This window comes from Embiotoca jacksoni, unplaced genomic scaffold (genome assembly GCF_022577435.1).
Source record: "Embiotoca jacksoni isolate LCO1_2020_lvr unplaced genomic scaffold, fEmbJac1.0.p SCAF_8, whole genome shotgun sequence".
In the NCBI taxonomy this organism is placed as follows: domain Eukaryota; kingdom Metazoa; phylum Chordata; class Actinopteri; family Embiotocidae; genus Embiotoca; species Embiotoca jacksoni.
The window spans coordinates 14,186,270-14,258,358 of NW_027185436.1; the positions used below are offsets into that span (position 1 = coordinate 14,186,270).

At 40.9% G+C, this 72,089-nt stretch overlaps 3 protein-coding genes across 3 annotated transcripts; 2 read left to right on the plus strand and 1 right to left on the minus strand.

Moving 5' to 3' along the window:
* Positions 1-3,692: 3,692 nt before the first annotated feature.
* Positions 3,693-5,674, plus strand: LOC138191641 (uncharacterized). Its single transcript, XM_069138559.1, has 2 exons — positions 3,693-5,180; positions 5,645-5,674. The coding sequence occupies exons 1-2, from the start codon at positions 3,732-3,734 to the stop codon at positions 5,672-5,674; spliced, it is 1,479 nt and encodes a 492-aa protein (XP_068994660.1). The 5' UTR covers positions 3,693-3,731.
* Positions 5,675-8,015: 2,341 nt separating this feature from the next.
* LOC138191709 (serine-rich adhesin for platelets-like) lies at positions 8,016-31,031 on the plus strand. The gene is made up of 8 exons (XM_069138649.1): positions 8,016-22,392; positions 22,498-22,608; positions 22,756-22,869; positions 24,193-24,351; positions 24,645-24,727; positions 28,478-28,622; positions 28,742-28,924; positions 29,044-31,031. Exons 1-8 carry the CDS (start codon positions 8,052-8,054, stop codon positions 29,199-29,201), a joined length of 15,294 nt encoding a protein of 5,097 aa, XP_068994750.1. The 5' UTR covers positions 8,016-8,051; the 3' UTR covers positions 29,202-31,031.
* A 3,920-nt stretch (positions 31,032-34,951) lies between these two features.
* Positions 34,952-44,961, minus strand: hapln1a (hyaluronan and proteoglycan link protein 1a). Its single transcript, XM_069138844.1, is given in 5 exon segments — positions 34,952-36,641; positions 36,643-36,815; positions 36,986-37,288; positions 39,331-39,666; positions 44,661-44,961. Coding segments are annotated over 5 exon segments (1,023 nt in total). The 5' UTR covers positions 44,752-44,961; the 3' UTR covers positions 34,952-36,521.
* Positions 44,962-72,089: the final 27,128 nt, after the last annotated feature.

Genomic DNA, 72,089 nt, shown 5'->3' on the forward strand with positions numbered 1-72,089 from the left:
AAGCCAGAGTACCTGGAGAGAACCCATGCAGGCACAGAGAGAACATGCAAACTCTGCACAGAAAGGCCTAGGCCCAGATTCGAACCCGGAACTTTTTTTGCTGCGAGGCGACAATGCTAGCTACTGCACCACTGTGCCGCCCATATTAATGCTGGGGTTTCTAGTGGAGGTTAATGCTTGTCCTATAGATGTTACCTTTGTGAGGGTTTTAATGTTTAATTTTCAGAATTGGACTAAAATGCTGTGGTTCAACCTTCTCTTAATATGTTGTTTTGGGTTGCATTATAAAATATGGTGTTTATGTTTATGTTGGACAATTTCTGGACAAAGAATTGGAGTCACAGCAGTATTGATATATAGGTCATTGGATATTCTATTAATTTTGTTTATATGCTAATATACTATAATGCATCAATTTGCTATCTTACATTCTTAGTGAAGACATGGTTATTTTAATAATAACAATATTAATCTACCTTTAATAAATCAACTACTGCAGACTTTGTTAACATTGTTGAAGGATTTCTTTGTGTTCAGGTGGCCTCTTGATAATATTTTCTTTTCACATCAATTGAGAATATAAATCTTAGAATTATGGTTTGGATTGAATTTAGACAGCAGCTTGGCCAAGGCTTGCAAATATGTTGGAGAGATTTATTCACGGTGTTTTGCAATGTTTGTTTATTTCGGTACTTTGTTAGATTTAAAAAGAATGAATTTGTGAGAAAACTGACGAGAGCTGAATGCTGATAAACATCATTTTTGAATCATTGTTTTTGTTTTTTTTAGCAGTTGACTTGAAGATACATATAGTGGGTCTAGATAATTTACAAGAACAGTGTATTTAGATTGTTTGAAGGAGTACTCGAAAAGTTAATAGACAGATAGAATATTGATATTCTGACTATTAGTTAATTTTGGGTCAATTGCCAGTATACTGGATCCTACACTTTGAATAGTGAAACTCAGTGGCAATTTTTGTTTGCTGGAGTTCCCCCATAAGTGTAATATTTAGATGAACCATTTCCAAAGGTGCTTGTCTACTCTCTGAAGTGATGTAATGTGTTGTTTTTGCTTTAACAATGAAAACAACACTTATGTGTGATGTGTTTAACAATGAGACTTTGCATATTAAAATGTCATACCTCTTTGACATTTATGTCCCAGGATTTGGGGAAAAAAACAAAAGAACATGAATGTTGTTTCTCAGGGTTTTTCCTAAATACTGAGCTAAACTTTCAGTGGCTTTTCAATCAGATCGTCAAAATCTGCCTTTATCTTCCTTTATTTTCTGTGCAGTTGCCCAGACTCTACAGCCACAAGACTCCCAGTCTCCTTCCATACCAGTTGTGCCTGACCATCCCACCCCATCCATAGCCGATGGTGAGCCGATCCTGCAGACTGGAGAGCCAGACACTTTCCCCCAAGCTGCTGTAACCATCACTCCAACTGTCAGCTTTATAAATGGTAAACAGGAGATCACACTGGAGCCACAGAGCTCAGGAGGAAAAGAGGCCAAAGGTACCCAGATTATGACAAATGTGATAACTCTGGGAGCTAGCGATGAAATAACCACGGTGTTTGATTATAGCTGGCCTGATCTCCCTGACGATAGTTCGACTGAGGAACCCACAACAACACTGACCTCTACAGAGGTCCCAGATGTTGACTGTGACCCCGATATAATCTCGATAGTTACATCAACGCCTCCTCACAAAGAGGATGAACTGACCACAAAAGGCCCCACGCACACTGATTTAACCTCTGATCCTGCCTCAACAGTGGAGAACAAGGCTGCAGCAGAAACTACACAGAAAACTGAAGCCAGCCCAACACCATATGTGACAGCTTTAACCACAGATGGCAGTGTTGCTCCTTCTTCTTTCAGTTCTGAAATAGCAACACTAATATCAACACAAATGTCAGAAACCCCAGCCACTGAAATAATGGAAACAGTTATTCCTACAAAATCAGCTGTTACTGCTTCTTCATCACTCTACAGTACTGAGAAACCAACATCAGTGTCATCTGAAACACAAGAAACTGTTACCACAAGTATGTGTGACGAAGATTCAGTAGCACCAGAGGAAAGCTCTACCCTCCCAGCAGATGGAGAGACCTCAGGGGAAGTGATGAATGAGACCTCCAGCAAACACACAACTGTTCCTACAGTTTCCTCATTGTTCAGTACAGAGAAGCCAACTACCCTTCCAATTGAGGAACACGACAGTGCTCACACAGATCAGACAGAAGCACCCTCAGTTTCTCTCGTTACTGATAAGACGGAAAAAACTCCTCTCATTACCCCAGTAAGTGGAGAGGGTTCAGGTGGCCAAACCACATATATGTTCACCCTAACCTCTTCTGTCAGCGATACAGCTTCGTCAATGTACAGCAGTGAGGCACCAACAGCATTGTCACCTGAAACAACAGAGAGTCTGGAAACAGATGAGACAAAAATACCATCACTTACAGGAGACCCATCAGTTTCTCCAGTATGTGATGAGACTCTACCAAGCCCATCAACAACATCACCAAGTGTGGCTTCTGCTACATCATCCACTGATCCAGATATTGTGGATGAAGATTTTACCAGCGAAGCTACAAAGATTGACTCCTTTCACACTTTCATTGAATCAACCAGGATTCCTGGCACAGCATCAATCTTCATTACGACAGAAGCAGAGAGTTCAGCAACTTCAGGAAAAACGGAAACATTTCTTCCTTCAAAATCAGCTGTTATTGCTTCTTCATCACTCTACAGTACCGAGAAACCAACATCAGTGTCACCTGAAGCACAAGAAACTGTTACCACAAGTATGTGTGACGAAGATTCAGTAACACCAGAGGAAAGCTCTACCCTCCCAGCAGATGGAGATACCTCAGGGGAAGAGATGAATGAGACCTCCAGCAAAAACACAACTGTTCCTACAGTTTCCTCATTGTTCAGTACAGAGAAGCCAACTACACTTCCAGTTGAGGAACACGACAGTGCTCACACAGATCAGACAGAAGCACCCTCAGTTTCTCTCGTTACTGATAAGACGGAAAAAACTCCTCTCATTACCCCAGTGAGTGGAGAGGGTTCAGGTGGCCAAACCACATATATGTTCACCCTAACCTCTTCTGTCAGCGATGCAGCTTCGTCAATGTACAGCAGTGAGGCACCAACAGCATTGTCACCTGAAACAACAGAGAGTCTGGAAACAGATGAAACAAAAATACCATCACTTACAGGAGACCCATCAGTTTCTCCAGTATGTGATGAGACTCTAACAAGCCCATCAACAACATCACCAAGTGTGGCTTCTGTTACATCATCCACTGATCCAGATATTGTGGATGAAGATTTTACCAGCGAAGCTACAAAGATTGACTCCTTTCACACTTTCATTGAATCAACCAGGATTCCTGGCACAGCATCAATCTACATTACGACAGAAGCAGAGAGTTTGGGAGAAGGCACAAGAGATTTCTCTGAAAAATCAATCATCACAGCAGCTACGGTCTCCTCAATGTTGACGACAGAAGCAACTTCAGGCAAAACGGAAACAGTTCTTCCTTCAAAATCAGCTGTTATTGCTTCTTCATCACTCTACAGTACTGAGAAACCAACATCAGTGTCACCTGAAACACAAGAAACTGTTACCACAAGTATATGTGACGAAGATTCAGTAACACCAGAGGAAAGCTCTACCCTCCCAGCAGATGGAGATACCTCAGGGGAAGAGATGAATGAGACCTCCAGCAAACACACAACTGTTCCTACAGTTTCCTCATTGTTCAGTACAGAGAAGCCAACTACACTTCCAGTTGAGGAACACGACAGTGCTCACACAGATCAGACAGAAGCACCCTCAGTTTCTCTCGTTACTGATGAGACGGAAAAAACTCCTCTCATTACCCCAGTAAGTGGAGAGGGTTCAGGTGGCCAAACCACATATATGTTCACCCTAACCTCTTCTGTCAGCGATACAGCTTCGTCAATGTACAGCAGTGAGGCACCAACATCATTGTCACCTGGAACAACAGAGAGTCTTGAAACAGATGAAGCAAAAATGCCATCACTTACAGGAGACCCATCAGTTTCTCCAGTATGTGATGAGACTCTAACAAGCCCGTCAACAACATCACCAAGTGTGGCTTCTGTTACATCATCCACTAATCCAGACACTGTGGATGAAGTTTTTACCAGCGAAGCTACAAAGGTTGACTCCTTTCACACTTTCATTGAATCAACCAGGATTCCTGGCACAGCATCAATCTTCATTACGACAGAAGCAGAGAGTTCGGGAGAAGGCACAAGAGATTTTTCTGAAAATTCAATCATCACAGCAGCTACGGTCTCCTCAATGTTGACGACAGAAGCAACTTCAGGCAAAACGGAAACAGTTCTTCCTTCAAAATCAGCTGTTATTGCTTCTTCATCACTCTACAGTACTGAGAAACCAACATCAGTGTCACCTGAAACACAAGAAACTGTTACCACAAGTATGTGTGACGAAGATTCAGTAACACCAGAGGAAAGCTCTACCCTCCCAGCAGATGGAGAGACCTCAGGGGAAGAGATGAATGAGACCTCCAGCAAACACTCAACTGTTCCTACAGTTTCCTCATTTTTCAGTACAGAGAAGCCAACTACACTTCCAGTTGAGGAACACGACAGTGCTCACACAGATCAGACAGAAGCACCCTCAGTTTCTCTCGTTACTGATGAGACGGAAAAAACTCCTCTCATTACCCCGGTAGGTGGAGAGGGTTCAGGTGGCCAAACCGCATATATGTTCACCCTAACCTCTTCTGTCAGCGATACAGCTTCGTCAATGTACAGCAGTGAGGCACCAACAGCATTGTCACCTGGAACAACAGAGAGTCTTGAAACAGATGAAACAAAAATGCCATCACTTACAGGAGACCCATCAGTTTCTCCAGTATGTGATGAGACTCTAACAAGCCCATCAACAACATCACCAAGTGTGGCTTCTGATACATCATCCACTGATCCAGACATTGTGGATAAAGATTTCACCAGCGAAGCTACAAAGGTCGACTCCTTTCACACTTTCATTGAATCAACCAGGATTCCTGGCACAGCATCAATCTTCATTACGACAGAAGCAGAGAGTTCGGGAGAAGGCACAAGAGATTTTTCTGAAAATTCAATCATCACAGCAGCTACGGTCTCCTCAATGTTGACGACAGAAACAACTTCAGGCAAAACGGAAACAGTTCTTCCTTCAAAATCAGCTGTTATTGCTTCTTCATCACTCTACAGTACTGAGAAACCAACATCAGTGTCACCTGAAACACAAGAAACTGTTACCACAAGTATGTGTGACGAAGATTCAGTAACACCAGAGGAAAGCTCTACCCTCCCAGCAGATGGAGAGACCTCAGGGGAAGAGATGAATGAGACCTCCAGCAAACACACAACTGTTCCTACAGTTTCCTCATTGTTCAGTACAGAAAAGCCAACTACACTTCCAGTTGAGGAACACGACAGTGCTCACACAGATCAGACAGAAGCACCCTCAGTTTCTCTCGTTACTGATAAGATGGAAAAAACTCCTCTCATTACCCCAGTAGGTGGAGAGGGTTCAGGTGGCCAAACCACGTATATGTTCACCCTAACCTCTTCTGTCAGCGATGCAGCTTCGTCAATGCACAGCAGTGAGGCACCAACAGCATTGTCACCTGGAAAAACAGAGAGTCTTGAAACAGATGAAACAAAAATGCCATCACTTACAGGAGACCCATCTGTTTCTCCAATTTCAGATGAGACTCTACCAAGCCCATCAACAACATCACCAAGCGTGGCATCTGTTACATTATCCACTGATCCAGACATTGTGGATAAAGATTTTACCAGCGAAGCTACAAAGATCGACTCCTTTCACACTTTCATTGAATCAACCAGGATTCCTGGCACAGCATCAATCTTCATTACGACAGAAGCAGAGAGTTCAGCAACTTCAGGCAAAACGGAAACATTTCTTCCTTCAAAATCAGCTGTTATTGCTTCTTCATCACTCTACAGTACTGAGAAACCAACATCAGTGTCATCTGAAACACAAGAAACTGTTACCACAAGTATATGTGACGAAGATTCAGTAACACCAGAGGAAAGCTCTACCCTCCCAGCAGATGGAGATACCTCAGGGGAAGAGATGAATGAGACCTCCAGCAAACACACAACTGTTCCTACAGTTTCCTCATTGTTCAGTACAGAGAAGCCAACTACACTTCCAGTTGAGGAACACGACAGTGCTCACACAGATCAGACAGAAGCACCCTCAGTTTCTCTCGTTACTGATGAGACGGAAAAAACTCCTCTCATTACCCCAGTAGGTGGAGAGGGTTCAGGTGGCCAAACCACATATATGTTCACCCTAACCTCTTCTGTCAGCGATACAGCTTCGTCAATGTACAGCAGTGAGGCACCAATAGCATTGTCACCTGGAACAACAGAGAGTCTTGAAACAGATGAAACAAAAATGCCATCACTTACAGGAGACCCATCAGTTTCTCCAGTATGTGATGAGACTCTAACAAGCCCATCAACAACATCACCAAGTGTGGCTTCTGATACATCATCCACTGATCCAGACATTGTGGATAAAGATTTTACCAGCGAAGCTACAAAGGTCGACTCCTTTCACACTTTCATTGAATCAACCAGGATTCCTGGCACAGCATCAATCTTCATTACGACAGAAGCAGAGAGTTCGGGAGAAGGCACAAGAGATTTCTCTGAAAATTCAATCATCACAGCAGCTACGGTCTCCTCAATGTTGACGACAGAAGCAACTTCTGGCAAAACGGAAACAGTTCTTCCTTCAAAATCAGCTGTTATTGCTTCTTCATCACTCTACAGTACTGAGAAACCAACATCAGTGTCACCTGAAACACAAGAAACTGTTACCACAAGTATGCGTGACGAAGATTCAGTAACACCAGAGGAAAGCTCTACCCTCCCAGCAGATGGAGAGACCTCAGGGGAAGAGATGAATGAGACCTCCAGCAAACACACAACTGTTCCTACAGTTTCCTCATTGTTCAGTACAGAGAAGCCAACTACACTTCCAGTTGAGGAACACGACAGTGCTCACACAGATCAGACAGAAGCACCCTCATTTTCTCTCGTTACTGATAGGACGGAAAAAACTCCTCACATTACCCCGGTAGATGGAGAGGGTTCAGGTGGCCAAACCACATATATGTTCACCCTAACCTCTTCTGTCAGCGATACAGCTTCGTCAACGTACAGCAGTGAGGCACCAACAGCATTGTCACCTGGAACAACAGAGAGTCTTGAAACAGATAAAACAAAAATGCCATCACTTACAGGAGACGCATCAGTTTATCCTGTTTCTGATGAAACTCTAACAAGCCCATCAACAACATCACCAAGTGTGGCTTCTGATACATCATCCACTGATCCAGACATTGAGGATGAAGATTTTACCAGCGAAGCTACAAAGGTCGACTCCTTTCCTACATTCATTGAATCAACCATGAAACCTGGCACAGCATCAATCTTCATTATGACAGAAGCAGAGAGTTCGGGGGAAGGCACAAGAGATTTCTCTGAAAATTCAATCATCACAGCAGCTACGGTCTCCTCAATGTTGACGACAGAAGCAACTTCAGGCAAAACGGAAACAGTTCTTCCTTCAAAATCAGCTGTCATTGCTTCTTCATCACTCTACAGTACTGAGAAACCAACATCAGTGTCATCTGAAACACAAGAAACTGTTACCACAAGTATGCGTGACGAAGATTCAGTAGCACCAGAGCGCTCTACCCTCCCATTAGATGGAGAGACCTCAGGGGAAGAGATGAATGAGACCTCCAGCAAACACACAACTGTTCCTACAGCTTCCTCATTGTTCAGTACAGAGAAGCCAAATACACTTCCAGTTGAGGAACACGACAGTGCTCACACAGATCAGACAGAAGCACCCTCAGTTTCTCTCGTTACTGATAAGACAGAAAAAACTCCTCTCATTACCCCAGTAGGTGGAGAGGGTTCAGGTGGCCAAACCACATATATGTTCACCCTAACCTCTTCTGTCAGCGATACAGCTTCGTCAATGTACAGCAGTGAGGCACCAACAGCATTGTCACCTGGAACAACAGAGAGTCTTGAAACAGATAAAACAAAAATGCCATCACTTACAGAAGACCCATCCGTTTCTCCAATTGCTGATGTGACACTAACAAGCCCATCAACAACATCATCAAGCGTGTCATCTGTTACATTATCCACTGATCCAGACATTGTGGATAAAAATTTTACCAGCGAAGCTACAAAGGTCGACTCCTTTCACACTTTCATTGAATCAACCATGAAACCTGGCACAGCATCAATCTTCATTACGACAGAAGCAGAGAGTTCGGGAGAAGGCACAAGAGATTTCTCTGAAAATTCAATCATCACAGCAGCTACGGTCTCCTCAACGTTGACGACAGAAGCAACTTCAGGCAAAACGGAAGCATTTCTTCCTTCAAAATCAGCTGTTATTGCTTCTTCATCACTCTACAGTACTGAGAAACCAACATCAGTGTCACCTGAAACACAAGAAACTGTTACCACAAGTATGTGTGACGAAGATTCAGTAACACCAGAGGAAAGCTCTACCTTCCTAACAGATGGAGAGACCTCAAGGGAAGAGATGATTGAGACCTCCAGCAAACACACAACTGTTCCTACAGTTTCCTCATTGTTCAGTACAAAGAAGCCAACTACACTTCCAGTTGAGGAACACGACAGTGCTCACACAGATCAGACAGAAGCACCCTCAGTTTCTCTCGTTACTGATAAAACAGAAAAAACTCCTCTCATTACCCCAGTAGGTGGCGAGGGTTCAGGTGACCAAACCACATATATGTTCACCCTAACCTCTTCTGTCAGCGATACAGCTTCGTCAATGTACAGCAGTGAGGCACCAACAGCATTGTCACCTGGAAAAACAGAGAGTCTTGAAACAGATGAAACAAAAATGCCATCGTTTACAGGAGACCCATCAGTTTCTCCAGTATGTGATGAAACTCTAACAAGCCCATCAACAACATCACCAAGTGTGGCTTCTGTTACATCATCCACTAATCCAGACATTGTGGATGAAGTTTTTACCAGCGAAGCTACAAAGGTCAACTCCTTTCCTACATTCATCGAATCAACCATGAAACTTCGCACAGCATCAATCGTCATTATGACAGAAGCAGAGAGTTCGGGAGAAGGCACAAGAGTTTTCTCTGAAAATTCAATCATCACAGCAGCTACGGTCTCCTCAATGTTGACGACAGAAGCAACTTCAGGCAAAACGGAAACAGTTATTTATTCAAAATCAGCTGTTATTGCTTCTTCATCACTCTACAGTACTGAGAAACCAACATCAGTGTCACCTGAATCACAAGAAACTGTTACCACAAGTATGTGTGACGAAGATTCAGTAACACCAGAGGAAAGCTCTACCCTCCCAGCAGATGGAGAGACCTCAGGGGAAGAGATGAATGAGACCTCCAGCAAACACACAACTGTTCCTACAGTTTCCTCATTGTTCAGTACAGAGAAGCCAACTACACTTCCAGTTGAGGAACACGACAGTGCTCACACAGATCAGACAGAAGCACCCTCAGTTTCTCTCGTTACTGATGAGATGGAAAAAACTCCTCTCATTACCACAGTAGGTGGAGAGGGTTCAGGTGACCAAACCACATATATGTTCACCCTAACCTCTTCTGTCAGCGATACAGCTTCGTCAATGTACAGAAGTGAGGCACCAACAGCATTGTCACCCGGAACAACAGAGAGTCTTGAAACAGATAACACAAAAATGCCATCACTTACAGGAGACCCATCAGTTTCTCCAATTTCTGATGTGACTCTAACAATCCCATCGACAATATCACCAAGTGTGGCATCTGTTACATTATCCACTGATCCTGACATTGTGGATGAAGATTTTACTAGCGAAGCTACAAAGGTCAACTCCTTTCCAACATTCATTGAATCAACCATGAAACCTGGCACAGCATCAATCTTCATTACGACAGAAGCAGAGAGTTCGGGAGAAGGCACAAGAGATTTCTCTGAAAATTCAATCATCACAGCAGCTACGGTCTCCTCAATGTTGACGACAGAAGCAACTTCAGGCAAAACGGAAACAGTTCTTCCTTCAAAATCAGCTGTTATTGCTTCTTCATCACTCTACAGTACTGAGAAACCAACATCAGTGTCACCTGAAACACAAGAAACTGTTACCACAAGTATGTGTGACGAAGATTCAGTCACACCAGAGGAAAGCTCTACCTTCCTAACAGATGGAGAGACCTCAAGGGAAGAGATGATTGAGACCTCCAGCAAACACACAACTGTTCCTACAGTTTCCTCATTGTTCAGTACAAAGAAGCCAACTACACTTCCAGTTGAGGAACACGACAGTGCTCACACAGATCAGACAGAAGCACCCTCAGTTTCTCTCGTTACTGATAAAACGGAAAAAACTCCTCTCATTACCCCAGTAGGTGGCGAGGGTTCAGGTGACCAAACCACATATATGTTCACCCTAACCTCTTCTGTCAGCGATACAGCTTCGTCAATGTACAGCAGTGAGGCACCAACAGCATTGTCACCTGGAAAAACAGAGAGTCTTGAAACAGATGAAACAAAAATGCCATCGTTTACAGGAGACCCATCAGTTTCTCCAGTATGTGATGAAACTCTAACAAGCCCATCAACAACATCACCAAGTGTGGCTTCTGTTACATCATCCACTAATCCAGACATTGTGGATGAAGTTTTTACCAGCGAAGCTACAAAGGTCAACTCTTTTCCTACATTCATCGAATCAACCATGAAACTTCGCACAGCATCAATCGTCATTATGACAGAAGCAGAGAGTTCGGGAGAAGGCACAAGAGTTTTCTCTGAAAATTCAATCATCACAGCAGCTACGGTCTCCTCAATGTTGACGACAGAAGCAACTTCAGGCAAAACGGAAACAGTTATTTATTCAAAATCAGCTGTTATTGCTTCTTCATCACTCTACAGTACTGAGAAACCAACATCAGTGTCACCTGAATCACAAGAAACTGTTACCACAAGTATGTGTGACGAAGATTCAGTAACACCAGAGGAAAGCTCTACCCTCCCAGCAGATGGAGAGACCTCAGGGGAAGAGATGAATGAGACCTCCAGCAAACACACAACTGTTCCTACAGTTTCCTCATTGTTCAGTACAGAGAAGCCAACTACACTTCCAGTTGAGGAACACGACAGTGCTCACACAGATCAGACAGAAGCACCCTCAGTTTCTCTCGTTACTGATGAGATGGAAAAAACTCCTCTCATTACCACAGTAGGTGGAGAGGGTTCAGGTGACCAAACCACATATATGTTCACCCTAACCTCTTCTGTCAGCGATACAGCTTCGTCAATGTACAGAAGTGAGGCACCAACAGCATTGTCACCCGGAACAACAGAGAGTCTTGAAACAGATAACACAAAAATGCCATCACTTACAGGAGACCCATCAGTTTCTCCAATTTCTGATGTGACTCTAACAATCCCATCGACAATATCACCAAGTGTGGCATCTGTTACATTATCCACTGATCCTGACATTGTGGATGAAGATTTTACTAGCGAAGCTACAAAGGTCAACTCCTTTCCAACATTCATTGAATCAACCATGAAACCTGGCACAGCATCAATCTTCATTACGACAGAAGCAGAGAGTTCGGGAGAAGGCACAAGAGATTTCTCTGAAAATTCAATCATCACAGCAGCTACGGTCTCCTCAATGTTGACGACAGAAGCAACTTCAGGCAAAACGGAAACAGTTCTTCCTTCAAAATCAGCTGTTATTGCTTCTTCATCACTCTACAGTACTGAGAAACCAACATCAGTGTCACCTGAAACACAAGAAACTGTTACCACAAGTATGTGTGACGAAGATTCAGTCACACCAGAGGAAAGCTCTACCTTCCTAACAGATGGAGAGACCTCAAGGGAAGAGATGATTGAGACCTCCAGCAAACACACAACTGTTCCTACAGTTTCCTCATTGTTCAGTACAAAGAAGCCAACTACACTTCCAGTTGAGGAACACGACAGTGCTCACACAGATCAGACAGAAGCACCCTCAGTTTCTCTCGTTACTGATAAAACGGAAAAAACTCCTCTCATTACCCCAGTAGGTGGCGAGGGTTCAGGTGACCAAACCACATATATGTTCACCCTAACCTCTTCTGTCAGCGATACAGCTTCGTCAATGTACAGCAGTGAGGCACCAACAGCATTGTCACCTGGAAAAACAGAGAGTCTTGAAACAGATGAAACAAAAATGCCATCGTTTACAGGAGACCCATCAGTTTCTCCAGTATGTGATGAAACTCTAACAAGCCCATCAACAACATCACCAAGTGTGGCTTCTGTTACATCATCCACTAATCCAGACATTGTGGATGAAGTTTTTACCAGCGAAGCTACAAAGGTCAACTCTTTTCCTACATTCATCGAATCAACCATGAAACTTCGCACAGCATCAATCGTCATTATGACAGAAGCAGAGAGTTCGGGAGAAGGCACAAGAGTTTTCTCTGAAAATTCAATCATCACAGCAGCTACGGTCTCCTCAATGTTGACGACAGAAGCAACTTCAGGCAAAACGGAAACAGTTATTTATTCAAAATCAGCTGTTATTGCTTCTTCATCACTCTACAGTACTGAGAAACCAACATCAGTGTCACCTGAATCACAAGAAACTGTTACCACAAGTATGTGTGACGAAGATTCAGTAACACCAGAGGAAAGCTCTACCCTCCCAGCAGATGGAGAGACCTCAGGGGAAGAGATGAATGAGACCTCCAGCAAACACACAACTGTTCCTACAGTTTCCTCATTGTTCAGTACAGAGAAGCCAACTACACTTCCAGTTGAGGAACACGACAGTGCTCACACAGATCAGACAGAAGCACCCTCAGTTTTTCTCGTTACTGATGAGATGGAAAAAACTCCTCTCATTACCACAGTAGGTGGAGAGGGTTCAGGTGACCAAACCACATATATGTTCACCCTAACCTCTTCTGTCAGCGATACAGCTTCGTCAATGTACAGCAGTGAGGCACCAACAGCATTGTCACCTGGAACAACAGAGAGTCTTGAAACAGATAACACAAAAATGCCATCACTTACAGGAGACCCATCAGTTTCTCCAATTTCTGATGTGACTCTAACAATCCCATCGACAATATCACCAAGTGTGGCTTCTGTTACATCATCCACTAATCCAGACATTGTGGATGAAGATTTTACTAGCGAAGCTACAAAGGTCAACTCCTTTCCTACATTCATCGAATCAACCATGAAACCTGGCACAGCATCAATCTTCATTACGACAGAAGCAGAGAGTTCGGGAGAAGGCACAAGAGATTTCTCTGAAAATTCAATCATCACAGCAGCTACGGTCTCCTCAATGTTGACGACAGAAGCAACTTCAGGCAAAACGGAAACAGTTCTTCCTTCAAAATCAGCTGTTATTGCTTCTTCATCACTCTACAGTACTGAGAAACCAACATCAGTGTCATCTGAAACACAAGAAACTGTTACCACAAGTATGTGTGACGAAGATTCAGCAGCACCAGAGCGCTCTACCCTCCCAGCAGATGGAGAGACCTCAGGGGAAGAGATGAATGAGACCTCCAGCAAACACACAACTGTTCCTACAGTTTCCTCATTGTTCAGTACAGAGAAGCCAACTACACTTCCATTTGAGGTACACGACAGTGCTCACACAGATCAGACAGAAGCACCCTCAGTTTCTCTCGTTACTGATAAGACGGAAAAAACTCCTCTCATTACCACAGTAGGTGGAGAGGGTTCAGGTGACCAAACCACATATATGTTCACCCAAACCTCTTCTGTCAGCTATACAGCTTCGTCAATGTACAGCAGTGAGGCACCAACAGAATTGTCACCTGGAACAACAGAGATTCTTGAAACAGATGAAACAAAAATGCCATCGCTTACAGGAGACCCATCAGTTTCTCCAGTATGTGATGAAACTCTAACAAGCCCATCGACAACATCACCAAGTGTGGCATCTGTTACATTATCCACTGATCCAGACATTGTGGATGAAGATTATACCAGCGAAGCTACAAAGGTCAACTCCTTTCCCACATTCATCGAATCAACCATGAAACCTGGCACAGCATCAATCTTCATTACGACAGAAGCAGAGAGTTCGGGAGAAGGCACAAGAGATTTCTCTGAAAATTCAATCATCACAGCAGCTACGGTCTCCTCAATGTTGACGACAGAAGCAACTTCAGGCAAAACGGAAACAGTTCTTCCTTCAAAATCAGCTGTTATTGCTTCTTCATCACTCCACAGTACTGAGAAACCAACATCAGTGTCACCTGAAACACAAGAAACTGTTACCACAAGTATGCGTGACGAAGATTCAGCAGCACCAGAGCGCTCTACCCTCCCAGCAGATGGAGAGACCTCAGGGGAAGAGATGAATGAGACCTCCAGCAAACACACAACTGTTCCTACAGTTTCCTCATTGTTCAGTACAGAGAAGCCAACTACACTTCCATTTGAGGTACACGACAGTGCTCACACAGATCAGACAGAAGCACCCTCAGTTTCTCTCGTTACTGATAAGACGGAAAAAACTCCTCTCATTACCACAGTAGGTGGAGAGGGTTCAGGTGACCAAACCACATATATGTTCACCCAAACCTCTTCTGTCAGCTATACAGCTTCGTCAATGTACAGCAGTGAGGCACCAACAGAATTGTCACCTGGAACAACAGAGATTCTTGAAACAGATGAAACAAAAATGCCATCGCTTACAGGAGACCCATCAGTTTCTCCAGTATGTGATGAAACTCTAACAAGCCCATCGACAACATCACCAAGTGTGGCATCTGTTACATTATCCACTGATCCAGACATTGTGGATGAAGATTATACCAGCGAAGCTACAAAGGTCAACTCCTTTCCCACATTCATCGAATCAACCATGAAACCTGGCACAGCATCAATCTTCATTACGACAGAAGCAGAGAGTTCGGGAGAAGGCACAAGAGATTTCTCTGAAAATTCAATCATCACAGCAGCTACGGTCTCCTCAATGTTGACGACAGAAGCAACTTCAGGCAAAACGGAAACAGTTCTTCCTTCAAAATCAGCTGTTATTGCTTCTTCATCACTCCACAGTACTGAGAAACCAACATCAGTGTCACCTGAAACACAAGAAACTGTTACCACAAGTATGCGTGATGAAGATTCAGTAACACCAGAGGAAAGCTCTACCCTCCCAGCAGATGGAGATACGTCAGGGGAAGAGATGATTGAGACCTCCAGCAAACACACAACTGTTCCTACAGTTTCCTCATTGTTCAGTACAGAGAAGCCAATTAAACTTCCAGTTGAGGAACACGACAGTGCTCACACAGATCAGACAGAAGCACCCTCAGTTTCTCTCGTTACTGATAAGACGGAAAAAACTCCTCTCATTACCCCAGTCGGTGGAGAGGGTTCAGGTGACCAAACCACATATATGTTCACCCTAACCTCTTCTGTCAGCGATACAGCTTCGTCAATGTACAGCAGTGAGGCACCAACAGCATTGTCACCTGGAACAACAGAGAGTCTTGAAACAGATGAAACAAAAATGCCATCGCTTACAGGAAACCCATCAGTTTCTCCAGTTTGTGATGAAACTCTAACAAGCCCATCAACAACATCACCAAGTGTGGCTTCTGTTACATCATCCACTAATCCAGACATTGTGGATGAAGTTTTTACCAGCGAAGCTACAAAGGTCAACTCCTTTCCTACATTCATTGAATCAACCATGAAACTTCGCACAGCATCAATCTTCATTACGACAGAAGCAGAGAGTTCGGGAGAAGGCACAAGAGTTTTCTCTGAAAATTCAATCATCACAGCAACTACGGTCTCCTCAATGTTGACGACAGAAGCAACTTCAGGCAAAACGGAAACAGTACTTTATTCAAAATCAGCTTTTATTGCTTCTTCATCACTCTACAGTACTGAGAAACCAACATCAGTGTCACCTGAAACACAAGAAACTGTTACCACAAGTATGCGTGACGAAGATTCAGCAGTACCAGACCGCTCTACCCTCCCAGCAGATGGAGAGACCTCAGGGGAAGAGATGAATGAGACCTCCAGCAAACACACAACTGTTCCTACAGTTTCCTCATTGTTCAGTACAGAGAAGCCAACTACACTTCCATTTGAGGTACACGACAGTGCTCACACAGATCAGACAGAAGCACCCTCAGTTTCTCTCGTTACTGATAAGACGGAAAAAACTCCTCTCATTACCACAGTAGGTGGAGAGGGTTCAGGTGACCAAACCACATATATGTTCACCCAAACCTCTTCTGTCAGCTATACAGCTTCGTCAATGTACAGCAGTGAAGCACCAACAGCATTGTCACCTGGAACAACAGAGATTCTTGAAACAGATGAAACAAAAATGCCATCGCTTACAGGAGACCCATCAGTTTCTCCAGTATGTGATGAAACTCTAACAAGCCCATCGACAACATCACCAAGTGTGGCATCTGTTACATTATCCACTGATCCAGACATTGTGGATGAAGATTTTACCAGCGAAGCTACAAAGATTGACTCCTTTCCAACATTCATCGAATCAACCATGAAACCTGGCACAGCATCAATTTTCATTATGACAGAAGCAGAGAGTTCGGGAGAAGGCACAAGAGATTTCTCTGAAAATTCAATCATCACAGCAGCTACGGTCTCCTCAATGTTGACGACAGAAGCAACTTCAGGCAAAACGGAAACAGTTCTTCCTTCAAAATCAGCTGTTATTGCTTCTTCATCACTCTACAGTACTGAGAAACCAACATCAGTGTCACCTGAAACACAAGAAACTGTTACCACAAGTATGCGTGACGAAGATTCAGTAACACCAGAGGAAAGCTCTACCCTCCTAACAGATGGAGAGACCTCAAGGGAAGAGATGATTGAGACCTCCAGCAAACACACAACTGTTCCTACAGTTTCCTCATTGTTCAGTACAGAGAAGCCAATTAAACTTCCAGTTGAGGAACACGACAGTGCTCACACAGATCAGACAGAAGCACCCTCAGTTTCTCTCGTTACTGATAAGACGGAAAAAACTCCTCTCATTACCCCAGTAGGTGGAGAGGGTTCAGGTGACCAAACCACATATATGTTCACCCTAACCTCTTCTGTCAGCGATACAGCTTCGTCAATGTACAGCAGTGAGGCACCAACAGCATTGTCACCTGGAACAACAGAGAGTCTTGAAACAGATGAAACAAAAATGCCATCGCTTACAGGAAACCCATCAGTTTCTCCAGTATGTGATGAAACTCTAACAAGCCCATCAACAACATCACCATGTGTGGCTTCTGTTACATCATCCACTAATCCAGATATTGTGGATGAAGACTTTACTAACGAAGCTACAAAGGTCAACTCTTTTCCTACATTCATCGAATCAACCATGAAACCTGGCACAGCATCAATCTTCATTACGACAGAAGCAGAGAGTTCGGGAGAAGGCACAAGAGATTTCTTTGAAAATTCAATCATCACAGCAGCTACGGTCTCCTCAACGTTGACGACAGAAGCAACTTCTGGCAAAACGGAAACAGTTCTTCCTTCAAAATCAGTTGTTATTGCTTCTTCATCACTCTACAGTACTGAGAAACCAACATCAGTGTCACCTGAAACACAAGAAACTGTTACCACAAGTATGCGTGATGAAGATTCAGTAACACCAGAGGAAAGCTCTACCCTCCCAGCAGATGGAGATACGTCAGGGGAAGAGATGATTGAGACCTCCAGCAAACACACAACTGTTCCTACAGTTTCCTCATTGTTCAGTACAGAGAAGCCAATTACACTTCCAGTTGAGGAACACGACAGTGTTCACACAGATCAGACAGAAGCACCCTCAGTTTCTCTCGTTACTGATAAGACGGAAAAAACTCCTCTCATTACCCCAGTAGGTGGAGAGGGTTCAGGTGACCAAACCACATATATGTTCACCCTTACCTCTTCTTTCAGCGATACAGCTTCGTCAATGTACAGCAGTGAGGCACCAACAGCATTGTCACCTGGAACAACAGAGAGTCTTGAAACAGATAAAACAAAAATGCCATCACTTACAGGAGACCCATCAATTTCTCCAATTTCTGATGTGACTCTAACAAGCCCATCAACAACATTACCAAGCGTGGCATCAACTGATGTCGTCACTTCTGCTGTTACTCCCATAATGAGTACAGAGACACCAACAGAAGTGTTTTCAAAGATGACAAAGAGCACTGCAACAGATGTAACAGCAGTCACTCCGACAGATGTTCTGACCAAAACTACAGTAAGCGCAGCAACCCCAGTGTCTTTAGTGTTTAACACAGAGAAGCCTGTATTGACAACAGCATCACCTGAAGCAGAATCAGCAGACATTTTAAACTCTCAAGTAACCATGTCCTCTTCTCTCTTTACTACTGAGAAATCAACATCAGTGCCCCCAACTGCTTCCAGCCAATCTCAAAGCAATTTATTCTCTATGGCAACCGATGGAAACCACAGAACTTTGGCTCAGAGCACATCACAGCCTGGTGTTGAATCATCAATCCAGTTCTCATCTGAGTTCACAATAGGAGAGTCCACACATGCTACCCAATTTTCTACCACAACTGAGGCAGTGACATCATCTGTGTCTGAGTCAGAAAGTGGAGATTTTACTAATGTAGAGTACTCAGGGGATGACACATTTGCAGATGGAACACCCTTAGAAACACGAACAGCGGCTGATCGACCCTCTGTGATATCAACAACCCGAGCAACAACCACATTTAGACCATCAGTAACTTCCATGTCTGTTGAGCAGGAAAGAGCATTTATAACTGCCACAACAAGTCCCAATACATTTGAAACCTCTCAACCCATCGCATTTCCCAGTGTCACTATTTTTACCTCAAAGGAAACTTCTACTTACATTGACATAGAGAGCTCTGGTGGCTTACCTGAAGAGGACGATGAGTCAAGCACAGAGGGATCTGGTGCAGAGATTTCCACTGAGACCACCACAAAACCCCAGGATGAATTCACAGTGGCAACAGATGAAACTGAGATAGATGAGACTGAGAGCACAACTGGCAAGTTCAGTACACAGTCATCAACCCAGTCTCAAAGTGTGACCAGTGCTGAGATCTACATTACTGAGCAGGGCAGTGGGGGCTTCACGGATGATTGTGTAGCTGAGGAAGGGAGTTCAGGCGCTGACTTCAGTGGGTCAATTACATTTCTACCAGTCACAAGTTATTCTGTGATGTCTACTACTGCAGCAGCTACTGAACAAGTCCAGTCCACAGCTGCTTCTTCTCTTTATAGCACTGAGAGATCAACAGCAGTGTCCACTGAAATGCACACTTCAACGGTCCAGTGGAGTTCAGATGATATGTTCTTAGAGACATCCTCAATGTCATCTACAGTGTCTCATGCCTTCACTTTGGGCTATGGTACCAGCCCACAACCCTTATTTTTGGAATCAGTGCCATCCCCCACAAGTATAACTGAAGGGCCAGGTGAGCCAGCTTTAACTAATACTGCTTCATCAACAGATAAAAGCATAGTGTCTACAGGAGAGGGTGGTTCAGGTGACCATACCACTGATGCCATTTTAGTACTCAGCACAAATGATCCAACAGTAACAGCAGCAAATCATGAAAGTTCATCTTCTGAAAGCATAAAGAGTACAGCCTCTTCCCTTTTCAGCACAGAGAAACCTAAAACAACAATAACATTCCATGAAAGTGGAACATCTGATATTACGCCCTGCCACACTGGTACATTTTCAGTGGCAAGCATCACAGATGGTGCAGATGTGGAGGGCTCTGGGGAAAAGATCTTAGATACCACAACTGCACCATCTAAGACAGTTACATCTGAGGGGAAAATGTCTGTAGACACTTCAGTATTGTCTTTGTTCAGCATAGAAAAACACACTACAATTACCCAAAATGTTGAAAGTCAAACCACAGACAGTGAGATAACAACAGAGGTAGAGAAAGTGTCATTGGCGGAATCAGTTTCATTACCTACCACTGGAGCAATGTCAACCAAAGACAGTGACATCAAGGAGACACCCACTTATGCTATAACAACAGCACCTCCGACAGGGACAGGAACAGAGCCTGCTGAGGTCATATCTACAACTCGAGACCTTGCAACAGACATATCTGCTAAACCTGAAGAAGACACTGAAGCTTTTGAGCCATCATCGTCTACAGTGTCAAACACCGACAATATGGGTGAACAAACTCAAGAGGAAACAACTTATTCAATTTTAGAGCAAACAAATAAGACTCCACTCCCAACAGGGTCTTCACTGTTAAGCAGTGAGACTACATGGGCGGCTTTTACCTCAGATGTTACTGATCAAGAGGCCTCTAAAGAGACATCTCCTACAATAATAACAGGACTTCCTCTTGCCCCTTCCCCCTCTATCACTGACAAAACAGCTGTAGTGTTACTTGAGACATATACCTCGACATTTGAAGAAGTTTCAACTTATGATAAGACATCAACCAAGAGCGCCGAAATCTCTGTATCAACAGAAAAAAGTTCAAAAGAAGAGGACGGTTCAAGTGACATGACATCTAGCTTCTTCGGGTCTGGCTCACTCGGTCCAGATGTTGCAGCTCTGTCCACGACTGTTAAGATCAACATCGTCACCAGCATTTTATCATCACAGGCGGAAAGCACCCAAACCAGTGCAAAGTCACGTGAGACTTTTATTACTCAAGCTTATGCAACACAGTTCCCTGCTGCGACCAGCTCTGTTGATTCACCAGAGGCATCAACTTCTTCTGAGCCAGGACTGATGGATTCTGAACATGAGGAGACACAAGATGCTGACCTAACAAGCAAACATCAAACCACTGTTGTTACGCAGGTTGAAGACATCTCTACAAGCTCAGAGACAAACATTTTGGTCACCACAATACCAGCTAAACGCATTTCCTTGGAACCCACATCAAATGTCATCCCAGCATCAGCACCTTCACAGCCTGATATTATGGTGCAATTTGACACAACAGTTTCACCCCTGCAGCCCCTAACAATTCCCCAGGAGTCATTTGAGCAAGTCAAGTCAGATATTACAATAACACACCACCCTCACACTGATCTTTCCTCCCAGGATGTATCACTGACCACAACTCGCCCAATGTCTGCAAGTCATGAAACAAGCCAGATCACAGAATCAACAGCTGGACCTGCTGCTGTTTCCCCAGTGACTGAAGCCTTATCTGCTTCAGCCGAAGATGGGCCAATTGAACCAAATGTTGATCAGGTGTCAAACGACGCAAAGACTAACCCATCCTCAGATAAAGATATCCAAAGAACACCTTCTCCAACTGTTGGTTTGAGTTATTACTTATATGATCCAGTCCCAGAATATGACGCACGAGACCCCAACAGCGTTTCATCAATTTCTCAGTACAGTAAAACTACAGCACCAAGAGAAGACACAGTTTTCCTTACAATACCATCTGCTGTTCCACAATCATCTGAGAATGCACATTCTGACCCAGTGAACAGTACTGAAAGTAGCTCAGAAGAAAAGGCAACCAAGCTACCTGTAGTAGCAGCAGCTATCACCGTTATGGCATCACCTCCCATTAGTGCACCATCAATCTCTAGTTTTGAGAGTGGTTCAGAAAGCACCAGCAGCTCACAGGAAAGCACGACCACAGCAAGCATTTTTGAGCTGGATAGTGATGAGGTTGAAAGCATAACCTCTGAGCTTCTATCTGCCACGACTAAGTCACCATCCACTCTTAGCAATGGGGCTGAAAATGGATCTCTCTGCACGGATGGTGTATCTGGAGAGTTGATGACCACAAACACACCAAAGCTTAACAGTATTGGACAACAGCTGCTGTCCCCTGATGAAATCCAGACTGTGTTCAAGCTAGATGCTACAGCAGCTTCAAAGACAGAGTCTGATACTGTTGATAGCACCTCTGGGAATGAGGACATCGTGGGCAAAATTGACACAGATGTCTCTGTTCACACTGATATACCCACAAGGACCCCTGCAGAGTTCACAACAATGTCACCAGCACAAGCACAAAGCCAGCCCGTGTTAGTAACATCTCCAGTCACCACATTATCATCTTTTGCTGAAGAAGATGAGAAACTAGACAGTGATGTCACTGCACCACCATCACTTGTTGAAGGCGAACCACCAATAAGAGGGGAGGAAACAACTGCTCTGCCTAATACAGGACTTGATTTGGGGCACACCGTTGTCGGTGAGACTTTTGAAATTCCAGGTAAGTCTCTTCAAATGGCTTTTTGTGGAATACAGCAAAATAAAAAAAAAGCTCAGAAGGTATTTATTGCTTTAGTTAACTTTTTTTGTTTTGTTCTCTTAACAGGTCACTCATGTACAGTAGACATTTGTATGAATGGAGGATCTTGCTATAGGAGTGGCAGTATCAGTTCATGTAGCTGTACTCTTGGTTACACTGGTGATCGATGTGAAACAGGTAGAATATTCCTCTCAAATATCACTGCACTGACTTTCACCCAGGAAGCATTCATAAATCAATTAATACAAAAAATAAGTTTAATGTCATAGGGACTATAAGTTGTTTTAATCATCTCCTCTTATTGATTATCTTTTTCTTGTGAAGATATTGATGAATGTCAGTCAAACCCTTGCCGCAATGGAGGAACATGTGTTGATGGGCTGGCTTGCTTCACATGTGTGTGTCTCCCAAGCTACTCTGGGCTGTCCTGTGAGGAGGGTAAGTTTGCAGTTAATTTAATTGATTGTCTCCCTCACGTCTTTTGATAAAAGCTCTACCTCATTAGTGTTGAAATCCATTTAAACTGCCAAGACTAAGCTTAAACTACTGTACACTTGTATAATGTGATATAATAAACAATTCTATCATAATAGGCTCTTTCATTTGATAGTGCATTTAGACAGTTACTGTAAACACTCACCTGGGTCTCTGTGAATAAACCAGAAAAAAAGAGTCATTCGCATTTTAGATGCACCACAAAAATAAAATCAATCTGTCTGTATGTAGCTGAGTATTGTCTTAGGTTTCGTCCAAGCATTAGCTGAGTTATAAACACCATCTTTATCTCCTCACCACAATTACTTTTTACAGTCTCTTTGTAGTGTGGCCTGAAGTTCCAACATGTCTGATAGCACCTGGACTACTTCACGTTTCCTTGAGCTCCTTTAGTTTCCACAAGTTTCAGACACGCAGACAATTGACACAGTGTCTGTCTCCCGTATTTCAGACATTCAGTTAGTGTCAAGATAGGGTCACCACAGGTATGCTGTTTCATTTGGATTTTTACATCTAAGACAAGATATTTAGACATGCCTCGTAACCAAGCTTATTTACACAGGGCATCTCTGGAGTATTGTGAAGTTTCTACTCTCCCATTATTTTCTTTAGTTTTTCAGTTGCACCCACTTTCATACCATGTGTTTTCATCCCAGGGCATCATATTTCTCTTGACCAGTGTCTACACCCTAAATTTTGTCAGGATCACTCATCAGTGAATCCCACCCAAACTGTGTACTCAGACACAGTTGCTGTCTGAGTATGTTTTGCTAAAAAAAAAAGGGAGTAAAACATTCTACCTCCGATTTTGTCAAATCGTTTTCTGCAGGCGGAATTATAGAGGGGTGGTAGCGACAAAGACAGCACGTACTGAAGTGTTGCAGTATATGTTTAATGTTTAAACTTACACACACTATCAGTAAGGTACAGATAAGAGTTGTATCAAAGTGTGACTGTTAAAATATTCTGTCCTTGGTGAAATGATACAGAAACAGATTTTAAAACTTGCCTCACAAGTTTCTACATTTGACATAAATTTGACCAATTTATGACTGAATGGCTCGTGCTACATTTCTTTATAGTCAAACTGTATTTCATTATCAATTTGGTCTTGCGTGTGCGAAAGCATGAAGGAATAACCTGCTTTAGCGTGTTGATCGTTAAAGAGTAACTTGCTCTTAATCTAGTTTTTCTCATTTACGTTCGTTGGCAGTTCTGTTTGTGCCTCCTGTATATCTTATTCCCTGTAACTTTCTCTTCCATCAGATACAGAAACATGTGACTATGGCTGGCATAAGTTCCAGGGGCACTGCTATAAGTATTTCCCCCAGAGAAGAAACTGGGACACAGCAGAGAGAGAGTGCCGCATTCAGGGGGCTCATCTCGCCAGCATCCTGTCCCACGAAGAGCAACAGTTTGTCAACCGTAAGTAAAAACTTGCAGTTGCAGATAATCAGTAATAAGTACAGTTACATGTTTAAATCCCTCTTTATGAAACCGACTGCACATGTTAATATTAAAAAAGGTTCTCCCATAAAGCCACATCAAATACAAAAATGTAGTTGTACACAAAATGCAGGGAAATGATACAGGCATTGAAAAATGCCATCACTATCTCTGTCTTTCTCCTCCACTTACTGTAACTGAACAGTCCTAAAAAGGACATGCTGCAAAACAGAACTATCATCTGCTGTGTTTCACTCTACCCTGCATGGCAGGTCTTGGACAGGACTACCAGTGGATCGGCCTGAATGATAAGATGTTTGACAGCGACTTCCACTGGACTGATGGCAGCTCTATGGTAAGATAGGTTGCTTTCTCACATATTTTTGTCTCAACAAACATAGCACCGAGACAGTATAAATATTTGGAAGTGATGGGGTGACAGATACAGTCATCTAGGGAGAGTCGTTCTTTACAGGGAGCTGTGGTGACTTTCTCATGACGTACTCTCCTCTGCCTCATATTGCTACACCCTGGTGACCGCTCTGGTAATAAATCTGACACATAACATGCTGTAAGGCACTATTGAACCATTGAATCATTTTAGTTAGTGTGAGCCCAGTGTACGAAAACCAGTTGTTGCAGTAGTTCAAGATGTAAAAGGGTAGTTCCGTGAGAAAAATGCACACTATTCATATTTGCCATATTTATAAAACAGCATACAGGTGCATGTTTGCTGTAGTGGATGTCGCTGCTGAAGATCCTCTTCATTTGAGTGGCTAATTACACTCTGCATCCAAGTTGCACAGACTGATGTCCTCACTTCAAAGATAATCCTCCAGGACCAGAGATAGGGAGGAAGCAAAAAGACGGCCTTGGGTTAAAAGATAAGCACAAGCCTCCTGTAGAGAGTGCTGCTCGGCTGAGAGATTGAGGGCTGATGAGGGTGTGAGTGAAGCTGTGGAGGGGAGTTTGGCAGGCGCAGACAGGTATGGGACCCCTTCATCCCCCACAGTCATGAGAGGGCCTAGCCAGCAGGCAGCCTCCTGGGGGAAGGGCCACCAAACAGGCAGACACACAGATGGACAGCACCTGTGCTCAGCTGCAGAGAGAGAACAAGACTGGATAGAAACAGCCCAGGGAGTCTGGGTGGGTGGTCACCTCCAGTGGATTTAAATGTAATAAATAAAACCACTTTTAAACAACTGTGAACTATTTACAATTGAAACATTTTAAAGAAAATTGATTCCTATTACCAATAGGGCACTGAAACACACAAACTGAAATATCCTTGGATGTGTGTTTAGGTGGGTGATCAAAGTTTGTTTGATTATTTTGAGGAGGATGCAGGCCTGCTGAGCAGTTGATGGGTCACCCATTTGTTAAGCTGAGGAGAGCCGAGCAGGAAGTCAGTGTGTGTTTGTTAACCATAATGACAGAGTAGCGGCGCCTCAAGGCATGATTGGAGGTGTGGGGGTGAGGGGGAGGGGGTCACAGCTTTGAAGATACTGTTTGAACCCAGAATGCGCTGAAAGACTGCAGGTAGCATCAATTCCAGCTTCAATGCCCCACAGCACTACAGCTGTGTGTATACTGTATATAAATGCAGAAATGCATGTGTGGAATTTTTGTACTCGAAGAATTACATGAGTAACGCTAGACATGCAGATTGTGTTGAAATGTCATCACAAACTTATCGTTGTCCATTATCGCAAAGCCCTTTAGTCCTGAACACACAGTCCTTACATCATGGATAACAATCATGCAGTGAAGCAGATCAATTCATATCATTGTGTGATCTAAGGCATGGACTGTACTGTCCTTTAGAAAAATGTAAAAAAAATAAATCCTCCTTGGTTTATATTGTGGGTCATTGTGAAATGTTTGGCACAAAAATGTAGCTGCTTGCTTCCTGAACATATTTTATCGTAAAGCCCTTTAGTCCTGAACACAAAGTCCTTACATCATGGATAACAATCATGCAGTGAAGCAGATCAATTCGCATCATTGTGTGATCTAAGGCATGGACTGTACTGTCCTTTAGAAAAATGTCCAAAAAAAAAAAATCCTCCCTGGTTTATATTGTGGGTCATTGTGAAATGTTTGGCACAAAAATGTAGCTGCTTGCTTCCTGAACATATTTTATCGCAAAGCCCTTTAGTCCTGAACACAAAGTCCTTACATCATGGATAACAATCATGCAGTGAAGCAGATCAATTCGCATCATTGTGTGATCTAAGGCATGGACTGTACTGTCCTTTAGAAAAATGTCCAAAAAAAAAAAATCCTCCCTGGTTTATATTGTGGGTCATTGTGAAATGTTTGGCACAAAAATGTAGCTGCTTGCTTCCTGAACATATTTTATCGCAAAGCCCTTTAGTCCTGAACACAAAGTCCTTACATCATGGATAACAATCATGCAGTGAAGCAGATCAATTCACATCATTGTGTGATCTAAGGCACGGACTGTATTGTCCTTTAGAAAAATGTAAAAAAAAAAAAAAATCCTCCCTGGTTTATATTGTGGGTCATTGTGAAATGTTTGGCACAAAAATGTAGCTGCTTGCTTCCTGAACATATTTTATCGCAAAGCCCTTTAGTCCTGAACACAAAGTCCTTACATCATGGATAACAATCATGCAGTGAAGCAGATCAATTCACATCATTGTGTGATCTAAGGCACGGACTGTATTGTCCTTTAGAAAAATGTAAAAAAAAAAAAAAATCCTCCCTGGTTTATATTGTGGGTCATTGTGAAATGTTTGGCACAAAAATGTAGCTGCTTGCTTCCTGAACATGTTTTATCGCAAAACCCTTTAGTCCTGAACACAAAGTCCTTACATCATGGATAACAATCATGCAGTGAAGCAGATCAATTCACATCATTGTGTGATCTAAGGCATGGACTGTACTGTCCTTTAGAAAAATGTAAAAAAAAATAAATCCTCCTTGGTTTATATTGTGGGTCATTGTGAAATGTTTGGCACAAAAATGTAGCTGCTTGCTTCCTGAACATATTTTATCGCAAAGCCCTTTAGTCCTGAACACAAAGTCCTTACATCATGGATAACAATCATGCAGTGAAGCAGATCAATTCACGTCATTGTGTGATCTAAGGCACGGACTGTATTGTCCTTTAGAAAAATGTAAAAAAAAAAAAAAATCCTCCCTGGTTTATATTGTGGGTCATTGTGAAATGTTTGGCACAAAAATGTAGCTGCTTGCTTCCTGAACATGTTTTATCGCAAAACCCTTTAGTCCTGAACACACAGTCCTTACATCATGGATAACAATCATGCAGTGAAGCAGATCAATTCACATCATTGTGTGATCTAAGGCATGGACTGCACTGTCCTTTAGAAAAATGTCACAAAAAAAAAATCCTCCCTGGTTTATATTGTGGGTAATTGTGAAATGTTTGGCACAAAAATGTAGCTGCTTGCTTCCTGAACATGTTTTATAAGCCATTTTATACATGTTTTCTGTGCCTAGCGTACATTTTACAGAGTCTGAAAGAGTCTGTCAGTCTTGAGGTGTGGTGAGTTGAAGTTGTTGAGTTAAAGTTGGGTCTGAGAAAGATACGGTTACCCCCTCTTGTGGACATTAATTAAAATCACAGGGATGGGAAACTGCTGGCCAAACAGCACAGGATCTTTGTTTTTGAAGGCACATTTGTGGAAGGGGAAACATTATGTAGTAGAAACAATACATGGCTTGACTGGAAATTGTTATCCAGTGGATTGACTGGATGATATTTACTACTGGTGTCTTAAGTGTGATGTCATCTCTTTATTCTCTTTATCAAGGTAGGTAGGTAGGTAGGTAGGTAGTTACTTTTATTAATCCTCGAGGGGAAATTTTTCACTACAGCAGCATACAGAAGCAATAAGATAATAATAGAATAATAGAAAAGCAATAAATCATCAATCAAACAGATTATATGTACAGTATATAATAGATTATCACTCCTGTATATATATTTTAGGGTTACAATTTGACATTTAATGTCAGATTTGATAAGATTACATTTACATTTAAAGAAAGATCCTCTAAAAGACACAAAAAAACATTATTACATCTTAAACTTTATTCTCTACTTTTATTTCAGCAATATGAAAACTGGAGGCCCAACCAGCCTGACAGCTTCTTCTCTTCTGGCGAGGACTGTGTAGTGATGATATGGCATGAGGGCGGCCAGTGGAACGATGTGCCTTGCAACTACCACCTCACCTTCACCTGCAAGAAGGGCACCGGTAAAAAAGACACCTGAATTTACCACTCTCTTTTTCAGGATGAGATGATATTTTTTGCAAATCTTCTGTCACCAGTAAGAATTCCTCATTTGAATGTTATTGTCTACTGTTTTTCTCAGTGGCTTGTAATCAACCGCCTTTGGTGGAGCATGCACATACCTTTGGTAAGAAGCGTGAGAGGTATGAGATTAATTCGCTGGTGAGGTACCAGTGCCAGACAGGCTTTATCCAGAGGCATGTCCCAACTATCCGTTGTCGTGGGGATGGACAGTGGGATATACCTAAAATCATCTGCATGACCTGTAAGTACAACTAGTATTTCTCTCAATGGATACATAATGCTCAAAGTGTCTCCCACTGTATAAGAGTTTATCAAACACTATCGTTGTCTTTGAGCTAATATGTGACTTTTCTTTGACAGCATCGAGCTATCAAAGGACCTTTATCAGGAGACATCAGCACACTAATTTCTACAGCATCAGCAACTTCAAAAAATGGCAAGATGAGAACTTCCGCTTTCACCAACAGCGCTACCGGGGAAGGAGAGCTAGAACTGAACACAAGTGGAAGAAACACTGATTTCCAGGTGACATGGCACAGTTTCCCCGGGACGAGAACACATGCCTGATGCGTGTGAGGAAAGAGAAAAAGAAAAAGCACAAGAGGATAACCTGCATTTTCTTGCATTTTGGATGACAATAGAATCCTATGAAGTGCCTTTTATAGAGTTGTTGATACATGACTTTTCCTGTCAAGGGCCACTGTTTTATGACAATGCCGATGTGGATTATTCAAACCTTTCAGCTGGCTACTGGAAAAGCAAAGACAACTCTCATCATAATTTTTTTTTAACTGCAGAAGGTTTTTTCTTTGTCCTTAGCTTATCAAACAACACATTCATGACTGTTGTCTAAAGTACACCAACTCTGTACACCGACTGTGCTATTTAAAATCATTGCAAGTGTTCCTTATTCATCGAAAGAAAGCTGTTGTGAAATTATAGCGCTTATGTTACGTAGAGGAATCAATTATGTTGTTGTGCTGTTTTAAGCTGGACTTCCTTTTAATGAGCATGCATGCATGTGCATATATAATGAAGTCCTCAAATTTGTAACTATGTTCATTATATGTCAAGAGATCCAAGTGTCTCAGAACACAAGTAGATGTGATCATGACAAGGACTCATTTTGTAGTTTACATTAGTTAAATATAGTATCACATACATAGAACTATAAGCCTTTAGAACGTTTTTCTTCAGTCTTCAAGCCTTGTCATCAGAGGCACAAATCATATTCTGAAACATGGTTTCATAGCTTTGCTAGTAGTTGTTATTCAGATTCCATATTAATAATTCACCCATGTCTGTGGAAATTTCAACTCGAGACCTTCTTCGTCGTGGCAGCTTTTACCAAATTACCACCTTTCATTCTCTCCAGTTATTGTAATCAATGTCAAGTTAAATGTTTAACTTGACAGAGAGGATCTTAAAAAAATTCTGATGTGTGTTTTATATGGTACAATTTTATATGAAAGTGCTTATCCACAAAGCCTTTATCCACAGATGAAAATTGATCTCTGTCAGCTATTTCAAAATGAAAGAAGGGAAGCATTGCTCAAGTAGCCTATATTTTCTGCTAACGTATGTTCAGCACATAACTTACGATTAGTTGCTACAGCATGTTTACAATACCTATAATGTTGTTCATAATCACATGCCAAAGAGTCTTGCTCTCCTCTATAGCTTATGCTAGTTTTCTGACTAATTATTTTTCTTTAAATCCACTATTGAGAGAATGTATTTTGTGAAACACTCAAAAAGACTTGAACGTAACGGCTGTCTAGGCAGAGATGCATATAATTTATTTTCAAGCTGCTCTTGATCTTCTTACTTGTTTTATACTGACAGGTAAAATATGATGCTGTCACTTGGCCCAGCTGAGCTCTTCATATATTTGTATTGTATGTTTAACAGCAGACCAGCTACATTCACAGACTAAGTGGGATGCATTGAAGAAGAAAAGTTACTCAGCAATATACTCAATTTACCTGTCGTTTTACATCTTTAGTGCAGACAGTGGACCAAAGAACATGGAGGGCCACATCAAAAATAATCTGCAATATTTTTTTCTCTTGAACATTAACAACACATTTATACATGTGGATGGTTGTGTTTCTCCAGCATTTTTTTTTTATTAAGGAGAAATGTTATTTTATTGTGTCTGCCTGTGAATGTCTGTGTTGTTTTAGCCTTAATGTGCACATAATCATTTTATATTTATAACAGTTTATTTTTTTTATTTTACAATGTGAATGTCTGCGATGCTTGTGATTTTTTTTTTTGTAAAGATCAAAATATTTTTTTCCTGCTTTAAATCACCAAAGAAATCAAATAAATATATGTATATTATATACTTACACATTTTTTGTGGGGGAATTGGTTGGTGTTTAAGTGTCGCCCAAGTTCTGTGTTTTGATGTAGGTTTTCTCCAGATCTTGTGGTTTCCGGTTAGATTTCAAAGACATGCTGATTCAATGGAGTTGTCCAAATTGTCCATAGTTTGACAGTTTTTTTTTTTTTTTTTGGGGGGGGGGGGGGGGGTTTGGTAGCACTTTGAGCGCTCAAGTGGAGGTGCAGCCTTTTCACCGCATTTTGCATCCTTTGAGTGTCCTTAAATTAGAGTTGGCAGGTAAAGCGGTTCAATGAATGAAAGTGCGGGGTCCTCCCTTACAGAAATAACACAAGCTTCCCATGTTTTCCACAAGGGTCACATGTGATCACATGTATGACACATGTTTACCCCATATTGGAACATACAGTTGAAACCAGAAGTTTACATGCACTGTGCAAAAAGACACATAACATTTTTTTTCTCACTGTCTGAAGTTAAATCAGACTAAACCTCTCCTGTTTCAGGTCCGTTAGGATTACCAAAATTATTTAACTTTTGCTAAATGTCACAATAATGAGAAAGAGAATATTTTAGAGAATTTTTCATTACTTTCTTCAAGGTCAAAAGTTTACATACAGTTCCTTAGTATTTAGTAGCATTGCCTTTGAACTGCATGACTTGGGTCAAACGTTTTGGGTATCCTTCCACAAGCTTCTTACAGTACTCTGCTGGAATTCTGGCCCATTCCTCCTGACAGAACTGGTGTAACTGAGTCAGGTTTGTTGGCCGCCTCGCTCGCACATGCCTTTTGACTTTGTTGTCCTCAAGCCACTTTTTAACTATTTTGGCAGTATGCTTAGGGTCATTGTCCATTTGGAAGACCCATTTGCACCCAAGTTTTAGCTTCCTGGCTGATGTCCTGAGATGTTGCCTTAATATTTCCAGGTAATGTTTTCTCCATGATGCCGTCTATTTTATGAAGCGCTCCAGTTCCTGCTGCAGCAAAACAGCCCCACAACATGATGCTGCCACCTCCATGCTTCACAGTTGGGATGGTGTTTTCAGGTCTACAAGCTTCCCCCTTTTTCCTCCTAATGTAACGGTGGTCATTATGGCCAAACAGCTCCACTTTAGTTTCATCAGACCACAGGACATGTCTCCAGAAGTTAAGGTCTTTGTCTTGGTGTCTTTTTGCAAACTGTAATCTGGCTTTTTTATGTTTCTTTAGGAGTAATGGCTTCCTTCTTGCTGAGTAGCCTTTCAGCCCATGTCGGTGCAGGACTCGTTTTACTGTGGATAATGACACTTTCTTACCAGCTTCAGCCATCATCTTCACAAGGTCTTTAGCTTTTGTTCTGGGGTTGATTTGCACATGTCGGACCAAAACACGTTCATCTCTGGGACACAGAGCCCGTCTCCTTCCTGAGCGGTGTGATGGCTGGACATTCCCATGTTTATACTTGCGTATAATTGTTTGCACAGATGAACGTGGCACCTTCAAGCATCTGGAAATTGCACCCACGGATGAACCAGACTTGTGGAGCTCCACGATTCTCTCCCTGGTTTCTTGGCTGATTTCTTTTGACTTTCCCATGATTTCAAACAAGGAAGCAGAGTGTTTGAGGTGTGGCCTTAAAATACATCCCCAGGTGTGCCTTCAATTAACTCACATGTTGTCAGTTAACCTATCAGGAGCTTCAAAAGCCATGACATCATCATCTGGGCTTGCCCACGTTGTTTAAAGACATAGTACTTTTGGTGTATGTAAACTTTTGACCTCAAAGAAAGTAATATAAAATTTTCTAAGAAATTCTCTTTCTTATTATTGTGACATTTAGCAAAAGTTAAATAATTTTGGTAATCCTAACGGACCTGAAACAGGAGAGGTTTAGTCTGATTTAACTTCAGACAGTGAGAAAAAAAGTGTTATGTGTCTTTTTGCACAGTGTATGTAAACTTCTGGTTTCAACTGTATGATAACATGGGGAAAATATGTGGAAAGGTTTTCACATGGGAATCTACATGGTCTTCACACTATGGAAATTTTCCAAACCACATGTTTCCCAAGGGTTAAATACATGTTTCACACGTGCACAATCACATGTATGTTGTCACATGATCAATTCTGAACATGAGAAATTCATGTGGTTTTTCCTTAAAGTTTCCTACATTGAGGTAAATTGCATATCCAAGTAGTGTGGTGGTTTGACCAGCAGGTAGTGCTATCAGACTAAGCCATAAACCTGAGAGTTTTGTGTCCTATTTCATCTCCTTCTGTATAGCACCCACACAACTCATGAAAACGAAACATACTGTGAAGAATTTAAAACTTCATGTGAATCACACTCTGTACAACATCATACCAATGCCTCATTTTCAAAGTATTGCAGTGTCTTGCACATACATCAAACACTTCTGAAAAACCTATCGGACATGCTCTACAAGCCTGTTTTGGACAGACGGTACATTCAGGAGGAGCAGATAGGAAGTGGCACTGTCAATTATAGTAAACATATGGATTAGGGAAAAGTGACACTTATACTGAAATGGCTGATGCTGCAGAACTGTGGACCTGCATAAGTAAACCACCACAACAGTTTTTTTTATTCAGTGGCATGACTGCCGCTCCTCTTGAATGTCAAACACGTCTTATGTCTACATGGTGGTGCATAAAGGAAGCAGATGAATTCCCTCGGTGAGAAAACAGAAGCTTTCTGAGTACATTACCCTTCACCACTATTCCCAGAGTGCCTGCTTATGCAGCAGTCACTTAAAGTTCACATTGACACTGCCTAATAACACTAAGCACCATTACCTGGGTAATAACATCAAGTTGGTCGCTGTAATCTTTGTGTAAGTTAAGGTTGCTGTGGTTTTCACTGTGACTGCCCACTCTGTCATTAGAGAGGACCTGACCTGTGATTAAAGGCTGCTCCTGGATGCCCCAGCGAGAGTAAAACCTGCAATCTTACCTCATGAAATGCAGATGTCTCACGGCTGATCAGTGGAAACGTCTAGACCTTTTGGCCCAGGTCTCACTGGGATTTAACAGGATTTCTGGGTTTATTTTGGAAAGGAAATGCACTGTCCCTATCCCTGACTTCCTGAGTTTGAAAGGTCCCTCAGACTTCATTTTGTTTGACACAAAGTGTCCATCATTCACTTATTACCCTGCTATTCTCCTGGCATGCATAACATCATCTGGATATCTGAGTGACAAGCGTTTGGGATGTGACATCATCAACAGTTGATTGGGTGAAAGTAAAGCAAATGAAATTATTCCCACTGTTCCTGCAAACTAAGTCTACAATGAGAAAAATATTATCCACAACAGCAACAGCTCATTGATGTAACTGTCTGCTTAAACATACTTAAAGTCAAAGACAAGCTCCCTTTGTACTACATTTGCAAACGTGTAAATGTTTAGTGCATTTACAACAAGTTTGGAGGAGCATAGTTTACTACTCAGACTTTGAGAATATATGGGATATAATTGTTAGCATTTTCTATGCAGAAAAAAAGGTGTTAAAAGTTCTGCATAACATCTATTCATCCTCTGTTGCCTTCAGTTGCATAGAACAAAAACTTTGCAACAATGGACTTTTCACCATCTCACACATTTACATTTTTCTGGCATGTCCCTGCTGTATCCACCTAAAGCTGACCCCATTCCCAGGGATTGCACACAAGCCTCTTAAAGACTGTGGTACTGTTCTCTTTGTCTAACTTTGTGGTGTGCTGGCTGCCTGGCACTGAATATAAAAATGGCAAAGAACAAATAAATGTGAAGAGAGTATAATCTTAAATCCTCTCAATGACATGGGTTTACGCCAGATACGAGGCCCCCTATTTGGCAGCTTGAAAAATAATGTTTAAATCTCTGCTTAAACATCCACATCTCCTCATAAAACACTATGAAGGAAAACTTCGAAAGCCGGATTTAAAAGTCGTGTTCTTTATTTCAAACTGCTTTGTTGAAAAAGGTACATGGCGATAAGATACAAAAATACCATTGTCTTTTTTCATGGGCAAGTGTATACAAATACACAAGTTTGACAGACCTTTTTTCAGTTTTGCTTTTACAAACAATACATCACCATAATCACATGTAATCTGCAGTAAGTACCATATGTCAGTGCCCAGGGTTAGAGAAAGTAAAACAAAATAATCTAGCAAAAACACAAGATTTCAAATAATGTTTGTGACTGATACCTATAAATTGTGCTATCTATTCACTGTGGTCCACAGGAAACTATTAGAGATGCATTTAGTTCCAGTTACGACAGCATGACTGTCAATGAATTGTATTAGGATTGATCATCAGGACTAATCAGCCCTTTAAAGGAATAGAATATGTAAAACTCTCTCAGCAGTCAGAGCGAACTTCTGCCCATTACATACATTTAATAATTTTACTTGTACAGTAATTACTGTAATGTTAGAATTCTTGTCTATCTTAGCAAATTGCAATCATTGTTAGACAATCATGGGTTTGGTTTTGTATTGGTTCAGGCCAGAGGGGAAATATCTGTACCGATTCTGCATTCACTATTTAGCTGGAATCCTCCTTGTCTGTGCCAGTTATAATTTGTTAAAATTTGTCTAAAACAACATTTTGCAAAAAAAATTGCAAGTATAAGAAAACAAATCTGTACTTCTTAAAAAAAAAAAAAAACACTATGAAAGTGTAAAAATCTATCATTAAACCATCATAAAAAAGTAAAAACATTTTGTACAGCTAATTTAGTAAAAAAAAAAAAAAAAAAAAAAGTATTTCAGATTGTGTTTGGGAGTTGATCTAATAGAAACTTTCAATGCAGAAAAGGTCACAGGCCAAGACATTTACATTCATTTTCTTGGCAGTTGATTTGATCACAACTCCTTCAGTTTAGAAACCTGAAGTTTTAGAGGTCTGGAAAAAAGAGCTTCAACTGTGATTAGAGATGGATTCAATTGATTACTTACTGCAGTATAACATGCATATATTCATAGCTGAAAAATGCTAGCCAAACTTTGTTTATGACTGCAATCTATATACGGTATTTCATTGATGTACTTGATAAAATGAAATATCACATTGTTCTGTTCTTGACAATTTTTAAAGCAGCACATTTAATCTGCACAACAGCACATTTGCTCTTAATCCTGAACTTCACGTCTAATTTTTCTGTGGAAGACAAACTAAACTTAATGATATTGACCATTAAGTTCCTGTCTCTGTCACGTCACTCATACTTTAACACTGTTGCCCTTTACCCAAGAGTCTGTGTAAAATCAGTAAATGCACAGCTAGAGAAAACCAAAACTCAATGACTATAGAACATTTTGTCATTCGTTGCATATGAGTGTAAGATGTACAGTATTTGTTTTAGGGTTATCACAGCTTCAGAAAGGTATTGAGTTCATGCTAGTTAAGATCTAAAGCGTATCTGCTTCATTGTTGACTTTACTTGTTGTGGTTCTTGCTGCTCTTTGGTGGTTATGGCTTCCCTACTCCTATCTAAGCACTTCACTGCTGCTCAGCCTTGAAGCAATAGACACCATAAGACTTTATCTGCTTGTCGGGGAATCCAACAAAGCGCACTGCAGATTCCGTGGGGCTGCAGTTCTTGCGAGGCCTGGAGATGGGGGTAGCGGACACTTCCGTCGGCCAACCAGCCAGCATCGCAGCGATCGTAGCCCTCAAGCTTCCAGGCAGAGTAGATGTGGCCCACCTTGGCAATCTCTGCACCGTCGTCAAAGCATGCCTGCACTGCCTCGTCAAAGGTCAGCCTGTCGGGCTGGACCAGCCAGTAGAAATGTCCTGATAGCAGAGAATGCAAAAGACTTGGTCAGAAGAAGTTAGCCTTTCTTTCTAGTAGTTGTATACTGGTCTGTGTGGTTATTGTTTTTCCTGGTGGATGCCCAACACTAATGTAATGAAAAACATAAATAACAAATTGAACTTATGGGCAACAATTTCTAAAAACTCACCCTTGAGTGCAGAAGCATAGCAGAACACATCAAAGCGGCTCAACTGCTTGTTTCGGCGTCCATAGCTTCTGAGGCCAGGCCCACTGTTGGAGCCACCACAAGGGCCTCTGGGTTTGGTGATTGGATACTGCACTGTACCATCGTTCAGCCAGCCAGCATTGCACCAGTCCAGACCGGCCATCCAGGCGTCAAACAGCTGCTCAAAGGTGGCAACTGCAGAATCCTGGTCCATACAGGCCTGCACAGCATCGTTGAAGTTCAGGTTGTATCGGCCCACATGGGGAGTGTAAGGAAATGTAACACCTGAGTAAGGCAGAAGAGAATAATAAGTCAACCTATTACTCTGAATGAAGATCCATTCTAAATAGGAAAAGATATCAGAGGTCGTTTAATCAAAAAAAACTAATTTCTGAAACAGTTTAAAATTTTAAATAAGCTATTTTATAGATAGTGATCAGTCCACATTTAGGCAATTTGTCTATAAATGGAGATGGTTTGGTAATGTGACTACTCTTTCCATCTGAGATAAGTCCAAAGGCATTCTACAAAAGACTTTGTGAAAAGAAGGCCCGAATGACTGCCAAAGATTGGTCTGATGTTTGAGGCTATTGCTGCCGAAGGCGGAGTTATTAAACCCAAGGGTTCACTAACACACAGTACTGTGAATTTGTAATGGGTGTCTTCAATAAAAACACAAAAGATAAACAAATGTGTTCACTCTCGTGTGACCAGATCACATTGTTTGCCCAGTTAAAGCAGAAAATCTTGTAACTCCAAAGGGTTCACATACATGTTCTGCCAGTGTATTTCTTATTCAAAATACAGTAATACAATAACAAAATCTGTTGTAGTATATTATTAGTTGATTGGCCTCAGTGCACTTCATAAACCAAAAATCTTAATCTTAGTTTAATTTCTGTTCAATTGATGCTGTTTACAGCAACTCAGGCCTATAGACATATGAAGAATGTGTGTGTGGTCTTGGACTCCACAGTAGTCTTTCCAGGAAAGTAGACTTAGCTGGCATACAATACAGTGTGTTTAGTTTTATGGTTGTGAATAAAGACCTAATAGTCTTTCAGGTACAGAAGCTTTCTGGCAGTGGTTTCCAGAGGCCAAACTTTGCTAACCACCCAAGTATCATGCCAAAACATATAATAGACCCCCCAGTCCACTAGAGAACATGTCACGGTCTTGCTCCTCATAGGCGTGAAAGACCATGTAACTAGTTTTTGTTTTTTTTAAACAAAAAAACATGAATAGTTTTAGGAAAGCAAACCACAGAGGATTAGGAAAATATTTCTTCAAAGAAATCCATGCAGCTTTTACTCGGGCTCAAAACCCGGTCTGCAGGATGAAAGTGTATTTTTGACTCCTACGTGAGGTTGACGTGCACACATTGTCCCCTAGTGGACTGGAAGGTGTATTACACCCTTTGACATGATACTGGGCTTTGCTAATTCATTAAGTTTTTCTTTATTTGCCCTTCTGCACTGAAGAAATAATCATCGAAGGAAAAGTAGGTGTTGAGTTGAGTTGAATTTTAAGTTCAAGGAACTCCTAAACATTTTAACTGCATGGATCTAAGAAGTAGTTAAACAGTGATTTAAAAATGAAATATGGTCATGATGCTGCACACTTACTTGCAGAAATATGCAGATGGTTTACTGATCATTATGTCTTCCTTATGCGTCAATACATAGTCAAATGTTTTACAAGATTATTGGAATCAATATTATTCTATTAATATTACTTTTTGTCTAAAATGTGCAAATGATCAAAAAAAGGTGATTGAGCATTGACCTTTTGCACTAAAGTGTTTTGATATACTGCAATGATTTAATGTGTCAACATGTAATTAACTATATCAGGAATTAACTAGATATGTCTAAAAAAAAAAAAAAAAAAAAACCATAAAAAGCAGTTCCTCTTTGTGTCCACATCTTAAAAGGAAGACAATATAGTAAATACAAAATCAGATGTAAGTCAGATATTTGAGGATATGAACTAGAATATGTATCTGTTTACTGATGTCGAACATTATTCAAATGTAATCATTCCTGAATCATTACAGCGGTTGGGATAAATCACCCAAGCTGTCTGTTATTTTGTTTTTCTTCTTCAACAAGACAATGAAATGTGGATGTTTTCAAAAACTAGAAACAAAAACATTGCTGAGGAAGATGCTTGATCTGTGACGATGCCCTTTCAACAAGGAAAGCACATGTATAAAATGCTGATTTTACACTAATGTAATCACAGTGGCTTTATTAATTTGTATTTTAAGGCCCATCCCAAGAGTTAAGTTTCAAAATAGAAATAATAACAATAAAATCCAGATTTACCATCAGAGAGACCACCTCGCACCTCCAAGATGATCTCCTGCAAGGTGTCGTCCACCCCGTTGATGACCTCACAGCGGTATTTTCCCATGTCATCCATGGAGACATCAGTTATTACTATGGAGACATCTTCGTTGTCTTGCTCCTGCATAAAGACACGGCCCTCAAATTTTCCATAGGTCTTCTTGTGGAATCCCATTGAAATCAGCACATCCTCATTCAATGCTTCATCATCTGCCACCTTGGTCCACTTGACTCGGATACCAAAGGATAAGGTGTCTGAGGATAGGACCATGCAGTGCAGGGTGACGTTGCCCCCTAGGTCAGCAAAAACCTTGGCTAGAAAAGAAGACAACATGATATAACCTTACTGCAGTTTGATACTTGGACTTGGAAATTTTTTGGGGGGGTTTATAGAGCTATTTTTATACATTAATTTCAAAGATTACATTCAGGAATTTTTGCTTTCCTGTGTGCTTGGCAAAAAATCGATATAGAATGAGTCCGTTTTAGAAAACACCAAAAAAGAAAATAAATTCTAGACAATGCTTTTCTTCCCTCTTATTGGCTTTTGCCTTTTGTGCATAATAGTTAGACCACATGTTTTGACATGTGTTAACTGTATGCATTGTTGTTAAACAGTGCATGTGCATACACCTATACTGTTATAGTGAAAAGTATTCTTTCACAAAACTATCAAAGGGTCTGGACTTATCCTGTTTGGTTTATTAAAGCAAAGTGTTTGGGCACCCGCCAGTCCTCTGCCCCTGGAGCCAATCATCCTCTTCAGTCTCCTTCCTGCTAAGCCTTTGGTTCCTCAGAATTAATCCTCAAAATGAAGTGCTTATCTTTCATCCCCTCCATCTGATTTGTGTTAAACATGTCAGGCACCAAATGAATAACAGGAAAAGTGAGCATATGATATAGTTAACAAAATACAGAATCTTGCTGTTATCATACTTTTTTTCTTTCACTTATTTCCTCTGTGCTCTCCCTTTCTATCATCCCACTCCAAACTAGACCCTCCTTTAGCTTAAAATGGCAGGTCATTTGTGTCTCACCATGGGTTCCCATCAACCCCTGACCTTCATGTTTAGACCTCACAAGACTTGCTTAGTTAAGAAGACCCCAGCTAGCAAGGGGTAGTCTGAGTTAGACAATAATAAGCAACAGATAAATGAATGTACAGGACCTCTGACCCCACTCGACAACCTATACCCACTCAGCCCGCCCCTCATATAACTCCCTCCCTTCACCAACCCAACGCACAAACACACCACAGGCCTCACCTTGTAAATGAAAGCAAGATGAGGTAAGAGGCAATGCACAGGACTGGTCATACAATATGATAATTACATAACAGACAAAATCAGCTGTTTGTTTTTTTTAAGCTATAATGTGGTCTCAGACATAATTATTAATTTCATGCAACCAGGCAGTTTTTGGCTAAATCCAGGTGACTAAACATTGTCCCTTCAGAGTCTGATATTCCCTACAAAAAAAAAAACAACCTGAGTTTCTCCTGTGTCTGATTTATTTTCTTCCTAAAGATCTGTGTCTAAAGCAGTCCGTCTCTGATTTCTGATGAATTCCCAGCATTTATGTTGAGGCGCCTCACTTTGAGCAGCCTCACCAGAGCCATGAGTGGTGTAATGTGTCACTGGCTCTTCAACATGGAAAACGTTTCCCACATGGGTAATAACGGAAATAAAAGGGGGTTACTGGCTTGCGGCCTTATATTCTGATCAACCCAAAACCTTCCCTCAACACACACACACACACACACACACACACACACACACACACACACACACACACACACACACACACACACACACACACACACACACACACACACAAAGAATGACACCGAATCAACTTCTAATCACACCCATGCCTACTACCATGCCTGGTACTCAAATCATTAGTATTGAGCACTCCTGCTCAAGGATTTAATTAGCAGAATCACTGCTGACAGACCTAATCTACCCTTCACTCCCACCTTATGCCACTTTAAACTTAATTTTCTAATTTATTTCATAAGGCTACGCATGCTAGTGAGTGCTTCTATTACCAAAGCACCACACCCAGTAGCCTCACTCACCTCTTGAGTGGTCAGCAAGATGCCAGGTATTATATGAGCTAGGAAACACCCTTCTGCCGCTGCTAATTATTAATGTGGTTGAGAGCAATGTGGAGTATAAAAGCCGTCTGGACAAGATTCCTTTTTACCTGTTCTGTCAGTGCGAAATGACTCAGCTTCTCCGAGCCTCATAAATTCTCTTCATGGGTAGCAGTTGCATGAAGTGTGATTGAAACCTGAGGGATCCAGAAGGATCAAACTGCTCACCAAAAGCTCTGGCAAACGTAAGGGCGATGGTGACGTCAACACCAGCTCAACAGATGTTATGCCATCCAACATTTATGCCTAAAAATTTCCAAATTTCCAAATCTTACTAAGGAAATTAGAGTAGAGTAGAATAAAGTGGCTCATTATACTTTCTTGTGTAAACATTGTTCTGTCTAAAGATGAAGACCAACCACTGGATGTGGTTTCTGAAATGTGAGATGGAAGAAGGAGGTTGATTAAATGTCACAGTGCCAATGTACTACTGAGACGAGAGCTTGAAATGAAATGAAAGCATATTAAAGAGCTCAGACTCTTAGGCATATGTATTCTAGAGCAACCTTGATGGTAATTCCTGTGATACAGTGGTAGCAGCCCAAAAAACAGGCATGTTGAAAGTAATTTCACTCTCTTTCCTGCTCCTGCAGTTACCAGCAGACAGATGTCCCACAGGATCATGTGGCCCCTAACATGTGGGGCTCAGTACACTCATAAAGCAACAGCCTGTTGTGTTTACTTAGCCTTTTGGGAAGAGAAATAACCCTTTCTTCTCCGGGTAGGTAGGTAGGTAGTTACTTTATTAATCACCAAGGGGAAATGTTTTCACTACATGTGTATACATGTCTATGACTTACCCCAAAGCACATACAACCCACTGGGGTCAAAGGTGGTACCAATATTTTACATTTAACATAAAAATGGTTGGTCAGATAATGCAGAATGATTTCTATCTGAAAATGATTGACTGCAAATGAAAACACAGCAATGAACTAAATGAACACGTGTATGAAAATAATAATAATAAAAAAAGCTCAGCAGCTGCAGCCAAGACCTACTGCCATTTTATTACAAAGCACAATTCTCCCTCACTCTGTAAAAGGTTGTATTAGCAAGTGATTGGAACCATCTGCCTCTTTGCAACACTGGACTGTAAATTAACAACATTACAGTGGTCCAAGTCCACTAATTATTCTGTATATTTTCAAACTACAAGAGTCTAGTTATGCTGTTAAAATCTCTGAGCACTTTAAGTTACAGAATAATCAGAAATGGCTAAAATCCCTCCTTATTGAAAGGATGGAAATCTGAGAGAGCAGTCTGCATGTTTATATCCATGTGTGCACAATGTGCCACACCCTCTGACAGAGCAGCAAGGCATGAGATGCTTTACAGCATCCCACAGCCTTGCTCTCTTCTGCTGCTGGCTCACTTGTGTCAATATGGAGAAAGAATTAACAAGCACAGCTGGGACAAACACAGCAGGCCAACTCCTGCTCACTAATTCCAATAAACTCCTTCCTGCTTTCTGTCATGCAGAACGAGCACAAATCAAAGCATGCGTGTGTGTGCACACTCTCATGAGTGCACATAATGAATCATTGGCACATGTGTTCAATAGATTGTCATCAAAATCAGTTGTTAAATTGTGACTCAAGTTGAATCAATACAAATGCAACAGCACCGAACATGGCTCCATCAACATCTCATCTCCTAGCCTAAACACATTTTCAACTCAACTCCCAGCCTCAGCCCAATACCAGCCAAGCCCCTTTTCCCACCCAGCCTTAGCAACTGGGCTAAGCCTCAGTAACCAACAACCACAGTATGCGTGAGACCTAACAGACTATTACCTCACAGGGAAAGACATAGTCATTTGGCCGCTGTTCAGCATGGGGGTCTATACATTTGGCTGTGGGTCATTAATCTTAACTTCGCTCTTGTCACGCTGCCTGTTTTCGTGGCTGGTTTCCAAAAGCTCCCAGTGCCAGAGTGAGTCAGTATGTATAAGGACAGGCAACGCCCCATGAACAGACAGAGAATACATAGCTCATATGGCTAATAAAATATACTGTATGGAACAATGATTGAGCTGGCCTGAGCTGAGCAAAAGCTTTTATGTCTTGCACACTATGAGGTCATTTATAAACATTGGAGCACTCTGTATAGACACATGCAAACACAAACATCTGTGACATCACTGGCCTGTGGGAGAAATTTCAATGTTTAAACTCTTCTCCCCACAGATGAGCCATTTCCTCTGCTCTGGAAGAGAAAAAGCTGAGACATCTCTAATTTGACATCTACTGAGTCAGCTTGCAGGGCTTGTGAAAGCACATTAAATATCACTCAATACATATAACATGAGGGCTTCCAACTAGCCCATTTTTCCTTTCACTGCAGCAGTGGATCTATTCTAGTATTCTATAGCTTGCAGTTGCAGCCACCATCTCACAGTGTCATCCTGCAGGCGGGTGTGAATTTGAAATCATAACAGCCTTATGATGGAGAGCAGGTGCTCTCTGATACAGTGTCTTTCTCGGTTTTTTTTTTTCTGTTTCTGTCTGCAGTGGGAAGTGTCAGAAAGTAAAATTACAGAAAAAAATGAGAAAAGGCCAAAATTGTATTATGGGAAATTTCTGGTATTTTCTCATGCCTGGAAAATTTTATATCCAAAAAGAGACAAGCGCTACCAGCCCAGTTTCAGTCACTGAGGCACTTGTGACCCATTTTAAGAGTACAACTAGTGTTATTATCATGTGGTGGTCATTCAGTAGAGCGGGCTGTAAGCTCCTGTGAATGACTGGGTAATTTATTCACCAGCCAGTCCATGCTGTGGTGGTCTGTATGCAGCAAGTCAACGAGTCAATGGTGATTCACACTGTGACTGTATGGTGTGTGTGTGTGTGTGTGTGTGTGTGTGTGTGTGTGTGTGTGTGTGTGTGTGTGTGTGTGTGTGTGTGTGTGTGTGTTACCCCAGAGACGACTCTGTTACCTACTGCTACAATGATCCCGTTGTTACACAAGCCTGTGCTGTGGTACCACTTTGCTCAGTTCCCTTACTCAGCTCTTCCTCCTGTTCTTCTGCTCCAAGCATGGTAACACTTTGTACACTTACACACATGCATTCATAAAAGGTGGTAACAAACACACACAATCATCCACGTAGTGAAATATCACAATATTCTTTCATTATTTTTAATCTTACCTGGTGATAGTGAGGAAGGGCTCGTCACTTGACTGTACGCACTGCCAGCCAGGGTCAGGGAGATTATTGTGATGTACAGCAGACTCATCATTTTCTCTTTTTTTACACAAAGGGGCTTCTTCAATGAAAATATAAAGATAAAACGTTTTGTTTTAAATGCACTAAGTTATCTAAGACATAAATATTTAAAGAAAGCCGAATGTTATCTAAAAATACTTCTTCTCTTTTAATTTTTTTTCATCTAGCCGTCCCTCCTTCCGTTTGTCTTTGTGCAGCAGCCGCCTGTGGTGCTACTGGAAAGTTTGGGCTCCTCAGAGGTCCAGGCAAGTGCCTTTTATTGTAGCCTAGCATGGTTGAGACCACTCCTCCTCCCCTCAGCCCATCACCATATACCGGCTCCCCCACTTACTTATGAAAACTCCCTCCTCTCCCTTGGTACAGCAAAACCCCAGACAATTAACCTGCAAATAATTATCCAGAGTGAAAAGTATACTGGATAGAAGTGGAGCTACAATGATTCCTGTGTGGACTGCAGTGCAGTACAAATTACACAACTTAGGGAATACCATTGCAATTGATCAGATATACATTTATCCTTACTTGAGGCTTTTAGTGAAATATCATCTTTAAGTGTAAAACATTTTTCCATGACATTGGTTGTCCCCTCACGTGTGACTTTGGTATGTTTTCACTCCATCTGATTCATTTGTTTTTTGGTATTATTCTTGTTTAATGGCCTTTTAAAAAAAAAAATATTATTAAGCTTTGATAAATGATCATTTCAATGTTTTTAAGTTAAATATGATTGTAAAGCCATCTCTGAACTCTGTGAATGGCCTGAACACTTTTCCCGCTCCATCAGTAAACAAAAAGAAATGCAGACACACACTTGTGATAAACTGTTGTACATGCACTTGATGCAAGCCCATTTAATATAAAAGGGTCATAAAAATGAAGCACACAACATCAAGGTCCACTCTGTGAGTCATACTTTTGCCCTCCTTTGCTTCTTTAATATTTTGATTTCTCTTCGCTTCCTTTTCTTTCATTTCATTTCATAAATTGTGTTGTCATATTTCTCTTAGTCTTCTCTGATGCTGTAGTAGAAGCAGAGACAGGGATCACTCAGAGCTGGCAGAGTAACTTATAGCAAGTCGGTTGTGGATTTGTGACCAGCTTGAGCAGTCATGAGAGGACCTGAGTGGTCTCTCCTAAATGTTTTCTCAGGCGTTCCAATGGTCTTTGAAAGATGGCAAAGCTGGGAATGAAGCAACATGTTGCAGATGCTCCTCTGGACTGCTCCATCAATGGAGTTGTAACAGCTGGGACAACCCAAACTGTTTTCTTTTTCTTCGTCTCCCTCCTTCTTTCCCTTGGCCCCGCTGTCAATCCATTTAACCTAGCAGAGATGACAGCAGAGTACATGGTGGGCCTCTGTTGTATATTCTACTAATCTATTGGTATCCTCCAAGCTGAAATTGGTATCCTACAATCCAACATAGGGTCAAAAAAAAAAGGGGCCCATCCCAAGAACCTACCACAGGCCCAGTACACAGGGTGAAAATATAATTGTACGTGAGGGCACAGCAACTCTTCACGCACTGTGTGATTAAAACAGAACTGCGAACACCTATTGCACTGGCAGCATACTGTATGTGGGATACTCAAAAGATATCAAAGCCAATGGAGTCTGTTGCAGTTTTACTGTTGATGGTAAGATAGCCTCATAAGTGAGCACTTCCTTCCTTCCCAGCAACTAACCATTTGTGACAGCACAATAGTCTGGCAAACATGTGCATGAAACAATTGACCTTTGTGTTACAATATTCCCATTCAGTCCTGCTTGACAAAAGACTTAACAGAACAATAGGATGCAGCAGCACTGGTAGTGTTTATCAATGGTTGAGGTATAAAAGGAGACAGTACAGTCAACAAAAAGTGTTACTTGGCTTGACATGGCCTCCTGATCCATTGACAGAAATCTGAGCCACATTAAGAAACTGTAAATGTTTGTGTTGTCAGCATAATTGGATTTGAAAGAGCTTGGCTGCTCATGTGAGATCTGCAACGTGGTGCTGGGTTTGGAGAAACTGCATGGCTTGAAGTCATTGTGGGATTTCAGCTCAACATAAAACTCCTGTGTTCTCTTCTGAGTGATGAAATGTTACATAATTTCTGTAATTGCCAGCTACAAGAAGAGAAACACAAAGTACTAACCATACAAAAAAAGCTATTATTGAAAACGACAACTAGATAGATAGATAGATAGATAGATAGATAGATAGATAGATAGATAGATAGATAGATAGATAGATAGATAGATAGATAGATAGATAGATAGATAGATAGATAGATAGATAGATAGATAGATAGATAGATAGATAGATAGATAGAATCTCCTTTTTTTCATCACTTTTTCATCACTTCTGACATTTTCCTTTTTTAGCTATTTTATATTTTTTGCAATGTTATTGGAAGCCCAGCAGCTTACATCACATCTTGCTCATCTACAGGAGCCAAGTACATGTTCTTCTTGAATCATGTAATGGCAGTAGATTTGTCTGGGGAACTTCTGAAGATTGGTCCAGAAAGAGACTGGACTGATTAACTCTCACTATAAAACTCACATGTCCATTGGAAGGCAGATTTGAAATGTTTTAACAACCAAACAATCATTTTAAGTCCAGATGTAGATATTTATCAACATATAAACCCAATTATCCTTAAGCATGTGGTGTACTGGACAGAAAGACTTAAAAACACAAAGGTGATATTTTTTCTCAACATATACAGATGTGTAAGATTATGTTTATACAGATGCATCAGTATACGTGCATTTTTGGGAGTATTGTGAGAACTTGGAGTCCCTCCCACGTGTCCCTCCCATGTCAGAGCCAAGCCTCAGGGCCATGAGCACATTCACAGCTGGCTCTCTGCAGGCTGAGCTCCCAGCCTTTGTCCAGGTGGTAGAATTCTTGTTAATATATAGCAGCTCTTTAGGTCCGTTGAAGGCAATGAAGGGCAGAATGGTGTGTATCATCCAAAAAGTGACTGTCAGGACTTTTGACCATTTCCTGTTCAGCATTATAGGAGAATTACATAAGAGACTCCAAAAGCTAAACAAGCATGGCTATCCCATGTTAGACGCATTAGCCACCGCCAAACATGTGTTCCTCATTATCTGTACCAGTACCACACGTGATTAGACTTGGAAACATTTGGAAGATGACGTGGGGATAATGTGCTGTTCGCTCCTGGTAATGAAACAACGAAGTGAAAGACTGGAACTTTAAAAGGGCTGGGTGGGATGAGAAAGCAAATGTGCTGAGTAGATACATACGTGAGCAGAGGCCCTTTGACGCCATACAGCTGTCACAGTCTCATCCCCTCCATATCAGATCAGGGAGGAACAAAAGATCATTTTATTCCTGTTTTGTGTTTTGAAACGGCTCCACACATGGTGGCCTTTACTTGGTTCTTCTGTCTGTTCTGTGTGACATCTGTGTGCAATGACTGAATTGTGGCCCAAGTGTAGGAGAACTTTAGTTGGGTGCAAGGACATGCCATCCATTTTCTGGCTCTGGCATGGACACACAGAAACCACAATGTAGCAGTTAAGAATCTCAAAAGGTTCAAAGGATTCTTCACAGCCAAGTGAGGATCAAAAGATCAGAGACCACAGCAATTGACAATTGTTTTATCAAACTGATTCATGTCTGACTCTGCTGCCTGGATAGAGGCTTTAACAACATATTGCAATTTTAATTTCCGGTGTGATGATAATTATGTTTGACTTTGTCTCTTATGTGATAGTATTGATCTTCTTTTCTTTCTTTTTTTTTAATCTTATTTGTCTTTAGTGTCTTCTTGGACTTATCATTAAATGATGGAATGCTACTAGGTGAAGTTACACAAGAAAAGTACCAAAGGAAAAAAAGAGGTATTTTAGCTTTCATTACTTTATATTTTCACTCCACTATATTCCAGAGTAAATACACTGTACTGACATTAGGATGCTGATTAAACAGTAATGCATTTGTATACTCCAGTCTAAATAACAATACTTGAAAAGGAACCTTTGTACTGCTTAATGAGTACTTTAACTTTGCCTCTCCAACTCTGAGACAGTCCTCACTCTGAACCCAATCAGCCCTTGAGAACTTTTTCAAAGAGTTTTGTATCTGTCTTGACATTCCATCAAAGTTTTTGTCACATTAATACATCACACAAAACTGGTGTATATATGAATGCATACAGTAGAGAAACACCTTGAATGGATTTACATTATGAGTAAATTGTTTGAATATGTGTACAGCGCTGTTACAAACAAGCATTTGTTTCTGTTTCCCTTCTGTGTTCCAATTTTCTCCTGTCTCCATCGGATGGTTGGCATTGTTCTTGCTCTGGTTTGCCAAGCTCTCACCAGGGGGCACGTGGGTGTGTGGCTCCATGTTAGCCACAGCTGCAAAGGGCTGTGGGAGAGTCACCACAGGAACACAACTTGAGCAATCACACAACTTATATCAGCTCACAATATAAATCATGCACTCAAGGGTGGTTGTTCACCATTGGGTGCCTCGATATTGGCAGTTCAATTTTACTGTCAGCCACCATAATTAAGTTTTTTGACAGAGCTTTTTTTTCACTTTCAAAAAGTTAATCTTTAATGAGCCACAGAATTGTGTTGAAATATTTAAAAGTAACATTTCACACAGTCATGTTTCTTATAGCTAGACTGGTGAAGATGTAGATCACTTGTAATTGAAATTACGGGTGTGAACTTTTCTAAGAATGTCATCTGTTGTAAAAACTACCTGTAACTTGTCTGTTATACAAGTTGTTGGCACACACTAACAACACACACACAGGCACACACACACACACAGGCACACACACACACACACACACACACACACACACACACACTGTAAATGATGCAGAGGCCACACCAAAACTACCTTAGTAGGACATGACTCAACAGCATACATACATGTGAGTCATGCCTCACAAAACAAATGGCCCAAATGGTCTGAATGTATGGTGAGGTATAATTGGATGCTGCGACTGGAGTCATTTGAACTGTGCTTGAGGTGAGCTAATGGAGTTTGGGTAGCCATAACACTGAGTAACCCATGGAGATTAAAAATTCTAAGTAGGACCACACACCTTTTAAACTTTTTACTCATGCATTGCACTGACATTTAGAGCAGCCGCCCCTCGTCAACACTTAAACTGGCAACAATGCAGGTGTTTTTATTTTGTTTTTTGTTTTTTGCAAGCTCGTCCTCAATACAAATGTTGTTAGGAATATGAGTTCTTGTATTGGCTGCATTGCTGTGTTTAGACAGCTTACCTGTTGCCAATTTGCAGGCTGCAGAAAAACAGCGGTCCAAAACATCTGTGTAGTCCATGAACACATCTTTTAATTGGTGCGCTGTTCTGCTTGTAATTTTTTTATTTTTGCCTTTGACTGTACACTACCCATCTACAAACACCGGGTTTAAAAGCACTGAGTCATTATATAGCACATGGAGATTGGAGATTGCCATGTTACGGTCACACAGAGCTGAATCTGACTGCAGGCACACAGTCGTCACCATTTCAAGGAACTGGGAAAGACAAAAAATACGACAGTTGTGATCGAACATGTATACAGCACATAAGAAATACATAGTCCATCAGTGTGATATCTGTATGTTCCTCAAGATGTCACTGACAATGACATACCAAAATGTACATTTGAAATGTGCCTGTATTCCAGACATTGAATGACTTCAGCCATACAGAGATTTGAAACTTGCTTGAGACAGCCATTCCATCACAGTGAGCATCAAAACTTCACTGACAATATCAGGTCTACACATATTTTTGTTAAAGTATGTTTAATATTAGCATACACTGTGACTTGGACCAACTAGTGCTGGTTTTTTTTATTTTTTTTTATTAAGCAGTAGCTATCTCAAGCATGTTTAAAATCCGTTTGTGTAGATTTCCATCCTTTACTCCAATTAATGGAACTCAGTGAGCACTGAGACGGTCTGAAAAGCACAAAGTTGTCAGCAGTAACATGTGGTAAAATGCATTGTAAAATGCAAAACCACTGCTGTGGTCCTTTGAAACAATCACACAACGTCCCTTCAAATATTTTGAATGGAAAGTTGTAAATACCACTCTGATGGAGCAGCGCAAAGATAAACAAAAGGGAGCCATGGAAACCGAGACGTATTTAGTATGTAGTCAGAGCCCGCGTATTTCCCCACAAGGTTTTCTGGGATACATTCACAGACCACATGAGCACAGTAAAATAATTTACGGACGCACAGAGAGATGAGTACGTTCAGTAGAGATAATTTATGGGAAACCAATCTTGCGCTCAGTTTTCTTCTGGAAACAGTGCAACACTAATAGTGTAACCCGTGATGTGTCATCATCCAAATTACTACTGGCTTCCTTTTTCTTTACTGCAGCCTATTTTCTTAATTATTACTCATCAGTACATTACCCCTTTCCTGCACTATATGTTAGACCTGTTGAAATGTCTGGAGGTCTGTAAAATACATGTGCTGTTACAAGGTAGAATATTTTATCATGAAGGGAAAAGCCAAAAAATGTTTGGCTGTCCAGTAGAAAATATAATACTGAACTTTCTTAACTCAATTTCCCTTTATCGCTGCACAATGATTATCACCTAGTTTATTGTACTTAAATAGATTTACATTTGGACTTAAAGTACTGGAGACACACTGAATTTTGAAATGCCTTGTCGAGCCACAGGAAGATGGGATGCCAGAATGTGGTTAAAAACAGCTTTGACTGGGAGGAAAATATCGGCATCCAATAACAATTGAGATATTCATCTTTGGAGTTTAGGGATTTCGTTTGGATGGATGCATGGCAAATTATTGCACCCTTTGCAATTTAATGGACAACCCAGAAGCCAGCCCTACAGCCATATGTGCTTTTATTCATGATTGATTTAGGGAGCCATAAAAAGTCATTCAATCCACACAGACGTCAGGGTCCCAACCGGAGCTCCGGCCAAGGACACAGGCGGGGTCATTCAGCCACCTGGCATTGAGAATAAAAGACAGAAATCAACTTCAATCAGGTCTCTGTCATGATGTTTACATTTGCTTTGAAACTAGGCAGTATTATCACGCTTCTTTGTGAAAGTGAATAAACTGGTACATCATGCAGTTTTGTAGACCTATCTGTTTCCAATTGGAGATAAAAGTGGGCTTTTACCAGCCATTTGCAGATTGGAACCAGATGTTGTCCAAACTCAAAATGCAGCACAAAAAACAATAAGCCTAAAAAAATGTCTGAGAAGCCAATGCCTCAAAAAAATGTAACAACTTTGCTGAGTTGGGGGAATCATACTTAACATAGTGTGCAAGGACCAGAAAACTGTCAGTTAACCAGTGGATCTTTAACTGTAGAGAGGTCTCTTCACAGCACAGCTGGACAGGCAAGTGAGCCTTCAGGTGAAATGATGTACATCTCCCCCAAGACAGTAATACATAAAATGTATAGATATGTTGTTAGAAGCTTGTGGGAAGCAAAGGCAAATATTTCCCCAAGTGAGAAACTGAAGGAACAATCACATACAGAATGAAAAATAGCTCCAAGATAAACTGTATGATTTGTTTCTAGGACTGTGCTTAACAAAGTCCAGGAGTTACTCCAGAGCAGTTCTTTCATTTGTAATTGATTGGACATAAAACCCATTAAGTGAGCCAAACACAAGGGGAAAACTGATGAGGACAGGCCACTAAGTCTCTGATGAAGAGTGCCTCTGATGTTTAGAAAAGTCTCTACCTATTAGCACTTGTTTGAAGCTCACATCAAACAAAATAAATGCCAAAAGTCACTATGCATTCTAGCTGAGAAGGCAACTGCAAAAATCAAATCTAAATTTAAAAAAATGAAACTCAGAAACAGGAAAATAATGCATACAATATTAAAAATCTGCTGCACACACTGCTGATACACATGCAGAGAAACATGTTAAAATGTTATTGTATTTATCAAATTAAATCACTTTACATGTGTTGTATACTTAAATCTGTTGATGATAGCAATTCTTTCATGAAAATTTACCAATTATTAGGGCCTGAGCACCGAATATTATTATTTTTATCCTGAAAGTTTGAATGCATTTTTGGAGGCTTTATAATATTCAAAAATTCATGAAAGTTGGTACAAAAATCTCTCCCGGTGAAAAATTTCGTATTTTAGTGGAGTCGCGAGTGGGTGTGGCCACTCGCACCCCCTACACAGTGGCTATGTTTACGTATATGCGCGGAAATCGGTGGACATGTGTATCACACCTAGACGTACAAAAAAGTTGCATTGCACCATTACATCAACGCAACAGGAAGTCTGCCATTTTGAATTTAGTCGCCATTTTTGGCGATTTGCACATGTTGCACTTTAACGAACTCCTCCCAGGGATTTTGTCAGACCGACTTTACATTTTTTCTGTGCACTCTGAACATGTTTGGGATTAAAAGTTGCGTGGCGGCCATTTTGAGCATCTCGCCATGAAACTACAAGTTGCTCTAAATCTTATGCAGATGGACCGACCTTCTCCAAACATTACAGATATGATAACAGTCCAGCCCTGAAGACACCTGTATGGTAATATTCACTCATAGTCATAGCGCCCCCTGGTGGCAACAGGGAATGACACAGAGTAAGTCATACTCCACATTCCACTGCCAAGGTAACACACAAGGCTTATGGTTTACCCACCGAGGTAACACACAAGGTTCATGGTTTACTGAGGGCCAGTACCCTTAATAAGCCACGTGGTTCACAGAGGGCGAGACCTCCTAAGGCAAGTCCCTGTAAGGGTAAGCCACACAGGTTTTGGTTTGTACATGCAGTCATACTAATACAAAACCAAAAGTCAACAACTATACAAAACAAAAAAAGTCCAAAAGTGACTTTTTGTTTTCATATTTCCGACATGATATAGTGTGACATAGTGGTGTTAGGGTATGTTGTCTCAGTGAGAAGTAACTTGAGGCATGCATGTCAGTTCAGAAAAAGTAATAAAAAAAAGTCATCCAAAATATCCAAAGTATGTTGTCCAAAATATTCAAAGAAAAGTCATTCACAGGTTTGGATTGGCCAACAAAATTACTCATGTTAAATCACCTCAGGGCTTACAGGGCTGTTGAAAAAATGTCTGGCATTTTCAAAGTCAATTTATGATTTTTTTTTTAAGTCATGACAAAGGGTGGGACTGAACCCCAAACCTTCTGGCTGAGTGACAGCGGTGCTAACCACTGTGCTACCAATCCTCTCAGGAGGTAGATAGCATTGTGACAAATCTTTGGCTCACTGCAACCTATAACTGCACCGTCCATAAATATTCATTCAAATGTGACCAAAATTACCACTGACCTTCTTTGGATAGTAGATATACGTGTTTTCGAAGGGGTCTGCAGTGATATTAAATATCTTCCTGCAATGTGTTGTGGATGCAAAACTTTTTCAATTTCACCAAACGTTTTAACTTCACTAAAAGTTGAATCACCATCAACAGGCCAAAGTGGAATCTGAACCATTAATAGCAACCTTGGTGAAGTAGAATCTTTTACCTGTTGAGTTAACCAGACTGTCAGTTGAGTCACTGGAAGCGCTGAGTGAACTCCGTAAAACTCTTTCTCCTGCCGTGAATAATTTTTGGGCACCGAAGATAGTTCAGTGGTCTACGACGCTGACTCTGAGCTGGAAACGACCTCATGAAGACACGGGTTCCCCGCCGAGGTAACACACAAGGTTAATGGTTTACTCGCCGAGGTAACACACAAGGTTAATGGTTTACTCGCCGAGGTAACACACAAGGTTAATGGTTTGCCTGCCGAGGTAACACACAAGGTTCATGGTTTACTGAGGGCGAGTCCTCTTAATTCACAGAGAGCGAATCCCTCTAAGGGTAAGCCACGTGCTTCACGGAGGGCGAGACCTCCTAAGGTGAGTCCCTGTAAGGGTAAGCCACACAGGTTCTGGTTTGTACGTGCAGTCGTACTAATACCAAACCAAAGGTCAAAAACTATACAAAACAAAAAAAATCCAAGTGACTTTTTTTTTTTTCATATTTCAGACATAGTGAGTGGTGTTAGAGCAGTTGAGAAGTAACTTGAGGCATGTTCAGAAATCCAAAATATGTCGTCCAAAATATTCAAAGAAAAGTCATGTTGTTGAAAAACTACCGGCATTTTCAAAGTAAAAAATAACTTGTGATTTTTATTTAAGTCATGACAAAGAATCACCATCAACAGGCCAAGGTGGAATCTGAACCATTAATTGCAACTTTGGTGAAGTAGAATCTTTTACTTGTTGAGTCACTGGAAGCTCTGAGTGAACTCTGTGAAACATTTTTTCCTGCCGCAACTCATCCTCCGGCGCCGAAGATTGTCCATCGATCTAAGATGCCGATGCCTGGCTGGAAACGACCTCATGAAGACACAGGTTCCAGCTCCACTCAGGTCTCACATGATTCATGGTTTACGGAGGGCGAGTTCCCTCAATAAGCCACATGATTCACAAAGAGTGAATGCCTGTAAAGGTAAGCCACACAGATTCGAGTTTGTATGTGCAGTCTTACTAATACCAAACCAAAGGTCAACAATATAAAACTCAAACAAAAAAAAAACAGTCCAAGAGTGACTTATTTTTTTTTCATTGTGCACTGGTTAGAGTTGCCTTACAGTGAGAAGTAACTTGAGGCATGCAAGTCAATTCAGAAAAAGGTCATACTCCAAAAAGTGACAAAAAAAACCCCATCCAAAATATCCAAAGTATGTTGTCCAAAATATGATGGAAAAAAAGTCATACTATGTCGTCCGAAATATTCAAAAAAAGTCATACTATGGCATGTCGTCCAAAAAGTGACCTAAAATTCATTTTTCTATACAGTATAGAGTATATAGTATATTGTATATAGTATATAGTATATAATATAGAGTATAGAGTATATTGTATAGAGTATATAGTATATTGTATAGAGTATATAGTATATAGTATAGCCAGGGCGATGCGGCTAAGTTTGATGTTTCAGTGTGACAGGAAGTTGATGTTTAAGGTCAAACGATGCTCCAAACCCCATGAAACTTGCGTCAGGCACCAACTTTCAAGAGTTTTTGAAGATGTTTAAGCCGGCAAAAAAAGGAATTGTTTTTTAAAGAAGAATAAGGAACGAGATCAAGAAAAAAATGAAAACTGCAAGCAGGAATACGTGGACTCTTGCGTGCTGCAAGATCACTGCTTGCAGTTTTAATTTTGGATTGACACTGACAAGTGACATTGTGTAAAGTTGGCAGTTTGGATTTTTACAAAAAGATGGATGACCATCTGTTGCAGTGGTGCTAACATGCAACGTAATTGCTGAGATGAATACCGTTCCGACTATAGGTGGCGCCAGGCAGGAGTTTGGTGGTGCTCCTATGATAGCCACAGCAGTACATTTTTTGTCTGATTTATATATAATTCTTAATTTTGTAATGTGTGAATACTGTGATTTGTCATTTGAAAAACGAATACATACACTAATGAAAAACCTTGGAATATTTTTTTTACTACAAAACAAAGACAAAACAGGTGACCTGATTTGGCCAATGAGCGCAGGACGCTGACTTCAACTTCCTACTAGCCTGAGCACGAGTTTTGGAAACCTTGCATTAACAAGTAGGTGTCTGATTCTGGTTCCTGTTTTAATCCATAAACGTCCACCTGTGGAAACTCAATCAATATCTGGAAACGACACTGATTGTAAACCTGGCTCATGCATGTGCTGTTAACAAGTCTTGTGCAGTTGTCACTGCCCAGAACCAGGAAAGGCCGGAGGATGGACATGAGGAAGGAGACCTGTCCGTGTGTTAAGATATCAGTAGCATTGCTATAAATGATTTAAACAGTTATGTCCATGACTGCCCAGGACAGCCAGTTTCTCATAAACACCCCGCACGACCATTTGGGAATCTGTGCAAAGCTGGTTGGATAAATACGCATGGTTTGGATACATCGTGGCCAAAGACACTGCGTTTTTAACTACCTGAGCACTGAGGACTCTGAAGCAGTAACCTGCATTGTGGTTCGTAAACACTGAGAGAACACTCTGGACACCAACAAAACCATCGTGAAAACTATAAACAAACATAAACATGTTGACATAGATTGCAAGCTCTTTCTGGAGTCTCTCATGCAAATGTACGTTGCCAAACAGGTTCCCACATGTTAGCACATTAACAATGTCACAAAACTACAAACTACAATCTCTCAAAAATGCAATACATGTCACCATTAATGCAGGTCAACAACAATATAAATAAATATATGAACAAATAAACAATTTATCGTGTGCACCTCTTGGACCATGTGCAGAATTAGTCTAGCTCCTCTGCCTCTGTGCCAGCAAACTGACTCACAATGCCATGGACATGTGCCCAGGCCAACTCTGGGTGTGGCCTGTTATTTTATGGCATTACATAAAAAATTACAGTACCTTGAGCTCAACCATATAAACTCAACAGATTTCAACTGCATGTTAATCAATCCTGCTCATTCAACATGCCTGCACACACAAGGAACATTTATAAACTTATAACTGGCTTCAACATGTCTCTGACAGTTCCACTGACCATATTCCACTTGCCAGTGTTGCATGTTGATTCCATGGCTGGGACCATAGTCTTGATATTGTGATCAATACGTATGCAGTCTCCGTGCAGCCCTCGCAGTTTTTAGTTTCATTGCTGGAAAAGATTTGTTTGTGATCATTGCGAATTATTGCTGTTTTGGAGTTATTTACCTTGGAAAAACGCTGTTAAAGTTGGTATATTGTTGAAAAATGTCAGAATTACAGCCAATGGTGTGACTGTCTGCTACTGTCTGCTAACTCATTGACAGCTTGTGCTAGCATATGCTGATCTGAAAGCTGTTGCGTGTCAGTCAAAGTTAGTTTGTATATTAAAGTCAGACTTCCTTAACATCCTTCCCTCCTCTGGAAAGATCTGAAGATGGTTATGAAGTTGTTGCACTTAATTAATTGCTACACTGTTACCGGTGCATGTTTAGTTTTTTTCTTTTTTGTAGCTGCAGATTTAAAAAATTAAAGTTTGAGTAAAAGCAGATTCAACACAATGTGCTGTCTTCTTCTGTGGAATGACACCTGTGCTAAGGCAGAATAGTTATTGATGAATTGCATGTTGAGTCCAACGGTACAATGCCATACAACACAGTTCCTCCCATCTCCCTGGCCCAACTCCCTGCCCACCCCCGCATCTACTCCACTTCCCCCCCACCCCCACACACAGCATCTCTTCTCACAGAGGATCCTTTGTGTAAAGGGGAAGCAGTGTGAAAGGAGAGAAGAAATGGGAGAGCAATGAATTTGTTCCATCCTCGTCTCTTCTCAATCCTGCTGAACAGACCCCTGTTTGACAGGAAACAATCTTTGGATGGAGTGATGGTTGTAAACCCTATTAATCCCTCAGCATTGCTGGAGCAATCATCAGGCAATGCCTCTCTCCCTAGGCCACATGATTTGAGTTGATTTACATTCCCATGCAAAGTAACCTACTTCGCATGCGGTGCCCTGTTTACTCCAAAGCATTTTACCACCTTTGTGCTTCCAGGAAAAACATAGACGACAGTATAAAGTATAAAAATTGCAAGAAAGTGTCAAACTCTCATTAGTGGTTTTATAGGAAAGCTTTGAGGCACATGGCCTACAGTGTTGCGCTTGGTGGCTGTGATCACACTCCAAGATTAAAAATGCTGGTTTCAGGTCAATGATTCATACAAACTTAATTATGTTGCGCAACATACAGACTATAAAGAGTTCATAAAAAGTTTGAAGCATTAATGTTGAATAAAAGAATCATTAGGGTTCTTAACACATTCCACCCAAACCCACCCGCTCAAATGGAAGACTAAACACGTTTTGGGAATGACACATTTTTGTGACTGTCAATCGTTTAATTTCCTTTGTGTTTTGGGTGTATGTGTAAATCTTCCATCTTTGTCAATGCCGAATGTAAACACTGCTCAAAGTGCATTTAAGCAGTCACAGTGTTGGGAACAGGGTTGAGTTAGGGAGGTGGAGCTCTCAGGACCACCCTACATTTCTAAAGCACCATATACAGGAAGTCCACCCCCCAAACCTCAAATGGGTTGGGGTACAGTGTGGTCGTACGGTGCCCAGCTGTTCCAATTTTCCCCCTTAGAGTTGAACTGAAGCAACATGTGGGTTTAATGGAGACTTCTAAATAGGTCGCATTTATCTGCTCTCTTGTGTTCTACAGCAGTGAAATAACCTCCTGCATAATGTTCCTTTGTTTCTTTACAAAATGCACCAAATTAAAAATACATCCTTCATCTGGAAATTACATTTAACTGTATTTGTTGCTGACTTAAAGCTGACCGATGGAACCCCCTGTGCAATATTCAAGATTTGTTCTTTTTAAAAAAAAAGTAATGAATTATGAAACACGACGCTGATCCAGAATTTGTCCTGCAATCACATCCAAGAATGTTCAGATTTCAGCCATAGCTGCCCAATACTAGTCTGCTCTAGGCACAGTAACAGCTCTATAATGCTCTATTCATGCCCATTTCCTTTCATTCTCCTCACAGTCTGGTTCCCTTCCACCCTTGCCCCCTTCCACCTTCTTTCTTTTCTACCATCAGGCACAACACTCTCCCTCAAACTGTCCCCCATCCTTTGCCCATTAGATTATTTTATTACTTTCCAAAATAGTGTCATTTGATGATAATGACAAAAAGAGCCACAAAGGTCACCTAACATACAAGTGTGCAAAAATAAAAATGGAAATTGGTTATATGACTCACAGGGTCTTATATTCAGCAGTCTTTTCATTCACTCCTGTCCTGCCCTTGAAACCATTTTATAGCTTCTACTTGTGCATCTCTGTTTTAAATCAGCTTGGCTGGCAGTGCTGCCATTTTAACAATGATGTGCAGCTTTCTCTTGCTGTTTCCCTGTTCTGGGGTCTACACTGCAACATGAGAATAGCTTCCACATGTTCTCAATACTAACCCTAACCCAGGAAAAAGATGAGAACAATAGATGAATGGAGAGGGGAAAGTCTCAAAGATCCAAAAAATGATGCAGCATCTGAATCTCACTGAGTTACTGTTGTTTAGTAACTAAACATGTTGAACATAACTGTGGCATCCAATGTTTGAGTCCCGATTTTTCTCATTTTTCCCTCCTCTCGTTTCCTTTCAGTTCTATAACGACGTCAAAAAATATACCTACAAAAAACTCGAAAGAGGACAGTAGTTGCAGTCAACTTGAATTTATCATAATTGTTTACAAAAGCAACATGATTCCATAGAGAAAATCCATATAAGTCTCCTCCTAAAATACTCCTACAGCATAATTCACTTCTCTTCTATCTATATGTATGCTTATCATCTTCTGACCACCAACACATTCTTCACAATGCGGCCAAATAACCTGCATGAATCAGTTGTTTTTGTTGGCTGCATGCAGCAATTGTAAGCAACTACAGTAACACCCCATCTGTGATAATTATTTATTTAAGAGAAAAATAGCAGCATCATTAGAGCCTGACCGATACTGGAAATTTGGGGCCGATACTGAGGTAAGTAAAAGTATTCCGATAATGATACATCAGCCGAAATGTGGTTGTCTAATACTTGTGACAAAGAAGGTGCATTGACACCGTGAACTGGGAATATGAAAATTATAAACAACTACAAATAAGAAAAAACAAACAAACAACAATTTAGAAATTTCCCCTAGCATCCTTTCCTGCATTATGTTTTGTTAAAAAAAAAAAAAATCATACTAGATAACACGTCTGCCGATACTGATATCTGAGACAACAATATCGGCCAATAAAATGAGCCAATCAATTAATAGGTTAAGCTCTATTAATTATGAAATCTCTGCTGAAGGGCACCTCTTAAGACATATTCATAACAATGGACCACCCACCATCATTGAATTTATTTCTGCCGATGCAATTTCAGTTCCGATAAAAATATTTTCACAAAATAGCATAAGGAACCTGTATTTCTGTTTCCATGCAGCAGAAACTCAAGCTGTATATTTGACCTCACCAATTGTTTTCCTGGGAAAAATGGTGGAACCAATCAAAAACTTTAGCAGCCATATGCGGAATAGTAAATGTCTTTTGGTAGTGCTGCTGGTTGATACAGTATGCAAGAGCTCCTCAGTTCACTTAAAAAAAACACTGTGAAACGGTCACAGTTTGTGTGCGGAGAGATGGGCGGCAGTTGATATAGTTGTCATGGGAGTTCATATTAACGACCTTTTGTCTGCCTTGTATTATAAAGAATGTTGTAGCTGAAGAAAACCAGGCACGCCTAACTGACAACAGAGGCGTCTATAGGATGAAGTTATCTCATGGAATTCATTATGATATCCCTCTTGTAAAATACTAAAGGTTAGACCGAGAAAGAGTTAGTATGAATAATAAAACGTTAGTATGAATAATCTCCTCTATGGGGTCTACACGTAAAGTAACATAGTTCCCCTGGGTTAGGGTTGGACCACGTGTGTGCCGTATTCCCTGCTGGGAAATAAATTGCATTGCTATTGTACATCAAGCTGTTTCGAATCTACTCCTCTGCCTCTCCCCCGAGCAGTCAGTAAAGTGGCAAAAGCACATAGTCCTGAAAAAAAAATCTGCGCAGACTCAGTGTTAAATACATTATTGACGATGTTGCATGGGTGAAAAAGCCTTTGAGAGTAACAGGGAAAGTCACGATATCAGAGCCTGGTATTGTTATCTGTCTGGTTTATGGTAACAGTCGGTGAGTTTTGTAGCTACACAGCGGCGATTTTTCTCTCAGTGCTGCTGACGCAATGTGGAAACACTGAATGTGCCTTTGGTGACCATCAATATCTCAGTGTATGATGTAAAACAACATGCACCCCAATGTTTGAAATCTGCCAGTAAAGGTTGAAATGCCGTAAATTGGTAGTTGGTCCGTTCAGGTTCCATTTAGGTAGAAAACTCTATTTCCTATTTCTTATGTCAACACTTCGGCATTGCAACCAAGGCATTTCAACACCTCCATATGCTAGCATTATGTAATGGTAGTTTGACATGATTTTTGTTAAACTGTATGAAGATTGGAGGTGGCACAGTGGTGCAGTGGTTAGCATTGTCGCCTCACAGCAAAAAGGTTCTGGGTTTTAATCCGGGCCTGGGCCTTTCTGTGCAGAGTTTGCATGTTCTCTCTGTGCCTGCGTGGGTTCTCTCCGGGTACTCCGGCTTCCTCCCACCATCCAAAAACATGCACCTCAGGTTAATTGGTGGTTCTACAAATTGCCCCTAGGTGTGAATGAGAGCGTGAATGGTCTTTGTTTCCATCTGTCTCTACATGTTGGCCCTGTGATAGACTGGCGACCGGTCCATGGTGTACCCTGCCTTCGCCCAATGTGAGCTGGGATAGGCTCCTTCCTCTGTATTAAACATACCCCACACAAATATACAGAAACAGTACTTCAGCTCAGGTAACGTCAAAATGTCGACCACACGGGCAATTTGACTGATTTCACATCTAATGCAGTGAAGGAAAAGAAACCTTTCACAGCAGGCGGGAGTTGAGCCTGGATCATGGGATCCCGTCTGTAGTATGAAGCTGATTCAGCAAAGACCGACGCCATAAATGTGTCAGTCTCTTTTTTAGTCATTCTCAGCACGAGTCGCTTCACTATGAGGGAGGCCAAGATTTGCTTTCAGTAACAAGTAGAGCTCAGCTGGCCTCAGAGCGATTACGTAATGCAGTAGTCCTGCCATATTCCACACCCTCAGGGCTGTAATGTGCATCTCTTGTATTGAATTAGGAGAAGAGAACATATGGATGGAAATCACTGAAAACTTTAGGTTGATGTTCCAGCCTTTCATATATTTGGAGTGCAATTAATCACTTTGTATAGAATAAAATAAAATGTATGGATTTAGAAATACATTGTTTTCTCTACAGTGTCACTGCTGCATATGCTTTCAGTTATTTTGAAAGTCCATTGATAGCAACTAATTGAAGATGGAGAGGTTTTTTCAGGTTTAAAGATTTGCTGGCTTTGACCACAGCTTTAGAATCAACCGGCACTCTGCTGCACTGCTGTGAATGATTCAGCTCAACACTGACCCATTGTTGTAAAATAAAAAAAACATTTGGTACCACTTACTTTTGAGAGCTTCCTCAAGTATCTGAAGCTCCAAAAACAGACGTGAGATTATAATCCTGATAATGTTTTGAGGGAGTATTTATCTGATAGGCCTTTAGAACAGGGCAGGGTGAGGAAGTAAACACATCTTCAATTCATTCTCATGTCTGAAACATAAACTGTGTCCTGTGGTATTACTAGTTAATACCACTTGTACCAGCCTGTCACAATTATTATATAATTGTCTGATCGCGATTGTTTAACTATCTGACTGCAATAATTTTGCATAATCGTCAGAATCATTTCCATTCACCTGTATAAAAACAGCTGTATGAGACTGACAGATATTTCATATTTCCATGTCATTTTCCAGTGTTTGTGATTTTACTGGTGCTCTTTTAATCATCTCGTTGTGCTCCCTTCTCCTGCTTTGGTTTAATTGCGCGCACGTAGAGAATCAGTTGATTTACCTTGAGGTGCTTAACTTCTGAAATTCGACTGACTGCTTTTCGATGAGCATTTAATGTCATTAACAGCATGGATTTAGTTGCAAAGCCAAACACCCCCACACCACTGTGGGCAAATTTTTGTTTTAAACTAAATGAAAAAGGTGGAGGTGGCGATTTGTTGGATTTACAGAAATAAGGTGACGGTTAAAGATGCTATTTATATGTTCCAGTGTTCAGTGCCAATAAATGGCTCTTTTTTTTTGTTACATATATGTATGTTACTAGGCTTATACTTTTATGGTGGCATCAAACATTTCTCTGTATGACAATTGATTGTATGCTAAAATTTCAAGATTGTGACAGCCCTAGTATTCAAATAAAATCTTGCAATTCAACCACAGCTCTTGCTAAGTTTTTGCTTCTCCCTGCCCACTATAATGTAAACTACACTTTAGAGGTGGGTGATATGGCCCTAAAATAATATGCACTTTTATTTCGTAACGAGTCGAGTAGTTCACCTGAGCATCTGCTGCTGCTGTGTGTGTGTGTGTGTGTGTGTGTGTGTGTGTGTGTGTGTGTGTGTGTGTGTGTGTGTGTGTGTGTGAAGCGTGGTGGAGCTTCCCGGTGGGAAGCACACAGCGAGGACAGAGGAGGAACGGACGGAAACTAATTCAATCAATTAAACACACACTGAGCTGAAAACCTGAAGAATACATCGACTCTCAACCATGCTTGTTGCTCGATAAGCTACAAACGTATTTCATACGGCTCTGCTGCGTAACAGTATGAAGCCATTACGTCAACATGTCAGGAAATTGCCATTATGATGAAATTATTTTTTTTTCATATCATCTGAAGAATTATACCTGTATTATTGTGAACGATATGACATGGCACACCCCTGCCACAATTAACCAGTGTGCAGTGCAAATTGCTTACAGATTCATACACTGTCACATATTTCTGTACCTTAGTTTAATTGTTGTGGTTTCTCACATACTGTGCATTTGTCTCCGTTTGAACGCACATGTTGGCGAGACCCATGCCAGAAAACTTCAGAAAACCACAGAAAATTCTAACTTAACTCTCAACAGTATGGCACTGAACAATTACTTTGAGAGCTACTGTTTAGTGATTCATTCACCTACAGGAAGCTGGTACACATAATGCTCTTTTAATGACAGTCTGCAGACAGTCTGCTGCTGGATTTGTGACGGGCACACTGCTACAGAAATAGTTGGATATCAGACATTAGTATAGTTGCCAGATATTTCTCATTTAGCTCTTTCTCATTATATAAAATATAAGTATAAATAAGTAAAAGATTTTTCTTGACAAAATACTGGAAAAGTAATAAACATAACATCCATCATCTGAGCCCACTCATCCTGTGCTGGAACTTCTCCTACTTCATAATGGGTAGGAGGTGGGGTGGACAGAAAACCATTTAATCTCACCTGCAGTTTTAGAGTTTACCTGCATTGGACTATGGGAGAAAAGCAGAGCATAAAGAATAAGAGGAGAACATGCAAACTCTACACACAAATTAAAAAAAAGAACACAGTGGATTAAACACTGGGAGTTTGTCTTGTGAGGTTGCAGTGTCAGTTGATGCACAGCCCCATAGTAAATATAAATTAGGATTAATCACACCAAAAAAATGTGGCTAAAATAAAGACAGTCAGGTGTACTCCGATTGGACGCCAATTAAAACTGTGATGGCAAGATAATAAATAACAGTAATCATGAATTTAATTGAATCTCCCAGAATACTCTCTCTCAGTACGAGCAAAAAACATTAATGTGCCCTGGCCTCTACTGGCCTAATAGGTGCACAACATTTAATTTACTGAGCTAACTAGGTTGGTCAATAAAACCCCTACATCGGCAGACAACTCTTTAAATTACAATTAGTATGCTGACAGTGACTGATGTGTCAGTAGTTTCACTGGCACTGCTCCATTGTGGTTTAAACATATCCTACTTAAAAAATATTGCTGTATTAACAGCATGTTGCCTGATAATTAAAAAAAAAAAAAATATGAATAAAATGTTTTTCTCCTCTGATCCGCAGTTAAGTTTTTTTCTAGGGTGTAATACAAAGTTTTCCCAGAAATATAAAGTGATTCTTGGACACACATAAAAGTAATACGTCACTCTGATGACTGGAAGTCCGTGAGGAGAGCAAAAGTAATCAAATCCACAGAACTTTAGATTGTCATGATCAAATAACTCTAAAACAGATTGAACAAATCATTCAAGTTGTTTTCTCTTTTCCATGGTTGGTTGTAGTGCCAAAGAAAAGGAGACAAAAGCAATAGCACAACAGCAGCTGACAGGCAGTTTAAAGGCAGAATGTAAAATTCGATATGGTGATTTACTTACTAATTCATACAATATTTGTGAAATAAGAGCTTTGGTTTTGCATAACATCACAATGTGATAGATCCACATGATCAAAATTTGACATGCATATCCACATCTCCACTGATGTAGGGAGCGGTTCTCACTAGAGATTACATAAAGCTAATGAATCATAAAATGAAGTTTTTACTTCAAACTGTAGAGCTGGACTTTTAATACAGTTTAAGCTCCTTTACGTTCAAGCTCTTGCCAAACAAGTTCACTCAATGCTGATAAAACCTATCACTGACAGATAAATACCTCTGTATTTCAGAATATAACATTTTGACTATCAATCTGTGCTGTGTGAGCTGAGACATACTGTACCTGTTCAGATGAATTCATACTGGCCATGCGTCATGGGCAGAGGATGCACGGCAGACATTTACACTGGCCGAGCTGGCACACCTCAGGTTTAGCTTTATGCTAACTTGAATGGGGATTCAATAATTCAATCGTGCCTCTCTTATAGACATCTTATATGATGGTGAAAGGGGTTGTAAACCTCCAAAAAATGTATCTGCCATTTTACAGCCACAACAGGATGGAGTAGGTAACGGCAAAGCCTATGACATAAGCACGGGTGAACCAAGCGGAAACCAGCAGTGATGTCACCCAATGGTTTGTGAACGGCTCGAGTTCAGAATTTGGCCAGCGCCATCTTTCTAGTTTCGAGCGGTTTGGAGCTGGTAGTGACCATATTGGGGTGAGCAGGGATCTAATTCCATCTGATTAGAAACCCAGCGATACTACGTCCCACCTACTGATAGCTGTAACCTGATTGCGCCACAGGCCTGTGATTCAAACAGACAGCCCCCCCCCCCCCCCCCCCCCCCCCAGCCACTTGTCCTCTCCAGATCTCCTCCAACCACCATTAACACCACTGCCTGTCATCTTTACGTCCTCCTCCCGTCCGTGGCCACTTCTCCTGGTGCTCTTCTCTGTAAGAACTGTTGGAGTGGAGGGAAGCAAAAAAACCCCATTCAAAACAAACAAACCTGTTGTAACGTAATGGTAACTTGTGGAAGCGCCAGGTCAGATATTAAAACAAAACATGGCGCAGAGAGCTGCATTCAATATTTCTATTTATTCAGAAGACGTCAGTTGAGTAGTTGGTCCATCAATGTGGTCCAGTTTTGAACTGAATAAAGGCTATAGCTCTGCTTTTGTTCTCCTTTCAATCCAAAAGATCCATGTTTTTTCAAATGTTAATAGTATGCTACGGTTTCTCACTTCTTTTAGTCTGGATGTGGAGTAAAGGGGCTGCAAAATAAGGCTTTTAAAAATGCGTTATAATTCCTTCAAATAGCCTCTGAGGTTTTCTCATAAGGCAATGCCTCTGCTGGGCAATTTTCTTGTGAATTATTTATTTTGTGTTGCTGTTGTATTTACTGTGGCTCTTTGAATGACCAACGAGATCTCGGGCAGCTGGGTCAACCTCAGTGTCACAGCATCAAACACTGTTGCACCACTGCAACATCTTAGGTAGTGCTCACTAACAGCACGTCTGACCATGGCTATATATTAGTACTACTTTAACATTATGCCATGATTAATAGGGTTTGGCCTGGGCCAGAATTGTGATCACCCCCTCCCCCATCCCTCTGTACACAGCGACAGCAGGGCGCACCCAACAACTGACTGTACAAACCTTTTCCTTCAAACAAATATTCGAAACATATTTTCACCAGGGAGAGAGTTGAGGCTTTGGGGCATTTCAATGTCATTTGTCATCGCCATTTCGACAGTCTCAACAGCTTTAGGCACCAGTAGTCATTTAACTGCAGTACTGCACTAACCAACACTGCGTCATGCTGATAAAGGACAATACAGATACTTCACAGCCTCACAGGATACTGTAAGTTGATGACTCATTGTAGAGGGTGTAACATTATGTAATCACTGTAATGTAAATCAAGAGCCAGGTAAATCAACTCACTGACCCTCTATAATAAAGAGAAATGAAAAACTTGCACATATAGTTCTTGGTCAGCAGTCCCACTGCTGTCATGTATGACCCACTGCTGGCATGTATGATGCAATGCATACCCCAGCAGAGCAGGACAAGTATATAGTTGGCAGATACATGTATGCAGCTGTGCTCTAAAACAAGGTCCTCTTTTGTTTCATATCTTCTGCAGTCATGCCAGCAATGTAACTCACATGTTAGCTGCCTGTGCTCTACAGCTAGCTGTCTTCCTCTACTGGAACATTTTATGAATGAACAATGAAGTAGTACAAAGACTGATATATTCCCAAGAATAAGTGAGAGGATCCATAAAGATCTAAAATGTAATCCTGGGACATAAGGACTAGATGGTTTTATGACCTCTGCATGGTGATAAAACTGCACGAGCAACATATTTTTTGTGTTTCTGAGGAGCCTTGAACATCATCCTCCCAGCAGTTTTGCTGTAGAAAGTTAAAACAAATATGTCAGAGCGTTGACCGCTAACCCTTTAAGTTCACCACAGAGAACACAGTATGCTTTCTTTGTTGAATATGTGGAGAAACCACTGTTACATATACACTGATTTGCTGTTTGTTTCACTGTCCATTAAAGTTATGACTGTTTGAAAGGAAGACATTTTCTACTCTGAGCCCTATCAGGTTGTCTTGTTCCTCTCGGAAAAGTTTTACATTTTTCCCACAACCCATCATATTCAACTCAAAGTTTAACTTCCTGTATGGTAGTGATTAGACTTTAGCAAAGTAAGTCTTTTCTTTGATTATAAAAGACAAATTCACATGCAGGCTTTCACAAAAGTTAATTATGTATAGTATATTAAATTAAAGAAATGCAATACTCAAGAGTACTGGATGGTCATTGTGTTTCTCTCATGAAATATGGCATTTTAATGTCACATTCTGGTTTAAAACCCCAGCGTACTTCCTTGGGCAAATTCCCCTTGTAGCTTGTGGCAGATCAGCAGCTGGGTGAAGAGACCAGATGGATCGCTGGAGTGACAGCCAGCAAAACACTCACGGAAAGCTCGGCAAGTCTCCATGACTGCACAGAAATGAAAAAAACAAAAACAAACATGCACACTGACACACCGAGCCAATGTCAGATTAAGACACATAATTAACATGTGTGCGCCTGTGATGCACACACAAACACAAATCACACAAGCTGGTATTACTGTAAGGACATTCAGTGATATAATACCTGGAGACACTTCCTTACCATGGCGTGGCTCTAAATCTGACTTTTACTCTGATGTCAGTGCGTTTTCTTTCAAAATTCCTCTTGAAGACTTGTTGAACACATGCACACACTTTTCTCTGAGACAAACTGGTTTCTTCTCATACTGCATGTGCTGATAAATTGTAAAATATCTGCAGGAAGTCGGCATAAAAAAAAAAAAAAATCAACAAAATGGACATTGAGTTTATTAACGGTCAAAGAAACTTGCCTCATTATTTGAACACACGTACAAGCACACAGCAGTGAGCAGTGACGCAAGCGCAGCCCATAAAGACTGTGTGGACTCAGCCAACTCCAGGCAGACCACATGCTGTGCAGTTTTATTAGTGATGGGAGAATATGACTTCATATTAACAACTCGTCATGCAGAAATAGCTTGTGTATACTCAGTCACTGGGATCGGAGCTAAAGTTATGTTGAACTTGACATAAAATGTTTAGTGTTCAGTCATGATGTTGAAACCCTTGTTTGAATATGTTTAATGTAGCCACTGTGCATATCATTGTATTGCAATGCACTCTATGCTGGTTCCAGTTAATTGCTCTAAACCCAGAGCATTTGAAGCACAAAATTAAAAAAAGAGAAAAAGAAATGTAGCTGAATCCAGTGCAGAACAAATGAGCACCAGCTTTGAGAGTGTGTGTGACATGTTCACATTAAATACCAAATGTTACCCTGAGGAAGTGACTTAGTCATGATAATTGGAAGCAAACTTCAAAACAAATGCATGGACTTCAAAAAGAGACCCTCCCTCTGCTTCCTCTGGACGTAATGAACATCCTTCACACTCCTCGGGCACAATGTGACATTCATACCAATCACTCTGCCACGAAAACATTTGCACTGTTTCACTTTCTTTCCACTATTTCAACCGTCCACTGGTGCATTTTTATTTTGTATTATTTCAAGGTTTTCCATAAAGACTGATTGTAATAGCATGCACACAGCGTCAAACATTGTGTGACCTTGCAAAAAGGAAATAATCAGTGACTCGGTAAAAGAAAACAAAACTTAGGGCACTGTAAATGTACGCAGTTGAGAGCAATTTTCAGACAGTGCTAAATCGTTAGGGAATCTGAGAGCAATGGACAAAGATCCAAAGGCTACAAGATTGCTTGTCAACATGATCACGAAAAACGGCATCAGCAGCAACAGTTCATAGTGCACCACAAAAAAAAAAAAAAAAAAAAAAGGATGTGTCTGTAAGTTGTTCCTGTGCTGTGCAGTCTAGTTGTGACAAATGAGGGGACATTGAGTGGAATCCAGGTGACACTCTTTGGCTGACTGCCTTTTCTCTGCCCACCCAGGGGAGTAATTTCACACCGTTGAGAGGCTCCTGCACACATTTTTCAAACAGAGGAAAGAAGCAGCAGAGTCAATGGTCGCATTTGATTTCCCACGTGTGTACCTGATGATGGGTCCGGTTTGGAGAACTTTCACGGATTATAGAGCTCTGGAGTTTTCTGAACACAGCTTCACAAGGTGAAATCAACTCTCTGGGCTAAAAGCAGATAGAAAGGACATCTGGTATGTTAGTTTAAAAATGAATCTCAAAAGCCCTTGTTTTTTTTGTTTTTGCCCTTTCGTTTTGCTCTTCCACTTCTCTCCTCTGACGGTGTGGGAAAAGTGGGAGGGGGAAAACAATACACAGCAGAAGTCTCTGGCATGGGGATGACATCAACTCTTTTTTTCTTGGGGAATTCTCATAGGGATTATCTTTGGTTCCTCTATTTTTTGACAGGTCGATTGAACAGCACTAGCTTGTTTTCTCTCCTTAGATAGAACCCGGAGCAATGGAAAATACTTTGTCTGGTTGTCATCAAAGACCAATATAATCCCCTGCGCTGAAATTTATAGAACTACTGACACAAGAAAGCAAAGAAAAAGCTAGTGGACATGAGAGGAATTCAAGAACAAACACCAGCAGAAAAGACATCTATGCATGTATGGTGTATACCAACAAATGAGACTGTCAGAGTTTATTTTGACATATTTGTTTTTTACCACATTTACATGACAAATCATACACTAGCTCTACCTTATGATTAAAGCTCTACTGTTATGCAACAATAAAAACTTCTGCTGACCAGAGAAAATTGCAGTTTGGAGACTGTAAAGTAGCTGCCTCAGAGCCTGCATATACCACCCTCATTATATGGGGGAATGCCCTGGAGCTGTTGAAAATGAGGCGGTGTTAGAATACTTTAAACGTTCACTTTAACTACTCACCACGGCTTTGCCTCCCACACTGATATTTGTTCCCATGTGAATTTATATCCATCAGCGTTTGAGGTAATGGAGCAGAGGAGAAAAACCAGGGGGCACCATGTTGGACAGATTGGACAGAAGTTCCTGTTTGCTAAGGGTCCAAAGTCAAACACAAACACTTTGAACTTGCACACTGGATACAAGCAAAGTAGTGCTACAATTAGAAATAATCATAATAAGTTGGGGGGAAATGGAATTTTTCTTGATTAACATAAATATGTTTTAAATAATTTTAAGGATCCTAATATGAATGCAAAATAATGTCTATGATGTTTGTGGTCACTATATAAATAAGAATCAGTTATTCCTCAATAAAACATACTTTACAGAAGATGAAAAACAACAAACGCAACAGTTATCTTTGGCATAAATTTCTCTTGACGCCTGCTAGATTACTAAAACTCCATAAGCTTCCATTGCCAACATATTTTCTGATGTTTATTGATTTGGAAGAAAAACACAATGATATTGTAGCACGCATAGAATTCATGCACAATCCATAAACCTGTCTCTGTGTGACAGGGTTCATTTTTTATTGGTTGCATAATCTATGTATAAAACATAACTAAATCACCATGCACCACCCTCCACCCTCCTCCATCACCTTCTACTGCAGACCAGCAGTCCCGTAAAAGGTCAGGCAGAGTACCAGAGAAAGTTTACTTCCACAGTTATCAGAGTTTGTGACTATTCAAAGAAAGTGTAAAGCAGGTCAAAGGTCAAAGACAATCAGTATCCTTCAGCGAAGGTGGCAAAGTGTCAGACTTGAATCAATATTGACTTTCTCTGTGTACCTACATCCTTCCTACTGGGAGACCTGAGACAGACAATACAAGGACAGCAGATTTCTCTGGGCCTTTCATCTCCCCTTACACGGCCAAGGGTGTTAATGAAAGGAG

What these genes read in the sequence shown, in the direction of transcription:
- LOC138191641 (XM_069138559.1), top strand. Translation starts at nt 3,732, where the DNA reads ATGAATGAGACCTCCAGCAAACACACAACTGTTCCTACAGTTTCCTCA. An exon ending in CAATCATCACAGCAGCTACG is followed by an intron (nt 5,181 to 5,644) that starts GTCTCCTCAATG and finishes CTCTTCTGTCAG; the next exon opens with CGATGCAGCTTCGTCAATGC.
- LOC138191709 (XM_069138649.1), top strand. Translation starts at nt 8,052, where the DNA reads ATGTTCACCCTAACCTCTTCTGTCAGCGATACAGCTTCGTCAATGTAC. An exon ending in TGAGACTTTTGAAATTCCAG is followed by an intron (nt 22,393 to 22,497) that starts GTAAGTCTCTTC and finishes TTCTCTTAACAG; the next exon opens with GTCACTCATGTACAGTAGAC. An exon ending in TGGTGATCGATGTGAAACAG is followed by an intron (nt 22,609 to 22,755) that starts GTAGAATATTCC and finishes TTTCTTGTGAAG; the next exon opens with ATATTGATGAATGTCAGTCA.